Consider the following 72089-nt stretch of genomic DNA (forward strand, 5'->3'; position numbering starts at 1 on the left):
ACAAGCCTTCATCCATCCTGCTGGGCCAGTCCCACAGGTTACACTCACGAGGAAGCTTCTGCTGCTTTTCAGCAAAACCTGCTTTCTCAGAGTGTGGGAGGAGGATGATAATGATTTATTTTGTTTCATGACTCAGGCTTCTTTAGATTGTGTTAACCTTAAAGTTGCAAGTGCACAAAAGTAGCTAATTTCAAGGCAAAGAGATAAGAGCCGAAGAAGAATAATACTTTGTTTTATTTCTATTTTTTTCCTACCTCTTTGAGCCTTGAACAGTATTTTATTTATTGAAACCATGTGAGAAGTTTAGAGGGGTAATGTTGGGTTAAACTAACAGCTCATCTGAAATAAGATCAGTAGATAAGATTCATAAGAGGCTGCAAACAAAAGAGATCGGAGCCTAATGCATTTGGTTAAATCTTTCACAAATGTTGTATTTTATACGCTTACCATGTCTTTTTTTTAAATGTAAAATATGATTTTGAAATATATCATTATATGTTATAATAAATGTTCTTACTTTCTGTAAACCATGGCCTCTGGGACATTTTTCCTTGAGTCTTCAGTAATAGCTCTGTAATCAAGGATCATCAACTCTTAAAACATACAAAAACAAAAGAAAAGAAAACAAACAGTGAAATCAAACCCACATGAACCAGGGGAGATTATTAAAAATGTAGAGTTTAATATATATATTTATTTCTGACATTCTGATAAGGATTGCAGGTAGGCTTCACAGTACACACTGTGTTCCACTTGATATGCTAAGCAGAGGAGGAAGGGGTGGGCATGGTGGGCTTGACAAGCGGCAGGTTTTCTTTGTACACTAGTAGTGAAAGCAGAAGGAGGCAGTACATCCACAGGCAACATCTACTCCTCTACCGTATTGCTCGAAAACCCCACAAAGGACCATTTGTTGTGATCCACATTCTCTAGAGTCCATCTTTACATTTCACCACTCTTACAATCCCTAAAAAGACAGTGATTGACACAAAAACGTGGATTATCAAAAGACTATCTAAGCGCATGCATGACACTCCTTCTTCAGATTTTCCTTTTTTCTCATTTCAAATGTAAACAAATTGAGCTTTACTTTTAGACCAAATACTTGGTGGTGAGGTGAGTCAGGAGATGTGGGTCTACAGTAGCTAAAATGCTTGATAAAACTATGTAACAGTGTACCATTTGGTGTAAAAGGTGGCTCTTGAAAATGGCTGTAAAGTTAGTTTCAGCGCTGAAATTAGATATGTAATGAAATCATGACGTGTTTTAGGGGAGGGTACAGATGTTTTTTTTTTCTTTTTTCTTTTTAGCAGCATAATCACACCTATAATGAATATGAATGCATGCTTTTAGGTGGCTGTAAATTCCAGTTATGACGCACAAAAGCACTGCAGTAATACTGCCCTGTACTGATAATATTACATGCCAACAGGCCCTAATTAACCTTCATCCAAACACAAGCGCTCATTTGCCTGTAAGTTATTACAAAATCAGGTAGCCTACAGTTTGAAATCTGAGTGAGTCACATTCAGTCTGCACAGAGAGAGATACCCCTGCCTCCTCGTATAAATGTATGGATCCAGCACAGAAAATAAAACCTCTAGTACACATTAATTATGCCTATAGTTCCAAAATAACAACCAGTGTGAGGGCACTTGCAATTGTTGTCATACAGTATAATCACCACAACTATCAATATAATTATCAACATCACCAAAATCTTCATAAACATAGTCCATTGAGAACACACACTGAGGCATACCATAGATCACTTTTGGAGAGAGGTTAATCTAGAATTCACTTTGTCAGAAGTAAACTCACACGTAAAACAAACTTTGAAAAAAAGAAAAAAAAAAATGCTTTGCAGTAAAATCAATGGCTTTTTTTTCTGCAGGTTTGGGGAGGGTGACTTTGACCACTTTTTGGACTGAGGTGGATCAGTAAACACTGTAATTGCACTTTAATTGACAGAATTATCGTCCTAAGACATTTTGTATGGAGTTAAAAAAAAGTGACACTGCAGCATCTGTTGTCTGATGAATTCAAAATACCTCTGATTAATTGTCTGTGGCGAGAAATAGCAACAAAGGACAGCAACGTTTTCAACTTTAGAGGTGTGTCAGATTTGCTTTTCTAATTGAATGAGCACATTTTGACTTCGCTATAATCAGTCCATCAATACAGGCTTGGGGATGCATTTATCCTCAGAGTGAATTAATCAAATGGTCCAAGAGTGCTCTAATTATTTACACAGGAATCGATTAAATAACTGATTACAAAGGACAAAAGTAGGGAATTGGTGTGCAACTCATTAGTGCTCTGGCATGTTTGAAGTCAAAGCTCAGGAGACAGAATTAGAAAGACTGATTTCTAGCAGAAATAACATTCTGCATTTCTACTGCAGCATCGTTGTAACCTGGTGTTAAAGTGAAACATCATGGATCTACAGTAAACCTGTTCATTGTGTGCAGGGACAAAAATAACATCAAAATTTTCATCATTACATTTTCTACACATGATAAATATCAGCACATATATTATCATTATATATATTCAAGATATGCATTTTACATATACTTTTCCTCTCATTTATATACATCAATTTATGTACAGTCTTTGTATTTACACTAGGGGTCAAAGGTCACTGAACCTGAAGCACTTGAAACAAGGTTAAGGGAGAGAATCATACGAACCTAAAGGCAGTGTAGTCATCCATCCATTATCAGCAAACGGTAACAGCACACGGGTGGTCTAAATTTACTCTCCAAGGACAACAACAACAGAAACACTCACACGAAATAAAACACTGGCGTTCTGAGGCCCTTGATCCGAAGCAGTTTGTTCGTACTGGCTTGTCATGCAAACACGTCGCGGTGCTTTCGTCGAAACTGAATAAGAGATGCAAGTTCAAAAAATGTAATTTACAGTAACATTCTTCTCATACTGTGCTGGTATAAAGTGAGTCAAAGTGAGTTGACCTGCATGTTGGTAAACGTCAGATAAAGAACTACAGCTGTAATATGTGACAGGAGAGGGGAAGTAAAGACTGGGAGTGACAGTAAGAATTAAACTGCATTAAATGTTCCATCCTGCATGCCAACCCTGTCTCTAGGGCTCAGCAATTTCCTAATGTGCACAAAGCTTGAATACCCTGTGAGCAATATAAGACTACTCTCTCACTCTGCCTCTCTAAGTCACCCTGAGGATGGGCTTTGCTCCTAACCATGTCAGGCTCTGAGTTTCCCTAACCAAAAAGTTGTACGACTATCATATTGCAATTTGATTGCATGTTCTAATAAGGCAAAAAAGAAATTGAGAAAGTCACAGAAATACAGACCACTGCATCAAACAACAAAGATGAACAAAGCAAAGCAAAAAAAAAAAAAAAGAGAAAACAATTAAAAAATAGTTTAATGTAATACTCATCTATATTCCAGTCTTTCCTCCTAAAGGCAACTGTTCCTCCACTATGGCATTTTGGTGTTTTTTTTTTTTTAAGTCACATTTATGTACTAGCGAGCAATTGTAAGAGATGAGTTTCTTTGCAGCCTGTAGCAGATGTGTTCGAGTTCTGGTTTCAGGTGGGCATTGGTGAGGCCAATGTGTGTTTCCATCGGGCCTTGGTGGCGACAGTTAAGAGTATGTACAGCCATAGGGGTGCTGGTAAGCTGTGATGCCTTAGGGTCATAGGTCATAGAGTGGTGCTCTGGGGCTCCTCCTCAGGCACAGCGTCCCCCTCTGGAGAGTCTGCCACTGCCACGGACCTCCTGCAAGGGGCACCGCTGAACTCATCGATGAGGCTGTCCAGATTGACATTGATGGAGGGGATTTCATAATTGAAGATATCTAATGGCGAGCATGGTGGGAAAGGTGAGTGTGATGAGCAGAATGGTGGAAATGGTGATGATGAGCAAGAGGAGGAGGAGAAGAAGGCATATGGTGGTGATAATGAGGTGTAAAAAACGGAAGAGAGCAGAAATAATATTAATCTTTTTGAGTCTGAACTCATGGTAAGTGGCATATGATGTCTTCCCTGATTGAAATAATCAGAAGATTACATGTGCTTCACATTCTACACAGGGATGTTTTCAGTGTGCTGCTGGTCACACCTGAACAACGTTAGCGACTAGCATGGTATGTCACAGCTTTTTGTGTCTTTTGAGACAACAACAACAGATATTTTGTCAGATAAAATACAATAACAGGTCAAAATGACTGCACAATGACACATTACTGTACACGGTTACAACAATGGCCAGATAAACCAACACAGAGGCAACAAGATGTGTGTGGAACTCTGTGGAAAAATGGCACCAAGACACCAAGTGGGCTTGAAGTAACAATGGAGATCTCATGAGGATCGGATACACTATTTGCTTGAAATATTCTAAAGTGCTGCTGCATTTACTGGAAGCAGCAGGTCCAAGAAGAGACTGATGACTACTCCTGTGTAGGAATGAGATGGAGCGTGGCAGTGTAGTAAGAGGGAGCAGAGGTTATAAAAAGCGATGAACCTGCCAAAGGAGGGACGGGGGTTACCTGTGCCCCCCTGATACCGGTGGCAGGCGCGTTAGAGGGGAATGTCCATTGGCATAGGGCTGGAAATGGGCAACAAAAGGAAGGGGAGGGGGGGCTTTAAGATGGACCTTTGTAAGCGACGGCGTCTGCAATGTGAGCGCAGTGTGGTGCACTCTGGGAAGTCCTTAAGCCATGCAGTGCCGGTTGAACCACAACACCATGCAAAGAGTCAATAATGCCAACCTGCTAAAAGGAAATAGGGAAAATGTTCTGATCGAGAGCTACTGGTAGGTATGTTTGAGGCAGGCTGCAGGAGACCCCAGAGGCAGCCACAGCACGAGGCCAGGCAGTGAGATGGAGCGCATGGGGCGGGGACGGTCTGGCTTACCCTAAATGTCCCCCTCACACTTAGCCCACACTGAATCCCTGGCCTCACACAGCTGCAAGGTACACAATAGTAGCAGGGGGAACAAGAGAATGATAAATATAACAAAGTGACAGAGTGATTGGTATATAATGACAGAACACCTCATCATCAGAACATCATACGGTGGATATAATGTGGGCTTTGCCTGCCTAGGTTTCCACGCCTGCTACGCAGTAAGAGAGACTGGACTGGTGTGAACTGTGTAAGCCTCTGACCTACCTCTGCCGAGTGAGGGTCTGGGTAACACAGATAAACAGAGAGCACATGATGAATCTAATGGCAACTTCCATACAAGCAGGACGAGCTATGCTTCTCTGATGTTTCCACACATTACCCAGAAACATCATCACATAACACAAGCAATGAGTACATAGGTCAGGAGATTTGCTCACTACAATAGCACAAAAAAATGCTAAATATTTACATCGCATCATTCTCAGGCATCTGTGTCTAAAAGGCAACTTTTATTCATTCAGACATTCGTTTGGGAACAGTCAGTAAGGGGGAGTGGGATCTTTTACATCTACAGTGTCCTACAGAGTCCTACACTCGTCCACCGTCTCCATTGGACAGAGCCACAGCGAGTCTGAGAGAGGGCCGCTGCAGCCCCACCTGTGGTGGCGGCGGCGGGGGTGTTGTTGCCAAGGGGTGGTGTTTACCTGTAGACATGCTCTCCCCAGGAGACAGTCCATCCAGGAGGCCCTGCTCCAGGGGCTGCGGAACTGGGGCCACGGCCGGGCCAGTGAGCCCCGGGGGGGCTGTGGGCGGCTGAGGAGGGGGCAGGCTGGGTCTCTGCCTGGGCTTAGGGGCGGGCCGCGACTTGGTGAGCGTTCCGGTCAGGGAGGGCGGGGACGAAAGAGAGTGGGGCGCACCCAGTGGGGTCTGCCCAGGAGAGGATGGGGGCACTTGCCCTGGAGGGCAGGCCAGTCCATAAGGGGAGGGTGTGCTAGGAGGTGTGGGGGACAGGCTGACCGGTGACGGCTGACCTGTGGACTGATCGGACATCCCGCCAGACTGGCCGTAAGGGACCTTGGGAGGCACAGGAGCCAGCTTCTTGGAACCTGCAGACACAGAACACAGTCAATTACTGTCTGCTGTTAGAATGAAAATACAGCTTCTTAAAGTGACGCAAGCTAACGTAAGATCCGTGCTGACCTTTGCGCAGGGTGTGTGGACTGTGCTCTGTAGAGTGGGGGGACTGGCTGCTGCTCTGAGGACTACTGCTGGGGGGGACAGTTGGACCTGCCACCTGGATGGCTTTGTGTCCAATGACAGGGGAGAGCTCTTTACTCTTCAATGAACTGAAAAAGAGAGGCAGACATTAGTGTTTGAATGGTATCAGACACAACCTGTGACCTGTCAGCATACCTCATGTACATTACATCAGTGCCACAGCAGCCACAACATCATCATCATCATCATCATCATCATCATCATCATCATCATTTATGAATGTTTCACTGTTACCAACATTGCTATGATTTCTGAAACCCAGAAAATGATGTCGAGTGAGGCTACAGACCAAACAGTGTCGCATCTTTTTTAAAAGCCCCAAATATGTCAGAGTTATAAGAAGAATTGCACAGTTCAGCTTTATTAGGAGAAAAAAGGAGGTCGAAAAAGCTTCCAAGTGTGTTTTTCACAACAACAAGAAGTTGGACATAATTTTCAAAGGTGAGTCATGTTGTAATCTGAGCCATAAAAATACAAAACTTCAAATTCCTCTCGTTTCTGTCGACACAGCAAATTATTGTGATGTAAAAAGAAACGAATGACGACGATTTTTCAATTTCAAAATGCCAGTGAAGAATTCTTTCCAGCATTAGTAAACACATGGTGTACATATTTATTATTATATATATATTCATATTAATTAATATTGTATTTTATATTGTGTTGTAATTAGGGTGTCACTGTAAACGAGCGCAAGCTTCCCCGCATTGATAAATAAAGGTAAAAGGTAATATATATAATGTATATATTTATCCAGGAACAAATAGAAGGAAGTAGCATCAATGCTTCTTTGGGCAGAAACTCATTAATTCGTTCAGTATATTCTGTTTATCTTTTTATTGCAGTGCAGAGAGCAGTGACAATGCACAGAAATGGACTTGACGTACTGAATGTCAAACTCTGAAAACATCTTTAGCAATTATCACAGCTATACATTTGTAGGTAAACTGTATGAGCCAGCAACAAACGTGATTGATTAAGATTTTTATTAATAATACTGCTTTAATTTTCTGATCTTGTGTGATAGTGCCCAAATCCCTACATATATTAATTAAAATTAACATGATGTTAAAATCATGTTATAAGACACCAGTAATGGGAATAAAATTTAACATAGTGTATATTTTTCTCTCACTGCTTTTTAATTTTAAAACACAATCATTATATTTTGAATCACTGCACACTTTTCTCACTCTAGAATTACATGAACAGCTATAATAAATACGGGTACACTCAGTAATATAGACCAGTATAGTTGCTAAACTCATGAACTCACATCCACAAAGAGCACCAATATACAGAAGTGTCGTAGCCACATTTTAGATTAAGTGACATCAAATTAACCGCAATCTCTTGGAGTCCCTTTGAGCTGCCTGTCCCCAGAAATAAGCCATCTGAATGGGAAGTCATGGAGATACCAAATCACAAGAAGGAAGGTTATTAAGCGAGCTTGTTCTGACCGCTGACAAAGATTTGCTGTAATGATTCACGCTGTGCTGTGTGGTTGTAACACAGAAGACTTATGAGTCAGGAAACTGCCACAGTCACTTGGTATGAACTCAGCAATTTGGGTGAAGCTGGGAAATGCTTATACTGTAAGAAGATATTCTATACTGCAGCTTACCAGGATATAATACTCCATATGTACTCCATTATTAAGCCTGGAAACCTCTACTTCATTAAAAACACGTTTTCCTTCTGCTGGTTAGTAAAAAGCTGCAAACTGTAGAATAAATACATTCATATGCTATTTGATAGCCATATGCAGCTTTGTCCATGTATTTATCATCTACTCAATACCAGCATGAAACCGAGCGCTATATAAGCCAGTAACATCCTTAGTTGCTAGGCAACCCCCATGAGAGGCATCCCCGGACAACCTGAATGTTACAGAATCTGAGGTATGTAATTTGAAGAGGGAGGAAAAAGAAAAAAGCAAAAAGAAAACATGAGCCAGCGAGCTAGAGGAGAGATACAGCTGCCACTCTGTGCATCCACAGTGGCCGTGGGTGTGTTGTATTTACCTAGTCAGCCTGGGGGGTCCTCTCTCTCGGACACACGGACAGGCAGCCCACGGCGGGGGCGGGGGCGCGGACGAAGGGAGGCTAGGGGGGTTGCCAAGGGACTGGTCGTGGCGGGTTAGTACCAAAGGGGTTTTGATGTAGAGTGGTGAAGCGTTAGTGTCTGGTGGGGGAGCATGCGACATGTCACCTGGCGGGCTGTGCTTGGGGAAGTGCAGACAGCTGGGTTTGGGGTTTGAATTGATGTCAAGTGACGAGGAGGAGGAGGAAGAAGAGGAGGAGGGGGGCGGGACCGGGGGAGTGAAGCCAGACCAGCGCAGCGGGGGCGGGGGTGAGCCAGGGGGCTGGGACTCTGGACCCGGTGCCACGGGGCGAGCGCAGGGTGGGGGTTTGGGATAGAAGTGGTGGGGGGCAGCGTGGCACGAAGAGGTGGGGTAAGGGGGGGGTGGCCGGTCCTCCCCTTGGGGTGGGTGGGCATGAGAGGTGTCCGGCCGATTGGGCGACACGTTGTCTGAGCTGTAGATATTAAGAGAATAGACAGCACAAAAGAAACAGCTCTAGTGATTGAACAGGGAGACGCATTGGAGCGATATAGGATAAGCTGTTTGGATGATCAGGGTGTTAGTTGGTCCGGAGCCAAAAACAGAAGAAAAAAAAAAAAATAGCATTTTAGGGTGGGTGGTGGTCACCAAGCTAAGCACACACTCAGCTTAGTGCAAATACAAAGACAAGCAGAAAGAAACAGCAAAGGAAAAGCATACAGTGTGTAGGACTCCCTCTGTGATCACCTTGTGTCTGCACACTGCATGGAGCTGTGAGGATCTGTCTCTGGAGTCAAAGTTACCATATTATCAAGCTGAGCTGATGACTGAATATCTCCCCTCTGCTGCACATATGGAAACCCTATCCTGCATTATCCGACAATGTATGAGTTGTTTGCATTGCAGGTCCTGCAGTCAGCCCAGGGCAGCGTGAAACAGACACAAAACCCTTTCATCGGCTGAAAGAGCCACAGGAGAGGAGGGGAAAGCCAGCCAAGCCAGAAGCCATATTATCTCTTGTCTGCCACACAGGCAGAGCCAGCGACCATGAGGTGATTATTCAGGTGTTTAACTATGATAATCATATGAAAAAATGGTGAAATCAGTCTGAGCGTCAACAGAAAAGGAAATAAGTCACGACCAAAGCTGAGAAAGCCAAGCCACAACAATGGGAAATTGGAAATATTAGCATGCTCGCAAAAGACTTGTGGATTGGAGCTTAGTGCACAAAGTGTACATAAACACGACTTCCACACAGTAATTGGACTAAAACCCTTAGAGTCAAAAAAATGCCATTATCCTTTTGTAAATTCTACCCAGTGACATCAACCTGACAAACCACAGGGAGAACTGAAGAAGTGTGGAGAGCGAGAAACCATAATAACAACAGAATGAGACGTGAGGGTGTTGACAGAGGACACTAAAAAAATAAATAAATAATAAAAGATGGTTAACACAGCCAAGGATCTTGATCACACAGAGCTCAGGATGTTAATGATGGTGATGATGATGGCGATGGCAGTAAAAATGAACAGGAGTGAATCGGTGAGGAAGAGGGGGACAGCGCCTCCACTGCGACTTACCAAACCCTTTCTCCAGGCGGCGGTGTCGCGGACGGGGAGGTGGCGAGCTCTCCGGGCTGCTCGGGGATGAGTGTGTCTGCAGGAGAGCTGGGGCCTTGCATGCCCGGAGGGGTGGAGGAGGCCTTACGCGCTAGCGTGGCTGAACCCTTACGAGACACCCAGGAGGTATCCATTACCCGGACGCCCATACTGGAGACAAACACACACACACGGAGTCATATATGATGGCCAGGAAAGAGGCGAGAGGGGGTGGCGAGGAAAGAAGTGGGGAAAAAGGCGTACCTTTGTATCTTCCTAATGCTGCGTTAGTAGGGGAAAGAGAGGCAAAAGGGATATGAGGTCAGAAGTAATGCAGGCATGGTTCACAATCACAGACTTAAACCACTCAGTCACTCAGTATACTGTATATGATGGAGAGGAGCAGAAAAGATGTCGGAGTGGTGAAAGCATGTCTGCTCAAATAACTAACCTGCACTTTTCTCCTGATTATTAAAGGCTTGTTTTTTGAATCAAACCTCTTTGGTTTTAGAAAAGCAGCGGGCGCTTTTTCCTAAGATGCTAATTAGTCTAAATAGATACAGTAAAAGCTATTTTCTATCACCCCATATTGACAGTTACTGATCAAGGGATTTTTGCATGGCAGCTGATAAAATATGAAAACATGCAATTTACGTAAGTATAATAACTCCTGTGTTAAATGGGTTGGATATTTGGCTCATTTTTCATTTGCACACGTCCCTTCAAGCTGTATATGTAGTCGTTATGCAGTCCCACTTTATCTCTCACTAACATCTAGTGAGATAGAGAGTTTATTATACATGTATCAATTTTATTCATATATCCCACATACTTCAAGCAAAATATGTGACTTTTAAGCTTTTATCACCAAATGTGCGCCACATTACAGAGATTTTTCTGCAAATTTGGATGCAAAACACATGGATATCATGTTATATACTAGCCCCTTTAAAAGGTGAATTTAAGAAAGTACTGTATGTAAATATCGAGAAAATGCCCTAAGAGCCCAGACTGGTAATAAGATGATGGTATTTTGGTGAAGGCATCGGTTTTTAATTCTCTGCCAGTGTTTTTCCACCGGCTGGATGAATGACTCAGGCCAGGTGACGTGCTAGCCAGACTGTGAGGGAGGAGCAGGGTGTGGGAGGATGAGAAGCCCTGGAGAAATATTTCCTGACAAAAAGAAAAAAAAAAAAAAAAGACGTAACCATGCAGCTCTCCATCAGAGAGCCGCTGCCACAGAGACAATGCCACTCAAGGCAATTCAGGCCCATGTATTCAAATCAGACCAGTGTTCAGCCTCCTCTTCTCCTGATGTATAGAGATGATAGGGGATGTTGCTGCGTGTGCTGGAGTTATTGACAGGTGAGATATACGGTGCAATCCTCGCCTTTCTGTGGCATGTGGATGCATTTGACTCATTGGAGCGGAAAACTTTAGATTACAGGATGCGTAAACGCTCCACCAAGGTAATGGATTTTTTAATCTGCATGTGTTGCTGGCCTCAAATGTAAGAATTAAATATCAGATGCCTGGGAGGAGGCGTGGGTGGAAAGAGAGAAAGAGAGTGAGAGAGTGAGAGGTGGGCAGCAGAAGGATGCGCTTGGCATCATACCCATCCTTCTTGTAAAACTCCAGCATCATGTTGTCAGTGGCGACGCTCAGTGGGCGTCGGCTCTGGTCGTGCTGCTGCTTGCGCTCAGATTGGTCCATGTCTGGTGAGGGCATGGAGCTGTAGTTGGAGTTGTGGTTGGTGTGGATCGGGCTGCCATAGCTGCCTGTCAAGTTGAACTCAATCTCTGAGGGAGGAGCGGAAACACCATCAGCATACAGTATACTGATGTTACAGCGGTGGTTATAGTGGTGTAACTACCAGCTTTAAGAATGGGAGTTACAGTATCGAGCTAGAATAGACAAAATGCTGATATTCCTACATACCAAACACTATGACAATGGTTTCATTTGACATTTATTTTAGACATTAGCTTTGTTGCATCCTTTTACTTCACTGAGTAACAAAACCTATAAAAAATATGGTTTTTTTAGAGTTGTGCAAACAGGAACTCATTCATTACAGCAAATGATGTGACACATCGTGTAAACAGCAAATGCAGCACAAACTGCCGCCTGAAGTCGTGCGTAACATGATGCTGCAGTTTCGAAGTCAACATGCTTAGATATCATGATGCTGAGCGAAAAGAAGACTTCTTCTGATGTTGATACGTATCAACGTATAGAAGTTTAACCTCACAACAGCTCTGATGTGCTAATTTGCACAAAATTTTGGGTCACAATCCCCAAATTCCATTATAATAATGATGGATGCTCAATAACAATCAATATGGCGCCCAGCCTGGCTACAGAATTACATACACAGTATGTAAGCCCCACCTCCAGGGAAGAACCAGTCAGCATGCTGGATAATGGGCTCAATGATGCCAACAATCTGCAGGGACATGGTGGTCATCATCTCTGTCATGTTCCTGGACAGAAGAGAAATAACTGGACTACAGTATAATGTGATAAGTGTGATAAGTTAAATGTGTGTGTAACAGTCAGATACATACGGTTCGGTGTGCGTCCAAAGCAAGTTAGGTCCGAGAACAATCGCCATGTTACCGGGAGTCATCTTGTTTGCGTCTTGGTACTCACTTAGCTTGGCTAAGAATTTGATTAGATATCTGTGGGATTTAAATAAAAGTGCATTACAGTCTGACAGTCTTTTCTTCCTTTGTTACGTTGTTGGGCCACGTACTGCAAATCATAGGACAGAAAATCAGGGAAAGTGACTGACCTGAAATTGTTCAAGTTGTCTGTGGGGAGTTTTTCACATGCTGCCATTAATGCTTGTAGTCTCTTGTCCATATCTTGAATGCTGGGGAAATAAAAAATAAAAAAAAATCATTACAGTTCACAGTTGCTCCACTTTGCAATAAATGTCACCATTTTTCATTCTGGCAGTTTAGACCCCCTAAATAAATACTTTGGACTATTTTCTGTTTTTCATTGTGGCCAATGGCATAATGCAAGAAAACGCTTATAATAAGAAAACAGCAAACTCACTTGGAGGCTTGAATCCATTCATCATAAAGTTCAGTGGTCATCAGTGGCTCAGGGAGCTCACGGAGGTATGATTTCAGAGCCCCTTTGGGTGAGAAAAACAGGGAGTAAACACTGGTGAGCTCTTCTGGAGGAGGGGAGGGTTGTTTTCTCTCTTCGCAGCACTGCTGAGGCCACGGTCCATATCTCCACTCCCCTCCAGCAGGCCCTTGCAGCTCGTGCAGCTGCCAGATTCAGATTGCTCAACACAGATTTCATGCTAATGTGTGAAATGGACAGCAGTATCAGAACAAAAAGCCTTCAGGAGAAGAGCACTGAGGGCAGAGCCGATGACGGCTGCTCGGTGACTGCTGTGCTCGCCCAGAGAACCACATTTTCTGCCAACTAGGTGCAAAATCCAAAAACTTTTGTTCAGCACATGTGACCTTTCCACATCATAAAAAATGTTTTTTGCCTTTAACGTTGATGTATTTTATTGTTTTTTTTTTCCCCTGACTTACAATGATAGCGTGTAGGGGTTGTTGTTATGGAAATGGGCTTTGAACAAGGCATTTGCGTGGGTGTAGTTCACCTGCGATGGCGTGTGGGTCAGAGGAGTACTCCTGCACATCCAGAACTCCACAGTCCAGGGACGCTTTCAGCTTCTTCAGCTTGGAGGCTGACGGAGCCACTCTGAAGAGCCCCTGCAGCCCACACACAGGAAATACATAATCATGTGTAATTATCAGATCTAACCTGACCTGGGCATAAATGCTGGACAGTAGTCACAGCCTCGATCATTGTGCACTTGACATTGGTTGAATAACACAGAAACATACTGGTGCTCTACACGTTTTAGTACATTAACAAAACATGTAGGCTGTGTTTATATTACTGTTATATTATCACGAGATTTGACAAATAAAATAAACAAATACAAACATTACAAAGATGATCTCACAGCCATCAAACTGTTCATATTACTGGACATTAACATCACACAAACAACGTTGCTTCCTGCTGCAAAGGTGCTGCTACTTGTCTTTGTTCTCTCTTTGCTAAATTTAATTTATTTTTAATCTAAAGGTCAAGAAGATAAGAGCCAATTTAAGCTCCTGAGTCTTTCCAGTCGGACAAGGTAAGATAACATCAGGTTTTGTCAATTAGACTCCAAAAATAGAACAAATGTGGTATTTTTTAACCTAATATTGGGACATATGAATGGCCTTTTTATTTGTGTGTGTATCTGAACACTTACAGTGTGTGTGTTTGCCTGCATGTCTGATGATGAGTGATTTTTTGCAAGGATAAGGAGGATAAGGAGAAGTTTAAGAAGCAGGTGTGCCTTTCATTGCACAAACAAATATATGCATATTAGCCTACAGCTAAAATGCCTTCGTGATGTGTCTATCTGTGCGTGCGTGTGTGTGTGTGTGTATGTGTGCCCTCTACCTCCTCTTGCATGCCACACTCTAACAGCATGGTGACACAAGCTTCGATGGGGAAGGCAATCTCTCTCCCACTAATATTCAGGTGTTCCTCCAGAGACTTGCCAAACGACGGCTTCTCCACCCACGCCTCTGCAACACAAAACAGCCCGAATCACACACAGACACAAACAAACCTGTGCACCTCAGCTGCATCTCCTCCTCCTCCTGGACGACGTCAGACCAATGACTGCGCATAAAGTTTGGAGGCACTATTTGTGAGAAGCTTTACTGACGTTATTATTTATGAGGGGGATGTGATGTTCGAGCCCTCTGTTTGATTTGGCACTTGTGAAGTAGCCATTGCTTAAATATGAAGGTGGATAATAATAGCTTAAGGAGATTGTTATGTGAGACATCAGGGCTATTAACTCTATCACATCTCACCTTGATATTGCTTCACATGCAGAACTGGAGCAGATCACTGCACACACACACACACACACACACACACACACACAAGCACACACAGACTCACCTTGGTGAGCTTTAATCTGGGGCAGGATACTGTGAAGAATCTCTAATGACTTCCTGTGATATTCTGCCTGTGTTTCTATCAGCTATAGACAGCAGGAGAAGAGAGTGTATAAGTGTGTGTCATATAAAGAAGTCATTAATCGTCTATGCTTACTGTGACCTGTGCTAATGGGAAAACAACTTCATTTGCAGAAAATGAAGAGAAATATAATATTTATTATGTATTTTCCCACTGGGATTACATCTTTGAAGATAAAATATACTTACTGTCTGGAAGTAGTTTGCATAGTCTATTTCTTTGGCCACAAAACTGTACATATCTGCTGACAGCTGATCCTGAAACAGAAAGTGGAGAGCCACCATCCCATAAGAAATGATCTCACCTACATGTAACTGTAATATCACCCTGGAGTTGTGGTCCATTTGTGTCTGATACATGCACGAGGGATATAAATCAGATGGAGAATGGAGAGGGAATAATACTGAAGTGGATCTGATTGGTCACTCACTCTACAAATCTCCATTCGGTTGGCTGCCTCCTCCATCTCCTCTCTCAGAGACTCGGACTTGGCACCGGGCTGCAGCGTGCTCGGGTGACTGGACGACTTGGATGACTGCTGATATCTATTGGCATGAGGTAAAACAAAATGGCCATTGCATCGGATACGTCACGCTTCCTGCACAGACACTTAAAACCTGAGCCTCTATTTTAAAAATAAATGAACAAGAGCGGCTCTTAAAAGTGGACGTGGCTTCACCTTGTCCTTGCGGAGTCCATGTCCAAGACAAGTTTAGCTAAGTGCTTCCTCTGTTTCTGGATGTTGGGAATGTCCACCTGCAAACGAATATTAAGTGGAGGATTAAAGTCAGCTGAGAGTAAAAGTGCAGCACTTCTATGCAAATGAGGACCAGATTCTGCTCGTAATTTTATGTTAATGATATCAGACATTCACAGCGTGACTCTGTTATGTCTTAATTGGTGCATTAAGTTACAGCAAATCCGGCTTACCTCAGCAAGCACATAGAGAGGCTCCACCACATCCCTCTCTATCTGGAACTCAAACTGGATCAGCTCCTGGGCCAGCTTCTCCTCTGTCTCCCCGCACAGCTTCAGCATCTTCCTGTTTAGTGACAGCACAAAGTCACAGGCAATCAGATGCAATTAAAATGCAGACAAGGGTAATGGGGACAGAGAAGAATCCAATAGCCAAATCAATAATTAAAGATGACTCTCTGTATGTGTGTGTATGGTTGCTAGGGAAGTGTGTGAGCAAAGGCCTGTTAAGTGCAGTGACTCACCCCAGGAGAGAGTCGTCCCCCAGCACTGCAGCCCCTTCTACCATACACTGTGCCAGGATCGTCAGCGGGAGTTTTTTCTGATGGTAGAGAGAAATAATACAGCTTCTGTGACATTCATACAAGATTATGAATGTTATGTTGCCTCATCAGAGCGTTTTGGCATCTGAGAGAATGACGAATGCAGGTACTCACAGACGGTGACTTGACAGATCTCTTCTCCATATCAGTCCCCTGCTGACCCTGCAAGCAGGCAGTCAGCTTCTTGTGAGTGCTGTGTGTCACCTGTTTGACCAGGTCCAGACGCTTCTCCACCTGGAAGAGCACACACACATCAGAAAGCTCTCAATACACCCACCTACACACATACTACCACAGAGAGAATACTGCTGCTGTCTTCACAGTGCCGATTGCCAGTACGCAAGTTATCACTCAAAAGAAGCTGTTTAAAGGCGTCCTTCTCGGCTGTGCCATGTTGTGATGGACATTTCACACTGTGACAGTTGACAAACGTAATTAATTCATCAAAAGATTTTGGATAATGGAAATCATCATCATCATCAGTCGCAGACTCAGACTGAGCGTATCCATGAGAGGTCGCAGGATGATCAAAGGAAAAAGAAAGAAGAAGAAACTTCACTGCAACAAAACCTGTTAAGTTTTCTGACTTTCTCTTTTTTTTGTTGTTGTTGTTCACATGAAACAACCCAAGAAGGAAGAACCACACTTTCATTGAACTGCACACAAACATAACCTGTGATGAGACCTTGCTTCCATCAGATCTCCATCGAGGCCAAACACAGCGATTATATTCACATTGTTTACACCTGTTAATATAACACAGTGCGAACAATGACAGGACAAACTGCTAAGAAACCATCAGGTAATCAAGGACCCATTTCACAGGTGCAGCGATTGCCCTTCCTGCCTACACACACAGACACACAGACACACAGACACACACACTCTCTTACAGCACAGCTCACCTGTAGAAGGTCCTCGCTTAACACCTCTGTTTTTTCTGCCCTGTGAAGATAAAAGCGTAAAACAGTTAGCATATTCAGGGGAGAAATGACTGCACATGAGCAGCACTGCGCGTGTCTGTTTCTGTTGCATGTAAAATGTCACTGAATGCAGGAAAAACAGAACATTTCCTTTATGTATCTCCTATGAGGTCACTCAGCAAGCTACCCAGCCTGTGATGGTAAATACTACAGCTGGGTTTCACACTGGAGCTCATGTTGACATGCTAGTTCCAATGATTTGAGGCACTCTACAAGTCTCAAGTGTCAAAATGTATTTCACATCGGTGTGTCTTTGCCAAAATGTTTCACAGTTGTGAAATACTGCCAGCTGTCTTGCATTGCATGTAGACTCATTCACTGACTTCTTGCACATTATCAATGTGGCAGTGCTCCAAAATGGGAGGGCCACATCCATGCACCTGTCCCCTTGGAGTGATCATGTGAGAGCATGTGTTTGTGTGGCTGTCTCTCTGAGTCTTAGAAAATACATGAGATCAACGTATTCATGATCAGGCAAACTATTCAAGCTTTAAACTCGCTGGAGCGTTCTAACACTGCAACAAGCAGGATGGCAGCGACCGAAGGCCACTGATTCAAATATGCCAGTTCCCACTGAGGAGCATCACATCCCACTGTGAATCCAGCAGACTGGGGACTTAGCCAAAGACTGAAGGAAAGGGCAGAGCTGCACTGTCGCTGAAGAAGATAAAACTACTCATCCGCAGTACTGAATGAGCCATAAGCTTAGAAAAGAGCAAACCACTGGATATCATAAATATACGGTGTCAGCTCAGTTCAGACAGCTTATAAGTTTAAGACTTAGGTCCTTTTTCATCAAGGAGATTTCCCAACAGAGCCCAATATGCCTTTATAATCTGTAAAGAAAAGTTAAACTAGGAAGATTGTCTCTCAGGAGCACACACATTATATCATAGCAGTATATATTTAGGTTGTTTTTCCTTTAAACAATCGTGGACACAACAATGCACACATCTAAAGCGACAATCCAGAACCTATCAGGACCACTTATCAGACTGGAGGATAACATGTACTTCCTGATCATAAAGGGCTGCAGGCTGACAAGGGAGGGACTGCTTGAGCTGACAGTCTGACCTCCTAAACTGAGTCAAAACCAGACCTGCAGACCCCCCAGAAACCACCCAGTGGTGCACATACTCTCTCGGCACTTCCCCTTCCTGTCTGCACAGCGTTTTCCTGCTATTGTGCCCCAACCACGCCAATGCCAATGGCGAATAATAGCTTTTTTTGTATCATTCATTTAAAAGCAGAATCTGAAATTATCTCACTGTTGACCAAGAGAATGGAAAAGACTTTGGTCTGTGCTCTATTATTCATCAGTCAGACAAAAATACATCATATCTAAAATGCTCTGTTCATGTATGGTGCCTTGTTGCTGGTCTAAAAATGGCTGAAAGAAAAATGGACTAGCATGCATGTGTTAAATGTTGACATGCAGTTGTGTGTACATGTTCCATACATTGTTGCCAATGACAGAAAGCTGAGCCTTAATGGTGCCAGTTATGAGCATCCCCTGGTCTCACTGCCAAGATGTGAGCATGGAGCCATGGGAACTGGGTCAAACCATGTACCAATGGATCTAATCACACTCAGCCTCTTGGAAAACTGCTCTGCTCACTGACCGAGGAAGAAAAATACACGAAATGTGTGTGTGTGCATGATCGCCTAAGAGAGAGAGAGAAAAATGATAGAGGAGCGAGAGATTTCTGGCATGATCTGTGAGGATAAGTGTGATCGCAGATTGCTGATTACGTGACAAAGGGAGACAAAAATAACCCAAGCAGAGCGCTAAAGTTTGGCTCAGTGTTGCTGCGACACTCCGGCAGCCTCCGAAAAATCTCTAAAACCCCATGCTCTATAAAAGACCTTGTAGATCAGACTGTCACAAGTATTCCATGCTAGCCTGGAGGTCTGCAATGCAGCTGTGGGTTCATCACTGTTTATCTGGCCTCAGATTGGCTGGTCGAGGTGTCCCTTGGGATGATCTGGCAGCTTGAGGGACTCTAATAGGGGGCCTAGCAGCACAGATGGGACAGAGCTCCAGCAGTGACAGGGATGTGGAGAAGCTACTCCGCTAGTGGCAGAGACTCGTTGATAACCTGTGAGAATCTCTGGTTCGGCTGCCTGAGTCAGGAACTCCACTGATAAACCATCAAACCCTCTCAACAAAATGACAGCTGCCTATGCTAGAATAGCGGGGGGCCATCCTCTTCTATATCTCTGAGAGTGAGAGTGATTTTCCTGAAGTTTTGACTCGACAGAGGGAACATAGATGCAGTGCAAGCACAAAGGGTGGGTAAAAAACACAATTAGTTAAATTTGCTGTTTGAAACAATTACGGGAATGAAAATTTAAACACAGACATCTGGCGTTCTCACTAACCACAACTGATGTGGCCACTATGACCTAGACTTCAAACAGATTGGAGCCTATCTTCAAAGACAGCAGACGGTCTTGTTCTTTGAGCTTGTTTGTTTTCAGACAGTGGTATTTCCTCTTAGGAAAGCAGCATCATGCATAATGGGCCTGTGAAGACACAGAGGCAGAGTAGCATTGCGTAGGCTGGAGTACAGGGGGTACCGGAGTTGCTTGAACCTGATGAAAAGCCAAATCGCAGGAGATTTTGGAGGTAAGGAGGGAAATTTGTCTCAGTGAGTCTGAGTGCGCAGAATGAGTCCGGGGAGGAAAGTAAACACGTGGGAGAGTTGGCAGCCATGTGGGCGGCGTGCTCATGCAGGGGGAGAGAGATATTGCCAGGTTTATGCCAACCATCTGCCACTTCGCAGGCATTCCTTTACCTGGAGCTGCTGATGACTTAATACAAACATGCTCACACACACACACACACACGTGCACACACGTCTATAAATATGTGGATAAATGAATGAAAGTCAAAATGTTGAAATTTATCATAAGCACTCCAAGACATACAAATAATTTCAAAAGCTGACAGAAACTTGCTTGTTTCCTTGATGCATCAGTGAAAAAAGATCCACAAATGTGTGCAATGCAAACATGGCTGACCACTGAACTAAAGGAAGATGAATTAGTTGAGACAATATTGACACAGAGAGATCAACTGCCTGACTTTGGATAACTCCCTCTCCACCTCTGGTGACAACATTAACAAAGTGCTGATAAGAAGGAGGGTCTGAGGACGTCTGGGCTCTTGTATTTACAGCTGGCCAAGGAGAAATTTAGTTATACTGTGCATATTTTCCCAGGGACTTTAGCCATTCCAAGTCATTGCAACTCCATAAAGTTGGAACTAACATGTGTGAACTAAATACCCAGCTGACCGTTTCAGCTGCACATTCCACACAAAAACATGTCTTATATAATAAATATTTCTATCTGGAGATATGTTAATGTTGGAAACCCTCATGCTCAGCCCTCCAGCGCTGTGCATGGTTTATGAGAGCATGAATAATCCATGTTGACATAATCAAAATCAGAATGAAATAACTTCCGTCATCTTGAACATATTGCCTTGGTAGCTAGCCAACTGTCGACTGTAGCGCATTCAGTCCACAGGTGAGACTCTGGTCAAGCTCTGGTTTCGCTCATGCTGCTGCTAGAATGGCTAACAAAAGTGCTTACTCTGAGGCCTGGAAGAGCTGTGCTAGATGCTAGGTCCTGTGCTGCAAGGAGGGGGTAGTGGAGCAGAATGGTGGCCCTGGGCCTCAGCAGGGCACCACATGGCCTGGAGCGCTGGCATGAGATCCACAGTCAGTCACACACACTCACACACAAACACACAGCAGCGTTCATGATGCTCCGTGAATATTTCTCCATTTAATGCTCTTTTCTTCCTCCAGACCTTTCCCGTGCTTACGCATCTAGAGGCCCACTCGGTTTCCTCCCAAATGACAAGGCGGAGGGCTGATGGGATACAAGGTTACTAAAACAGAAAAACCCACTTACTGTAGTTGTCCAGCAAACTAGGTCACAGTTCTGTTAAGTATGCAAGAATAACTGTGAGAGGAGTGTACACACACATGCACACCGGCGCGCGCGCACGCACACGCACACACACACACACACAAAACATGCACATGTCCAGAAAGGGAGTGAATGAGAGAGAGAGAGAGAGAGAGAGAGAGAAAGAGAGAGAGAGAGAGACCCTGCAGCATTCAGTAATGTTTCAGTGGAAACACAAGCAGTGAGTTATCTCTAATAACTTTATTTATGGTGAATAATCTCCACAAGAAGTACTCTGCTCTGTGACTTAAGTGTGTTTTTGCACTGCCTGAGAACACACACACACATGCTGTACCTTAAATGATGGCAGTAGAGAGCATCAAATAGACAATGAGGCAACAAAGATCAATGCTGTACTTCATTGCCGCGAAGCTATAAATGAAGATATTGTCACGTGGGTTTTTTTTTTTAGCTCTAAAAAATCTTTTCCACTATTTTGGAAAATTTGACATGTGGGTTGGCAAAACCAGACAAATGTGATGAAACAGCTAATACCAAATGAGCGTTTCTAGGCAACCAAGCAAATGAAAGATGTTACATGTACCGTATAGAAAAGGGGGATGGAGAACCCTCTTCTATAATTAGACAGCTAAATTCTACATGAAAAATAAGAAAGAGGTATAACAGGAAATTGTTATTTGCGGATTAGTGCTTCCTGTTTTGAACCTATTGACATTCCTGAATGGAAGGAAGTGGGCATGTTGATAGGGAGCCGCCTGTCTCCTTAGGAGAACTTCGTTATTTCTAACAACAATGCCACTCTACCGTAGCTACTCTCCCTTAATTATTACTCAGGATATTGCAGTTGCCAACTGAACGTGCAGTAGCTAAAGCCTCGGGTTGTGTAAGAAGACACAACACAAACATCATATGACACTGCTTTTAACAAATAGATTGTTTAGATTTATGAAGAACAAAGATATGGCCATAAGCCACAATTAACTGCAATAAAGTTCCATCTAATCACATAAAATTTGACCTAATGATAAAGGGAAGGCATATAGTATGTATGTGACAGACCATTAATTCCTCTTTAGTCTTGTTCCTAAATGCCTCGCAGCTTGAACTGCATCTGATTCATGTGCTGCATTTCAGTCAGGCCCTGAGGTCACTTCCTGTTGGAGATGAGATCATGAGCAACAGACTGGGTCAACCCCCCCAACACCCGTGATACATCTTTACTGTGATCGAACCTCACTTTGATATGCAGCAGGTCCATATGGACAAAAAGCAAATCAAAGTCCAAGTGACCGTCTGATCGAGCAGCCGTCCCCAGTGCTGCCTGTGTGCCATGTTGCTTCTTATGCAGGGGTTTGTAGTGAACCACAGCACAGGGGCTCTTTAAGAGGTTAGTCTTTTGAGGGAGGAATAGAAAGGAAAGAAACAACGCTTCTGTCCGATATTACATCATCTCTCTTTTGATGGCTGAAATGGCCCCTTGACAAAGGCTCTTTATCACTAACTCTACTCTGTAGCATGCTGTCTCTGAGAGGCACTGACGGGGTTATGGGAGGGTTATCAACATGGACCTCTGATACAAGCACCGAATGGCTCTATATGATCACATCTCTTGCTTTCAATAAAGAGACACAATCTAGAACACAATTAATGACTCATCTCATTTCTCATTTCATTTCATTTCTGATGACTACTGCCTCAGAAGTACATGAAACTCTTGTCATCAAAGGGCCTTGACTTGTTAGTTAACACGCTGAGCGTAGTTTTCAGTCAAGATTTAACAATGTGTTGAAAAGCAGTGAATCAACTGCCCTCTGAAGGCCACTTGCTCTGAGATCTCCACCATGTTGTCCTCATCTGCAGAGCCAGCGAGCCAAGGCAACGAGGTGGAGGAGGAGGACAGAGAGGAGAGGAGGAGATGCTGCATTAGCATGCAACAGGGTCGCCTCCTACATCTCATGTTACCTGTCAGCTACCATATGCTCTTCTAGAGTTACATTCTTGCAAAGAGGTGCACATGTGCTAATGGTGTGCAGAAATTTGTTTACAAGATTAACCTGTTCAGGCGTCGTGCACAACATTTTCAGTCCTTTTGTCAGCATCAAAATAAAAGGGTACTATAAGTACTAAAAAGTGCATACACATTAACATGCAAAGCTCTCACCAAAGTGCACACAAACATGCACAGAACATTTCATTAAGTTTGCCTTGTGTTCTTCATCCTTTCTGCATGTCCCACGATTATAAATTCTTTCTATGGACACTTGTCTTTTGTCACCGAAAATGTGAGAGACCAGCAAGCTCATAGCAGTTCGCCTGCTGCATCAGATTTGTCCGATTGAAGAGAAAAAGAAACAGAGTACGAGCGGGACAATGTGGGGAGAGAGTGAGCATCTACAACTCATCTGCCAGCCCACAAATGGCTGCCATTTTCTGATAATTGCATCATGGAGTGGTGAGCAAAAGCCTACCCTAAAGGCATGAGCAGGAAGAATAGTATTACCATACACCAGCGGTATTGGCGAGCATCACCCAGGTGAGTGGTGCAGAGTGTGAAGGCGGGTGGGATTTGAGAAGGCAGCAGAAGGTTAGAGCTAAAGACAGTGGTGTCCTTTTCATCTATGAAAAGGTGAAAAAAAGGCTGCATTTTCATGTCTTTCATGTGTGAAATCTGTGTGGCATCTCACATACGTGTATCACGGATCTTTTACCAGACTGTCCTAGACCTAGATAGGGCAGTGAGTTGGGAATAGAGAAATAGGTCAAGAGAAATAGAGGGTGGGAGCTGGCTGAACCAAAGTAATCTTTTCCTGGCGTGTTTGGTGTGTATGAGGGCATAAAATGTGTTTTCAATGAAGGGACATACTTGTAAATGTATCTTAACATCATGGAGAGGGTTTGCAAAAGACTGAGGCCTCAATTAAGTCTGAGTGACCAAAATTATGGGATATGTTAACAAAATGAGAACAAATCCAGGCATCATTTCTGGCACTTTGCAGAGCCGTGACACCCTTTTGTCTCTCCCACTGCACCACAACACGTTTCTTTTAGCTATAGAGTATGCATGGCTGCACATCCTCCAGTGTGAAGTCTTGCTCCACAGAGGTGATTGGTCAAACTGGCGATCACATGACATGTATCTCACCCAGGCGAATGGCAGCAGCAGCAGCAGCAGCAGCAGCCTCTGAGAGCCAGAGGGATGCTGACACAGCACACCTGATCGCCAACCCCCCACTGAAAAAGACCTTCAATCTCCCTCACATATAAGACACACTTAAAAAAAGACTCATGGAATCAGAAAAACTCGCCACTGCAGACATGATAATACATGCAAGAAAGAGGCGAGCAGATTAAAAATCTGCAGCTCTAACAGCTTAACAGCTATCTCTGAACGAAGACACACTTCTGCTAATACACGCAGAGATTCTTGTCATCAAAGTCGTCCAGTTTCCAGCATGAGCGGTCTTCCTCTTGTGGATTTGTTGAGTTGGTTTGAAGAGACTGAGGACTAGTCAGCGGTATTAACGGCTCCAGTGAGACTGCTGAGGTTCAGGAAGGTCAAACCAACAGAGTAACCCCGTTCCACTCTGAAGATGGGTGACGCTCGAGTCAGCAGAATAGTATATCTGAAGCCTCGGTGAGTACGAGAATAAGCAAAACTATGATCTGTGAAATGTCCCTGATCTGCAAATTTCTTCCTGTCTTTGCAGGGTAACATTTGCACTGCGACAAGCAGCTACAAGGAGCATGAGAATTCATCTCATACAGCAAACCAGTGGAAAGAAAAAGACAAGACAGCAAGAGTTTAAACCCAAAACCTCTCATTTTCAGTCAACATAGCACAGTTACTCTCCGCGGAGTGTGTTCAGCAGCCATTAAAATCCTGATATCACTCTCCTCCTCGCAGAAAAGGAGCTCAGCAGCAGAACTGTGGCATGATGGGAATGTTCGGTGTGTGTGTGAATGTTTACATTAAGATACCTCATTAATCTGCACACACACACATTTGTCTGACCCCGCCCTCTGATCCTGCACTTACACACTGTGGCATGTGTGTGTGTGTGTGTGTGCAGGGAAAGAGACAAGTAAAGCATCCAAACACACTCATTTCTCCTCCGTGGGTGGTTCTGTCAAGGGACATCATCGCCCTTCGTGGTAAAGATGCAAACAAAAGAAAAACTGGCCACACACATGAACTGTGGCTCAACACAGCGCCCGTTCAACTCAATCAATAGTGGAGAAAGTGACTTCAAACACATGCAAAACAAGAACAGCATGCTGACCTTCAGGGAGCACATACTCCTCCAGATTGCTGTTTTTTCAGCAGCATAAAAGCACTTTTGATGGACACTTTCATTCAGTGCAGCTATGCTACCATGACTGTGTGCTTCATTCTTTGACATTGAAGTTTCCCATCTGGTCCAGGATGAGAGAGATGGCACACAGCTTTGACTATCCCTGTCTTTAAACCTCTCCCTGCACGATACAGCCGACATTACTGTTCCTTCTTGATCTGATCCAAAGCTCAAATCAAATGTAACAGAAGCTTCCCTCGGAACGAGTTGATAGACGGTGGACGGCTGTGAATTCATGCTCTTATTTGAGGGTTGTGAACTGTAGGTACCATTAGTGGCTGGCAGGAAGATTCAGGGAGGATGCTGGTGCTCATTATGGCCCTGAGTTACAGGCAGAGCACCTCAGCAGGTTGCTGTTGCTGCTCTGAAGACAGACAGCAGCAGAGTGTGAGAAGAATATACCCACTACACCACCGGCATGCGCTACATGTGTGGAGTGCATTCAACTGAGGCTGTGTAAGTGTGCGCGCACACACACACACGCACACACACACACACACACACACACACACACACACACACACACACAGAAAGAACAACCCTATCTTCTCTGCTCAGATGAAGGCCCACATACATTTCCAGAATCACACCCACGCACACACACACACACACACACACACACACACACACACACTAATGAGTCACACTCACAAATGATTATAAAAAGACTGGAGCTGGAAAAAGCAGCAAGAACGATGACAATGATAGCACAAACAGAGCCCGCAAGGTGTGTCCCCTCCCTTCTGAGTGGCTGCCTCACACAGCCGCGCAATGATAATGACCCACACCTCCTGGCCCCGATCCCCCTCACCCCACCCCACCACCCCGTAGCGAGCAGAGAACACCTCCTGGCCCAGCGCTGCTTGACAAGCTGCTCAGCCTCCCTGTGACAGGGAGGGGAGTAGGCTGATGAACCCACAGGACTTGTAAAAGGTCACAAAGCATCTATTTCTGAAGGTGGGAGGGGATTTCAGAATCATCCAGGTGCAGGGCAAGTACAGGACATAGACGACTGAGAGGAGACGGATGGGAAATCCTTCCATATTAACATCTCGTTTAGTTTTTTAGAACTATAGAAGCAGGATTAAGCATCTTCTCTAGAAGAGGGATGATAGAATCTAATTATCCAAACAAAAAGTACGTCAGATAAAAGCTAGATGCGGAATGCGACCTTCAGGAATTCACCGACTTGATAACCCACGCCTAGGAGGTGCTTCCCACCTCACAGCTGATATTACTGCGTAATGAAAACATTGCGCCTCTTTTTTTTTTTCTTCCCATTTTCCCTCACGTCGCAGCCCACACCGCATCCGTCTGCATCACGTTCACCGACTGACAGGTTCTGTGACAAGAGGTGAATTTAATCAGACCGCAACTTCAACACAACTGCGTGTTTTTCATTACTCCAGAGGCGATACCCGGTCTTAAAGAGGGGTGGTCGCCTCCGTGTGATGGGCTGCGATACTGCGATTGTCTATATTTAATGTGTTTCCGTGGGCAGGTTGGACTGGGGCAATGCGCCTACACGCTGCCTCTGCGGTAGCCTCCTCCAATGGACATTACGCATAGAAGCACCAAAGGCGTTTTAAACATGGAGTGTTCTTTTGTTCTTCTGAATTAGTACGATTGCACTGACCATTGTCTGTCCCACATATTCAGGCTAATAACAGAAGTCATATTTGCATGGATATGATTCACATCCTATTGGGGCCATACAGGGGGATTCTCTTCCCTTTGACTTGGCCCGGCGAGAATAGCGCACGGAGAGCGGTTTGCTTACCTTCCCACCGTTTGGTTGGCGAGCTGTCGCATCCGATTGAATTGCTTCTTCATCTTGTATTTTTTGCGTTAACACCTACAGGGGGAAATATTCCGCATTATTTCTCTCAATGTAACGGTCCGTGCTCCACAGAGGCGAAACTCAAAATCCAGTCTTCCATATTTCCTTTCCCTCATCGCAAGCTGCCAACGCCGAACACGCATCCCACGATTACATATTTTCTAATGATATTTTTTTCCCCCTACATCTACATTTGCCCCACTGCCTGCGCAGGGATGCTGGACCAATTCACCGCGGCCACTCACAGCCAGAGCGCGACAGCAGTGACAAGTAGCGGCTGCGCAGCAATGCAGTGTGGGAAATGTAGGAAATCAAGGCTGGTGCTCAATAAAGAATCCAATCTTGCCGGTTCCCAGAGGGCTGCGAGGCGTGATCAGTAGCCTCGGCATTTATTCCAATACGCCTTTATGTTCGTTTCAGTCAAACTGATCAGTCTAGATTGCAGCAATTGATGCAATTAGCTCTAATGTTGCTCAAATCCTGAAACAGCAGCTACAAAGAAACTCAACCAAGTGTGCAGAGAAAATCTAGAGGGTTGCATTTTCATAGATACATGAAAAATATACACACATATATAGCGTACATGTATTTTTTGTGATGAAAAATATGTGAACCCGAAAGCGAAATTATTAAATCAGAGTATGTTTCATATTCAAATCTGTTACAGAGAAATATTAACCTTTTTACATTCTTTCAGTGATTACACTAATGGGGTATAATCTGCTGTTCCATCATGTTACGCCCCCCTGAAACACACTATTTCCACACAAAGGTGGAAATAAGTGTCCGCCTGGCCAGTCAGCCTGGCTAACAGCTCCATCTAGTGTCTTTTATGTGCCAATACAGCTAGAAGGTAGAAAGTGGTACTAATTCTTGATTAAAAAATAAGTTGAAGAACCAATTAAGTAGTTTATTCTTAATCTAAAATTGTGGGGTTCATAATGCGATTGTTAATTTTAATGAGAATAAAATTTTTTCAATAAAGTTTTATTTCATGTAATAATTTTGTATTGGTGTACGTTTATTGGTGAAAATCTGAAATATGAAAGAGTTTTTCTCTTTTTTTCCCTCTCGTTTGTGAAAATTAAGTGATGGTTCTGACTTTGTTGTGATGTATTTTTGTTCTCTGCGCTGCCTTCAGGTTAACTGTCCAGAAGGGAGCAGTCTTGTCTTATAAACCTCTTCAGCGCAACAGTGTGACGCAGCGGCTGCAGCATCAAGACAACACAGGCTGTTATCATGGAGTGTGTTCAAGCACAAATGACATAAAATAATTATAGTCTCTGTGAATGGTGTCTGCTGAGTTTATTTAAGTATTTCCAGCAAGTGTGAAATTAAAAATAATGCACATTAGTCACATGGCAGAGGCACCTACAACCTCATTTTAAGAAGTGGATGTCATCAGTGAGCGAAAAGCTGCACATTAAATGTCCAGTTAGAATATTCATTGGTGAGGTCATTTTCTGAATAGAGGTAAAACTGTGACTATCTGGTGTCTGTATTGTCAAAAGTAAAAAAAGGACACAAGACTTTGGAGTCTGCTGGAGTCTTAAGGTTAAGCCATGACGGCGCAGGACGCTCCTGTCTGAGAAGAACAGAGCTGTTCCAGCTCCGAGTCAGGACTGATTCCCTCCGGCTCGATGTCATTCGGCCTTAATAGGCCAACAGGTGGGCTGCGCAACATTGCCGTGGTTTTCAGAGGCCTCAGGGAGTAAATGATACAGAGAAATGGCTGTTCTCTGCCCTCATTAATCTCCCAAGTTGGAAATTGAGATGGGCGGAGGATCCTCCAGCCTTGATCTCAACCTTTTGACCCTGTCAGATCATTTGTTTTCATTAGTCGCCACTCAGACGAACTGGCCAGTCCCAGTCCAGACACCCACCCTGCCCCCTCTAAAGCAGGCAACCATTTCTGAAAACATCTCCAGGGGTCTGCTCGACTCTAACCTCAACCACGTGAAAACATAGAGCCCGAGAGTGTCTCTGGACACTTCTAAATCAGCGTGGATGATTCTTCACATCCGCTGGCCTGTTTCAGACACTCTCTCAGCGACACCCCCCCCCCCCCCCCCCCCCCCCCACAATGTCCAGTATGCCCTTGTGTAGAGAAACAGCAACATAAAGTCAAACTTCAGGGGGATTGTGAGGTGAATTTCAACCCACAGATATCATTAAAGATGTTCCCAGGTTTAAAATCAGTTTGCAGCGTATGAGAAAAAGATTTGAACGACAATTCTTCATCTGGTCTCCTGCTGTTCCTGTCAGTGAGTGGGATGACTGAGTGTTCCTCCTCTAACTCTAATGCTCCTCTACGTGGCAGCTGGGGACTAATTGGCTCCCAGTTCACTTAATGAAGCCTCCTCTCAGGTCATAGCCTCTCCAGCTGATGACCCATTGCTGCTACTGATATGTGGCCTGTCTTGATCAGGCAGATGCCCCGTGCTCCCTGCACTGACGAGTGGTATTACAGCCACTCTTGCAGAGCAACACTTACAAGACCTTTGCGTGCAGTCATTAGAAGGGTGGAAACAAAATGTTGGCGTGTCAAGTGTTAGCTTTGCTCAAAACAAACAAGGGCAGGGCTTCAGGAAGGACCTAATGGCATGTTATGTGCTCAGGTTTAAAGCTGCCCGGTCAACAGACGGGAAGATTGGTGGGGTCGCCGTGCACATCATGTATTTGTTTTATCTTCAGATGTGCAGCATCATGTTACCCAGATCAATCAGTCTGGGTTTGAGGGGTGGGTTTCTACAAGCCTTTGGTCTGTCATTAAAGAAAAGTGTGACATGTTCATCGAGGAGGTGTGTGCAAGGCAAAAGGCAAACAACGGGAGCTGCACGCCCTCTGGCTATAACTCACAGTCGGCCTTTTAATCAAGAAAAATTCACTTTTATGTTAATTCCACACTCCATGTAATCTGGGACCTATGTCTGATATTACAATATGATTAAAAAAATGTGCAAAAAGCAGACAGGTATGCTTCTCTTTGTAGTTGATAAAGTTCTTGTCCCTTGAAGACTGGGTGTGGAGGGACAAAGCTCACTGCAGGCATTAAGGCCAGTCTTTCAGGTAACTCTGTGGTGTGTCTTTAAAGGGTTATCTACAACCATAATGAGCCCCAGCAAGCCCAGCGCCAGGCCTAATGAAAACGCTGTGACATCTGAGGGGGAACGATATTACAGGTCTAAACTACAGGGGCTGTTTTAACATGCATCGGATGACAGAAAATGATGGTTATCACAAACACCTTTCAGACACTAAATGCAGGTCTGCCGGCAAGCAGGCCTGGAGTTGAGAGACACAAGCTGAGCACTTAAGACCGATGGCATGTTGGACACCAAGCATTTAGAAATCAACAAGCAGGAGGCGTAATTAAAACATGTAAATGTGTCTCTCACTGGACGGAAGAGAACGTGATGGTGGCTCCAACATATAATAACTCATGGGTTCTGTTTATAAGGCGCGGAAGTAAAACGAAGAGGACGGTGCTCTCATGCAGCTATTAATTTGTCACCTTCCACAGCTCACCTGTCATCATCTCAATCTTCCAGGATGCAAACATACTGTGTCACAAATATTCTCCAAATCCTTAGAAGAAAAGAACCACCTTACAGCCAACTTTATTTTTATTGATGTGAAAATAACCTGGATCAGCAATTCAAAGACACCAACAACAGATCACGTCACAGTAAAATGCTGTCTTATAAAGTATTTCAAATAATTTGACTGATCTGATGGTTTTCAGAAAGCTATTCCCTCACAAATGTATAATTTACATGGTCTAATACGGTATATAATCAGACAGGTGGCAAATTAAAGAGAAAACCTGAAGAAATGAGTGGCGAAACATAATGCATGCAGATGCTTCCACACAGGTGCACTGCATGGTACAATTAAGCAGTTAACATCCAATAACGCTCTGTGGCATGGAGAAGAATGCTGAGCAAGCCCGGTCGATTCTGGTTTTGCTTCAGGTTGGCAAGAGGAAAAGATCTAAGAGACTTGGAAAGATGGTTGACTGTCGGAGCGCAGATGACAGGAGCCTCAGTCACAGCTGCCTCAGTGACTGAAGTGACATCTGCAGTTAGATCTGTGGGAAAGACGTCAGTAAATAGAAATCGTGCTTGATGGTGCACATTTGATGACTGTGATGCTCGTGCATTAGCGCGATATGGACAGAAAAACAGAAGAGCGGCTCTTCCTTTGGCAGCAGAGAATCAATGCAGGATGTGATCGGACAGCGTCAGCAGGAACAGCCTGTCGACAATTACATAGAGAGGGATATTATAGCAGGGTCGCAGTGCATAAACCCCTCATTACAAAGATGAATGCAATTTGAGAGTTCAGTGGTGCAAAAACCGTAGGCACACAGAGATGTGGAAAAAAGTCAGATGAGTCATTTTTTTTCGACATGTTCCTGACAAGTGACCGATTGCATGTCTAGCTTCACCAAGAGAGCGGTGCAAGCCTGACGATTTGACTCTTACAGTGAGGGGATCCTGTGGCTCTGTTATGCTGTGGGGGGCATTTTGCTGACATGCTCGGTCCCCTTCGAGGGAAGGGTCAGTGCAAATCAATACAAAGTTGTTCTGAGTGATCACCTTTATCCTATGATGAGACGTTCAGGTCTCTCCACCACTGTCATCAAAACACCACAGGAGGAAATATCTTCAGGAAGGATGTCGTTTCATCCTCGTGGACTTGTAGAACAAATACCAAAGCACACTGAGGCTGTTCTGGTGGCACACGGTGACCAAACACCTTACTAAGAAACTTTATGAGGGGTTTTTCCTTCAATCTGTCACCCATCTGCAGATCTATATAGAGCCCTTACCTTGACCTTTCAACCTTGAGTTTTCACTAAACTCCAGATCATGTGAGTGTCAGTTATAACGACGCTATCTAACAAAAAAAGGCCTTCATTATTTTTTATCAGCCTTTAGCATATAAACAGAAAGGAGTTCACAAGAGTGACAGGTATTAGCCTGTGGCAAACTCATTGATGCGTTAAGTCTTACGATAATACTAAGTTCCTGGCATGCTGCTCCCTGCCACCTCCTCTTGAATACCAACTCAATAACTGTTTGCCGGGGTGTGGTGAGCTCCAGCTGCACTGTATTGTGAATGTGTTTGTGTTCCGAGGCAGAGCGAGTATATACATGCAAGCACACACGTAATAAATGGTAGGTTTTGCTGAAAGAGAGCGAGAGAGAGAGAACAGAAAATCCGTGAGAAAAGACGGACTTTTCTGTTTAGGGGATCGATATGTGGAACTTTTTATCAGCAGAGCTTCATATGGATCATTTTAAAACTCAAGTTGACACAGTTTTAAAGAGCGATCAGTCATAGTGAATGATCTGGTTCCTCATTGGTCATTTTACTGTGTCACTCTGTGTGCTTTTGCATGCATTTTCTTTCAATGAGTGGAGTTTTGTGTACTTTAGGTCCATTCAGGAAAAGGAAATTAAAACTATAATATACTATTTACTTCTCAAACCACCACCTTTACCAGCTGTAACATTAAAGTTATGTACAAACCAATGCATCAACAATTACAATACAATAATATAACATACATTACTCTGAAATGGCCCATTCTGCATAATGAATGCTAATAATGAGCAGGACTTTAAGTATATTTTGAAGCTCATAATTTTTGTTTAAGTAGCATTTTAACTGCATAGCTGTTAACTCCACATCTTGATATTATTGCAGGTGTAGATGGAACATTTGCACATGCACACCCACACCCGCACACAGCACATTTGAAATGAGACCAGCACTTGTGGAAACCAAGGCCTTGAGGTAGCCTTGGCATTTCATGGATCTGAAAGACAGATTGAGCTCAGATGGTCCAGGATTTATGATGAGAGGCGAGCAACCTGAGGGACAAGCCAACTCCTCCCTGTGCTGGCAGCCACAGAGCGATAGAGAGATTTACAGGCAGGATATTACAGCTGATTGCTCATAGAGCATGGGAAAAGTAAAATGGACATGGAGCACGCAAATACCGTATCCCTGCAGCAGGCTTGAAAGCTGAATTAGAGCACTGGATCCCACAGCACTTGTTCTAACCTAAAGCTTTAGAGACTTGGGTCAAGAATGGCTCGGCCAAACTGAAAGCTGAAGGGTCCATAAATCAAACATTCATAGAGCTCTGAATTCATGAGTTAAGAGCTATGTAGTGTATATTTGGCAAAAGCGTTCAAAATCTTGATTGTGACCTCAGGAAAGTATGTATACCAAAGCTGGTTTAGGCGATGTGGTTTATTTGCCCACCCTCACTGCTGTAGTCTGTACTGTAAATCTGGAAGAGGTAGACTTTCAATGGACTGTCACAACCCTTATGAAATATGCATGCACTCAACAGGTTTCTAGTGCAGCAGTGTGTTTATCCAATGCTAATGAGCATGGTTAGCCGTGCAGAGAGAGTTCATGATCGTCAATACGCTGTTTTTATTGGCTTCGTACAGCTTCTTTATGCTTTGTGAATGTGGGATCAGTGTATTGTCATTAAAACTCGCATTTTTTGTGGACTTAAAGTACGACAAAGTTTGCATGTTTGCTTTGTGTTCAAAAGGTTGGATTTAATGTAATAATCAGCCTCTTTTCCTGTTGACATTTGTGTTAAGGAATGTAGGAAGCATCAACGTCAGCGTAGGAGCTGACTGACCTTATACTTCCCTCAACCCTGAGCTGAACTCCATTAAGGGCTGCCTGCAGTCTGTAATTTTGCCAGCCTCTTATCATGTTTGTCTTGTCTTTTCCTCAGGGGTTTGACTACTTGCCCACAGACCAGCTTTACTTCGTTTCAGCCGGCTTTCCAAAGAGAATACCATCAACGGGGATGACAACTGCGTGACGGATCGAAAAATACAAGAGGAAGATTGAAAAATGACTCTGTTCAGCTCTAATGAGGGCAGCTCAGAGACAAACAGCATGTGTTTGGGCTATTCTTGATTTATTTAAGTGCTTTGCTTGGAAACGTCTTGAATTAGTTACTTTCAGTCACAGCAGCGATTGCATTCTTACAAAGCTTTAAACTTTTGCAACACTGAGGCTCCACGGCTCATTTACTGTTCACAAAGTAACCAGTCCATGACACGAAGTTTAGTCCAGATCTAGTTTGTTTGTTAAGCTGTGTATTGTTCCTGCCCAGCCCACCGTACAAGACAGCAAAAAATACCGCTGTGAGTTTATTTCTCGGACATGGACATAACTTTTAATTAATAATCTTGGAATTTTTACTTAAATGGTCGCCCTTAAATCATCATATACTGAACAATAGAACACAAAATGGAATTCATCTTCAATATTAACATAAATCACAGAGAGTCTTTCATCTTCAGGGAGATCCAGTAAATCTGCCTGTTTCTATAATTTACCTGAATATAACATCTTTGACTTTTAGTTACACTCTACTCACAATTTATTTATATTTACACCAAACATCATGAGACCATTTTTCCTTTTACATATGAAACAAATTACGTTCATACATATTCCCTTTTATGTCAAATTACTCTGTAGATTTTACATAACAGTTTCAAAAGGGTTTATTTCTTTGCAGTTTTAAAATTGGATTAAATGTACACATGTAAAATGTTCTTGAATGCACCTTTGACGTTTTAAAATATTTTAATGCAAACACTTCAGGAGTCCTGTCTCAGCTTGGGGCCCGCTGTAGTCCACCCAGTCTTGCAGCCAGTCATAGGTAGACTGCAGATCATGGGTGTGTTACCTCCCTCTCCTGAGTGACCTTGTCATATTCTGTCTGTGGCGACAGAGGGGGCCTGGGGCGCTGGGACCACACAGCCTTGTTATCTCAGGCCAGATCAAAGGGACCCTGCTCTGGTCTGACAGGAGCCAAGGTCTTCGATGAAGGTGAGGATGGAGCGAGAGAGCAGAGCTTGATCAACACCACGGGTGGCAAGACGGTAGTTTACCCTGGTGAGGAGGCTTTAGAGGCGGCGGTCTGAGTTCCTCTAACTTTTCTTAAGAGATCCTGAGTAGGGAAGTGCGATTCGTGCATGCTTGTAATCTGAAGAGATGAGAGAAATGAAAGGGAAGTGAGAGAAGAAGCACGTCAGGAATGTGGAAACAAAAGCACGGGGAAGGAGAAGTGGTGGAAATGTGGAGTGTAACAGGTCTTCAGAGGACCTCCACCCAGACTGAGCGTCAGAGAGGTTTTTCTTGGCCACAGCCCTGCTTTCCTGTGACCTCAGAGCGCTGCTGACATGCACGGTCTCTCCTCTCGACAATAAATGCCGGCTGAGAATGAAGATCAAAAAATTAAGACACAAGACACAAAGTAAATGGTTTATGAACTTGTCACGCTCACAGCAGGTTCAGCCCTCTTTGAGGATGACAAGATTTAGAAAGAACTCCATTAGTACTAAAAGTGTTATTTATTTATATCACTTGAATTAGGTGTTTAAATATAAAATAATTGCACTCTGTGTTTATGTGTCATCCAGTGATACATGATAATTACAATAATGAATGCAATCCATCATACGTGGCAGATTAAAAATACCTTTTTGACCAGCTCATAATTTTCATGTGCGTGTCCAATTAACCTGCTGTGTGCTGGTTAAGAAAACTCTCCTCTATTCCTGCTCAGTATAAAAGAAGCTTTCCTTGTTTTTCCATCTTTATCCTATAAATGGCTCCACCACTTTGACTCACAACCTGGGCATCTGATCTGTTTTGCTTTCAAAAGGCCACATCGTAAATTCCTGGACTTTGATATTTTCCCTCAATCCCCACAGGGCCATAATGATGCAGCCTTCTTTGTTGAAAGCACCTGTTCTCAGCTCGAATAATGGGCTACATTTTCGTCCAGGATATACTCCCTAAGGGACGCCCAGCCTCCAAGCCTTCGACTTGAGGGTATCTGGTTGCCGCCGTTGCCAGTGAGTGCTCACTGCAACCTTTTGAGCAGTACCAGCCAACATGTGTTCTTTGACCGGTGGGATCTGTTTCTGGAAATGGTCAAATGGCAAGGCCGTGTTGTCTTTTGAAGTTACTGTCTGCATATATAAGATAAGCAATAGTGGTGAGAGAAGTGTGAATAGGAATGTAAAGAAATACATATAAGGGATAAATGTCTCCACCAGATATCAAAGACATTTCATATTCTGAACTCATGGCTTTCCGCTAATAATTAGGCCTTTAAGAGCAGCCACAGCCATGATTTTGATAACCGTCTTTCCAAAGAAGTAACACCTGAAGTCGAAGTCTTCCTCTAACTGGCAGCTCTTAAGATATGGTTTGCTTCTTTCGTCTGACATTTAAAAGCCGCCTGACTGAGTATCACGTCTTTAATTATACTGTCGGTCAAATGATGACTGCAGACAGAATCGCTCAAAAGCATATAATGGCTGAACGCTAATATTTAAAAATAAAAGTGGCTGAGTTACTGTTGCCCTCATGCTCCAAGACAGACCAGTCTTACAGATGATTTGATTATTTGACTTATGTATAAAAATTAGCATTGGAAAGTTTGCTTCAGTTTTATTTTTTCTTCATGTCGATAAATTAGATTAAAATAGACCTGTAAATGAAGTGGCGATGAAATGTCATAGCTGATACCGCAGCCTTGATAACAAACTTGTGAACCATCTGCATGTTGTGACAACAATCCAGACAGCTCATATGATTACAGGAATATCCCGCCTGTTCAGAGGCCATTTTTACCTTCATTGACAGGAAATGTGGTATGACATGCAACAGAGGTCCCCAGCTGGAACTGAACCAGCGTTGTCGCGGTCATGTTGCATGTTTTTTTTCTATGTAAGTGCTTCTTGGTGTCTGTTAGAGTTAACTGTGTGTTGAGGACTGGAGAAGTGTGTGTATACAATGCAATAGAAGAAACTTCCTTATCGGGTAAAAGCACAGCAAAACAAATGTCGGCATGAGGTCATTTTCTTAAACCACTATAATTACATGTGTTTGAAAAGCTTTCATTTGTCTGACTGGATGTGAACTGATGTGCCACATCTGGATCGTCACCAGCAGCTCGAGGAAAGGAAACAGATCCTGCTTCATGTTTTCAAAGCGTTCCAGATGCCACCCCAATTTCACAAAAGCACAATCCCAAAACTATGACAGTCAGTGCATCTTTTCAGCCACTGTTTTACACTCACCATATGATAAAAGCGCTTACAGCATTATGGGATTCCTTAGCTTGTGCAAGACTTGGCAGGACCAGCACATCTAAGCCTGCTTTGAGCCCTCCAACCTGCCACAGGGCTGCTTCCCTGTCCAGGAGGACAGCAGTGAGGGATAAGACCTTTTCTACAGGATCAAGTCAGGAAATCCGCTCAGGCTACGGCTATTCCTTAACAGAAGATAAGATGGTCTCCAGCATGGCTCCAGAGAATTTACAGACAGTTTAAATTGCTTTAGCCAGAGTTGAAGACCTTGAAGGAGGCCTTAAGGAGCACGAGCAGTGTCTTGATCTGTCTCTTGGCTCACCTACTAACCCTTTCATTAGACTGAGGGCTTTGCGTGTGTAATACCTCGGTCGGTCCTCCTGTTGTTTTGCATTTGTTTACTTTTTCTGGGATAGTGGGGCGGATGAGATCATCCATCAGTCCACTTTACCCTCTAATGGGCTCAGATCTCTGACATCTGGACGTTTTTCCAACAGTGATGTTGATGCAACGTGATGATTCTTTGTGTCTCTGACTATATGTGCACATTAGATTGTAGCTACAAAGACAGCGTGTACACAAGAATATATACGCACAGCGCTCACGTATACACCTGATTAACACTTTATTCACATATCTGCAGCTATGCTGAAAAGTTCATTTTGAAAACATGATGACAGGACATGGTGATAAGTTAGCACACATTGTTAGCAGCAGCATTAAAGGATGGCAGGTGTGTGAGATGCCACTTATTAGGTGGAGAGAGACAGCTTCATGCTTTCCTCTCTTGGCAATGAAGCAATAACAGTCTTCTGTGGTGTGAACTCTGTATTAGAAAATGGCTTCAGAACGGCAGACTGACAACCGAAATACACAAAGAGAAGATCTGGTTGCATTTATTTACACTGTAACTATATGGTACGGTAGACAGTACATGCATGAATATCAGTGTCCAGTGTCCTGATGCAGACTTTATTTAACTGTCTGGCTTTCATGTATGAGCTGTTTCAGTCATCTGTTTAGGCTGCGGAAGAGGAGCATGCTAACACGGTGCAGTTAATGTAATCATATGGAGGGTGTGTAGAAGAAGTCAAGCACTCCCTTTAGTGTGTCCGGTTTACTTCTCATAAGTCCTTATGAGTTGACACAGAGCACGTGCGCTCGTGTGTTCGTGTGTGTGTGTGTGTGTGTGTGTGTGTGATGTATTGTTTTCTTGTGTCATGAAGCATCACAGATGGAACAAATCAGAACACACACTTTTACAGAAGTCTGGAAAAAGGGTGTGTGTGTGTGTGTGTGTGTGTGTGTGTGTGTGTGTGTGTGTGTGTGTGTGTGTGTATCTTGCCTCAGGTATCTTTAAGTCTCATCCTTTCAAGACTTTGCTCCTCTTTGAAGTCTGTCACAAAGACGCCCATGTCCCTTTTTGTAGAGCTTGTTAGAGCGTAATTAACTGAAATCATTATATGTAAATGTAAAAAAAAGAAAATCATCTTTCTAACGATCAATTTGTTTGTGCGCTACAATTTATTTTAACAAGTTATTTATAAATAATTTGTAATATGGCTGTGCTGTGTGTTCAAATATCAACATTTTTAAGAATACATAGAGTTAACTATATTACATGATATGGTTTATTAACACTGGACTACATCATTTTCAGCTCTGATTAATTAGCCTCCTGCATCCTACCTGCCCAACATCAACATCTTGCTGTCTGAAAAAAGAAACTTTTCACAAAAGCCAGGATGCTTTTGCACATGTCTTGTGTAAATCAGACTTACATTCAGAGTTCTTATGTCAGGGGCAACATTTCCAGAGATAATATTATTTGATCTATTAAGGAGACATTGCTCGTTCATACCATTACTCTGTTTATCTGGCTGTGCTCCACGAGAGTGCTCCAGGGTGCTTACACTTGGCAAGAGCTGGCTGAATTTGTCAGAAAACTTTGCTTGTGACTAATACCTTGTCATAAAAAGGCCAAGTTAGACAAATATATTGTCGTTCTTTCAAAACAGATGTGTAGTGATTTCCTCAGAGTTATATTTACTGATGGTTTTCTCAAGCTGTGAGCTCTGTGTGTGGAATAAAGCCTATCTGTCAAATAGGGAAACATATAAATCGTCTTATCTTCTTCTTCCTTTTGCACGACGCAGGAAAGAGTTTTTTGGGACTTCAGTGTAAATACAAAGTTAATACTCGAACAACACTTGAACTCAACCATTCAACTTCCACCCAGAGAGTTACAAATACACCGTGTAAAGACAAACATGGTCTGTACGCAGAGCACAGAGGACAAACCATGACCGCGAAGCTCCAACCAAACCCCTTGACGCACACATTTTCGCAAACAGGTTATCTTGTGCTCATGCACTGTGGAAATGCAACTGTTAGGATTAGGAAACACACACACACACACACACACACACACACACACACACACATATCATATATAGCGGTGTCTGAGAGATGAGATAAGGGGCTTAGATGAAGGGGGCAGGGTTGTCTCTGGTGAAACTCTGACTGACATGGCAGCTCTGGGGTAATCCTGCTAATCCTCTGCTAGCTCAGGGGTGCAGTGGGACTGGAGGCCTTTGACCCTCCATCAAGAGGAGGTGCCAACACACACACACGTACACACACAGGCCAAAGTTTTGGTGGCATTTGAGAATTTATGGTCACACATCTTCATCAGGACTGAAAGTTCCATGTACCAGCACACCCCAAAAGAGTCAATTATTAAGTTTTATGGATGCCTAAGACACACTGATAACACTTTGTTTATGTAGAACAGTGTGTTCACATTGTTTGGAATGATTACAAAGGCAATTAGGAAGGATTATGAGGCCAATTAACTCAGACTCACTGGACCGTTCCTCCGGCAATAACAGGAAAAGCGTGAAGCCGTTAAAGAAACAGCTGATCCGTGACACATGTTTTCAGTCATGTCACTGGAGAGAGGCGGACTGAAGGATTCATTTCAAGCTCTTACATTTCAAACACCTGTATAGTTGCACTGTAATTAGAAAATGTGTTTTCTCCTCACTTGTGCCCCTGATCTTATGTTTATTCCATCATAATTGAAAATGAAAACGAGCCACGTGTACCTGTGGCACCTGGTTTGTAATGACATCAAGTGTTTGGCATTAAAAAGGCTCCAATCTGTTCAGGATGAGAGGGTTCAGCTCCACTGGTAGACATCCGCCCTCCAGCATGAGCGCTGAGTAAAAACAGACGCGGAAAGACAGAATAAGACCGGAACCTTCAAAACTTTCAAAATAAGAGTATGTGCAAGTGAGTATTTTGAACGGAACTATTTTTAATGCAAATCATCAAAAGAAAAAGACAAAAATTTCACACCAGGTGAATGCTGTTGTTACTCTGATTTTACCACTGATGCACATGTTTGAACGTTATTATACACTAGTGTGACACTGAGCAGCTACGCTTAATTAACACACTTTGTTGAAATTATTTGCATATGAATACATTATAATTAAATATAAATAGCTTAAGAAAAAATTTTTATTGAACATCTTTCATGGACATTAATGCAATTCTTCTTCTTCTTCTTCTTCTTCTTCTTCTTCTTCTTCTTCTTCTTCTAGTTTGCCATCTTTAAATGCAGTGACATCATGTTGGTAAATAAATGGAACGAATCCATGAAAACATTTTAAAATAAACATGTTTATCAATCAAAAAGGTAGGTGATACGTGTCATGATGCTTCATTTTATTCTTTCAGTTTACGCTGCTACATCCTCAACAGGTTTACTTTGAAAGGACTTAGCGGAAGTAAGTTTTTCACATTGTGGCACACTTGATGCTGGTTTCTGGTGTAGATAACGTGGTGCTCCTGTGTGAGTGCTCACACACTGAGCGCAAGTGATGGAAGACAAAATCGGTCCCTGACGCGCGTATCGCTCACCTGGCGAAATTTTCACAGCCTGTTTTTTTTTATTCTTTTTTTCAGACCTTTGTTTATACTAAAAATAAAAATCCTTATCTCTAAGCAGAACTGAAGTTGAAACAGGAGGTGGACGCCCCGCGTACTATTCAATATCAGTTTCAATTGTGGCTATAATTTGTTTTTTGCGCACCGTTTGTTCAGGATTTGAGTCATGGCAGAGGAGTGAGGCGCCTTCGCCAAAATGCCTGTCAACTGGAATATAACTTTTCCACGGCGGTCCTATGGAATATAGTCCGATTTTACACAATCTACATGTTGTGCCATCATCCCACGTGAAAAACAAACTCTTTGTGTTCTGCATTATGCTGTCCCTTTGGGTATATATGATTTATTGTTGTGTTGGCTACTGCTCAACGGTGCCAAACCTGGCGTACGGCGCGGGGAACAGACACGAAAGCGCTGCAGAAGTTGACAATCAGGAGTCCTCTCTCGGGGCGTCCAGGGACTTGCTGAATAACGAAAACGATTTGGACAGCAGAGGAGAGGAGTGGGATGAAATTAGAGGCGAGGCGAAGACGTTGGATGATAATGCCATGTCAGGTTTCCTCAATGAATCGGAAAGTAAAAAGTTGCCCCAGGCGATCATCATCGGGGTGAAGAAAGGAGGGACCCGGGCGCTGCTGGAGTTTCTGCGCCTGCATCCAGACATCAGAGCGGTGGGAGCGGAGCCGCACTTCTTCGACCGCAACTACGACAAAGGACTGGAGTGGTACAGGTATCACGCCGATCTGTTATTTTCAAGCGTAAATCCAGAGGGAGACGGTCAGCCGAGCTCTGCTGGGCTTCATTTGTACATTTCCCACAAAGTGGCTTTCTGCTGTGGGCATAAAAGCACCTCGTGCCTTGCTCAAGGGCATAACATTCAGTTATGGAGACTCTTTGGAAGCACTGAGTCCAGAATAAAACACATTACTGTACCAAACATTACTGTTCCTCTACAAAAATAAAATAAAATAAAAATAAAATAAATAAATAATTTTTTAAAAAAAATAGCAAATGCCGTCAAACAATGTAAGTTATCTAAGCTTTCATCCTTTAAAAAACCACCAAAGCAAGCACTTTTATCTGCATTTTATATAAAGACTTTGCTCCTTTAAAACTCTATTATGTAACCATTAACTTACACTACGCCCTAATTAGCTGCTATATTACATTATCTTGACAAGACGTTTGGTAACACTACAAGAAAATAAGAAAAACAAGATAAGATGTGATTATCAGCTGTGAAATCAGCTGTTATTTTGGTACGTTTCCAGAAAAGATATTATGAGTGCAAGGTGATAACATAATAAGAAAAGAGAAAGTGAGAAAATAACATGAGGAGACTGTGAAATGCAATTAAAGAAAGTTATTTTTACTGACTCAAATGATCCTGCTGGCAGATTTAACTTTTTTAACGAACTTGAAAGACTTTGAGGGGAGGTTTGACTGCTGTCACTTTATATTAATTTAATTTTTCACTATATTACCGTCTTTAATAAAGATGCTCTCAGTGACTGAAGCATATGTTAAAACAGAGAATTCACAGCAAACAGCTGCAGGTGTGTTGTTGTTGATAAACATAAAACTGAACCTCATGCAATAAAACCCTGTTGATGAGGAGATAAGTGTGACCTCGGGTGATGATAGCACATGTAGAACACAAACTGTTGATATACCTATTATGGAGAGCAGGGCCAGGCCATTTTAACGTCTAGAGTCTTAGGCGCTGCAGGTGTAATCAGACCTCTAATGTCAGCGTACTGCAGGTCACGGCACTTTCCCCGAAGACTAAAACTTTGTTTGCATTTTAGCTCAGACCTGTTCATTTTAAAAGCACAATCGATTTCCTGCTTGTTTGCCTGACCTTCACTCTGAGTTCCTGGAATTTTTCCACATCTGGATCTACATCTCGGATCTAGACTCGCTGCGGCCCTCTGACAAGAAGGGGGCACGAGGCGGAAGAAGATAAAGCGGAGCTTCCATTTAAAATTGACCCGAATTCTGGATGCAGTTCAAAGAAACAGCCCTTGGTTTATAGTCAGGAGTCAGCAAGTTACATCATGCCGTCATCCTGGAGCAGCCAGGAGCGCGATACAAGACTATGAGTTCCAGGGTATTGATTCAGTGGCAGCAGTTTGTTTTGATCTTCAAGCCAAAGAGACGTCAATGTCAAAGGCAGAGACGAGGGATCTGAGGCCGCTCACATCTTCAACATTGTCTATCGTAACATGTTTTACTCTCTTCTCTGCCATGGCAACTGTTGTCCTTGTACCTTGCTTCTCAATATGCAAGCTCTATAGTGTTGACGCAGCTGCAGTGTTTCACAACTTCCTTAGTGGAAATAAATGACAAACAAGATTTATTTGTGGAAATTATTGATCCTTCATGTTCCTGGAAACCGTTTGGCAGTGAGTGCTTTACATCAGAGAAGCCACATTGTTAATAGTAAGAGATACTGGTGTTTCAAGTGTCCATTTGACTGATCTGAGGGATTAGCAGGCAATGTCAAAGGATCTAGACACTGTTTCAAAGCTGGCTCCATAGTGCTACAATAGGGGAAGCGAAGCATTGTTCAAAGGACTTCTCGCTTAAGCTCCTTTAAGAATTTCCGGACAGGTTTAGGACATTTTTTGGATGATCAGTCTGTGAAGAGTGATCTTTTGTCCGTCCCTACAGACTGAGCAACAACAACAAATCGAAATCGTCCTCTATGCTTGGAGATTTTTGCCTTCAAGTCCTCGTGCTTGTTTTACAATCCACAAGTGACGCGCGAGGAGACGATGCATGTCGCGAGCGAGTAACGTCTAAAAAGAAGGAAAAGCCATCATTAACGATGGACAAAATGAAATGTTTTGTCAAAGAAGCGGTTGAATATAATTGAGTCATGCCAGCGGCTCGTGCACAGTGGCAACTGCATACCAAACAGGTAGGCAGTGGATGTGGAAAACTTTCATCTTGAGACATGAAGGCTTCCTTTCCCACAGAGGTGATCGCGCTAATTAAAACATCTCAGCTTGAGTTGTCACAGTGAGAGCACTGTGCCACAGATTGACCCCATATAGCAGAGCGCCATGCCATTGAGTCCACCCGTAATGATCATTTAGTGGAGCTCAGAACACCTCGCATGGCTTTGTGGAGGAGCCTACCGTTATTGGATGAAGCCACGCAACACTGTACCGGCTTGCCGACCTAATAAATTGTCATCAGCACACCTTTTTGAAGCCTTTTTGATCAGAAGTAAGTCTTAAAGACGAGCTGAGAGCATAAAGCCTGATGAAGATGAGTCTTGATGTGTTTGTATGTTTCACTTCATTGCCTCCAGACTAATGGCGTGCAGTGGTGTGAGGGAAGAGGAACAATCCTCTGGGTGGGCTTATCAGCTCCTGTGGTGGCATTGAGTTGTGCCCACAGCATTTATCTGCTGTGATTGGTGCGTTCATCCTGCTGGAGGTCTGCTGTGTCCTTCCTGCTGGAGCCCCACATTGAGAAGAGGCCCCAGCACAGCAGGACACCAGCCACAATACAGCACATTTTCACCCATAGGCAGAATAAGAAAAGCAGGCGGATGATTGTGCACACTTACTCACACAGAACACCTCCTTGGCCCCTCCTTTCTCTTATAGCAGCATCCCAACTTCCTCCCGTATGTCTTGTCTAGGCAGCTTAACTACTCATCTACCGAATGCATGCTCAAATCAAGGTCTTCTGTGTTCTATACAGTGGATGTGAATTAATTGCAGTAATTGTGTTTTTCCTCTTGAGGATCCACATATAGAACAATGAGCGGCCTTCTTACTAACTCACTGAGGGTGTCAGAGAAGACAGCGTAATCCTCCTCAGAGCCCCAGGGAAGCTTACTGCAGGCCAGTGGCAGATAGAGGGCAGTAAATTTAAAGTGAGTCTTTAGAAAGCGCAACAGTATTATGGAGCTCAATGAAAGGGGATGCTGGAGAACCCCTGGGGTCTGCATTAACCCTGACAATAAAAGAGCAGACAATTAGTGTGAAACATGTTTTCTCTGGCTTCACTTTGTATGCAAATGTGCTCAGAAGGGTGAAAGTGCCCTTTGACGAAGCCCAGCAGGAGTTCATCAGAGAGAGCATTCACTGGAACCTGCCCAAGAAAAGACTCCAACGCTACACTTCAGCTTTTGAGGCTGAAAGTCAACTTTCAGAGATCTCTGTGTGGAAAGTTGTGTTTCCCAAGAGTAGGTTCATTTGAGTCCACTGGTGGCTTTTTGCTTACTCGACACTTTCAGCTCTTTGTAAGGACGCGGGGGGATTGGTGTAAGGGAGAGAGCTCTCAATATAGGTATCCCCCAGCATAAACTAATGTGTCAGCACACTGGCAGGAAAAGAACGGAGAGCTGCCTTGATAAAGAGATGCTTCAAAGAAATAATTCACACATGCTAGCTGTTGTTTCAAACATTCCTGAGATATTTCCACAAACCATAAAACCCTGCACTTTCAAACTTCTCGTCCTGCAATAAGTAAACCAGACTCTCTCAGACGGTCCCTACCGCTGGACTCAAATGATGCAAGCGTTCCTAGAATAAGTCTAGTGGATTGTCAGTACTGGTAATGTGCACCTACTCTCTGTATTCGGGAGATTGAAGATTTAATTTGCTGCAACAACCCCCTGGGCTTTTGCTTGAGGCAATTTGTCAAACCACAGCACTTATTACAGCACTTTGGAAACACTGAAACAAAACAAGTTCACTCCATTATATCCCCTTGAGTTGTTGACTTCCTCATCTCTCTCTTTTGTTGTATCTTCAGAGAAAATGTGCCGTTTCCTGCTTCTATCTTTCTCTCCACGGCAGAGACTCTCTGACAGCAAGTCAGAGCAACTTAAGAAAGCACCAATCTGCCTCAGCCATCTTTGTTTTGCTTCTTTGAAGTCTTGTTTGCTTTTGCTGATCCTTTCAGACCAGAATGCGTCTGTGGGGGATTATCTAATTGTACCAACCTCTACATAAGTTGGAAACATACATTACGGGCAAAGAATGGGGTTTCCTTCTCATGTTTATATAACTGTGGATGCTTCAACAAAGTAAAAAAAAAAATGCCCATATTTATGAAATGAACAGGTTTTAAATAAAAGCGTCGTTCCTCATATTAGTTTCAGAATAACAGTGCAACAATGAAATGTCATTATAGTATTATTTCTGACATATTCTTTCTTTTAGCTCAATAAAACCATGTTTGGTTCCATTAACACGTGAGTTATAGTCACCTGCTCTCTTGTTTCTGTTGGCTTTAGCTGTGTCTTTCACTTTTCTTTCTCTGGAGACAGTTTCTGTTCCTTTGTTTATTCAGAGTTTCCCACGACTTTATTCCAAGAAACTGTATTGAAGCTCCCTTGATTATACAAGTGAGTGTAGACTGACTGTATTATCACTGCTGCAGTAGTTGCTTTAGCTGCTGGCTGCTGTCTTTTGCTTTTCTCTGAAGTTGCTTTGTCACACCCGTTCAGAGTTTCCTTTGCACTTTGTGGCGTTCTTGCTGGCTGGGTCATTTTTGGGGATTCTGGTTAAAAGCGCTGGTAATACTGATTTGACATCGTGCTCCTACGGTCTTTTTGGATTTTCTTGTCAAAACCTGCTGCCTGCATTACCCACAGTTTGACTCGCCCTCCGTCAGTTTGGTTGGAGATCTGGGTGTGTTATGCTATTAGTGGCTGATGTTTTCTGGCGCTGCTGCTAGCCTCAAGCAGAGCTGAGGGTCAGGCTAAAGAGGTCGGGCAAGCTCACGTCTGTCTAACCTCCATTTTTTTCATTTTCAAACTTGAGACCTTCAGCCCCGTCTGAGGCAGCTTATTAGATTTTGCCCATCTCCCTCTGGAGTGATAAAAGGTTTTACACTTTTTTTTTTTTTTTTGATGTGTAAAATCAATGCAGATCCCTTCTATGGTCCGCTGGTGGCTTGTGTTTCTATTGCTGGCACTGGATCTCCCTATAAGTTCATTCTGGCTCATGTAAACAACCTTCATTTACGTTGGTTGTTTCTTGTCTTTATCTTAGAGTCAGAGTCACACTTGTTGATTACACCCTCTGAGCTGCCGTCCAGAACAGACAAAAACAATCTGTTTACACTGAAAGACATTGCACGGTTAGCTCTGTAGAGACAAACCAGACATCCATACATACTGATATTGAATTTATCATGCATCACCAACTCAGATGACTCACAAAGAGTATAAAAACAGCCCGTGTGATTGGTTTAGCATTGTGTAGTTAGCGTTTTTCCAGCAGCACCACCCTGATAAAAAGTGCTTGCTGATTCTATAAACAAGTGACTGTCAGAATTGTTATGTGTTAAAGCAAGGCTGACAGTTGTGTGAGGGAAGCCAGAATGGCTCACGCACTGTTCCTCCTCCTCCTCCTCCTCCTCCTCCTCCTCCTCCTCCTCCTCTCTTCAAACCCGGCCTGTCTCTATCAGACAGCCAGGTGGCCTTGAGTTCTGCATACTGACAGTAATAATGGAGGATGGGAAAAAGGCATTCTCTGCACTATCATTGTTGTTCAGGAATGCTGTTGAGATAATGAAGGTCCTGACTGTAAAGCACAGTGACGACGACTTTCACACGCATGATAAGATGGGCTGCAGTGACCGAAGACCACCTCCCCGAAAGGTGCTTTCCTCTTTGATTTCTGTCTGGAACTCATCTCACAGTATATTGGTCTGATTATCATAAGTGCCCGCATGCCACCACCTCTCATCCTGTCTTTGAGAAGGGGAAGGGTTCCCACAGTAGCCCTCTCAGAGCCGCAGTGTAAGATTAGAGCCCATCATGACATTAGATAATCCTGAGCTTTTTTTTCTGGAGCAGTCCCTTGTCACTGTGGTCTGAAAAGCTGAAATATAGATGCCAATTAGAGTCAGTCAGCATAATACTGCAAGATACAAAAAAAAAGTAGGCCTTGTCGGAGTTTTCTGCACCAATCTTGTTCTGTACTTTGGTGATCTCATTACTGAGGGCCTCATCCACGCTGCAGCGTTGTAAATTCCTACCTTTGAACCGGCTTCCTGATAGCAGTGAATGTAAACAAGGGACCAGCTTTCAAACACGGCAGCCAGTTTAATGGACACACCTGACTGCCCAGCAGACAAAACACAGGCAACTTATGCAACACAGCACTCCTGGATTAATATCCGTCTGTAGGTCACAGCAGGAGCGATGCATCTTGTGCCACTGCTACAGGAAATTCAGACACAGCGTCTAAAGTGGCCCATGATTTAAAATTTAGGCTTAGGCTTCTGGGTCGGGGGGGTCAACCTACGTGGTCTGCATCCCCCAACAGTGCACCTGATTCCATCTAATCCTCTCTATACTCCTTCCACTCCTTCCTCTCTTGCTTTATCTCCTTCCTGTAACAATCTTCCTCACTGCCTCCCTCCGTTATCTTCTCAGCCCTGCTGTTCTCCTGCGAGTTTAACAGGACAGGTTAGAGGGCAAGAGGATGTTTATGTGCATGCACAGGCATCAATATAGATTTATTTTTAGTGCACCAATTATAGGTAGAAATTCTTCAAAGCTTAGACTCCTCGGTTTATGACTTTTCAAAATACATTAAAAGCCCACTTAGATGTTAGAGTTTTAAAGTAAAGCAGTCTAGACACATGCAAAATTCATGAAGGGGCAAAAGTCAGCAAGCTGTGGCTCAATTCTAGGGAGAGGACTATTTTTTTTAAATTCTCTTGAAGCTGAATGATGATGCCTATGCATGGCTGATTGATAGATGAGGATGCACTGAAACCTATTGGTTCCAGGCGACATTGTTTATTAAGCAGAACAAATTGTGAAAGCTTGCTACATCTGCCCCCCTAAGGCAACTCTCTCACTCGTCGCTCAGTCGGAGACGTTCTCCCCCCTGCCCTATCTCTGCTAAGATGAATAATGCATGTGTTTCTCACACAGATTGTTTTGCTCGGGGACTAAGTGGAAAGTTTGATTGGTAGTAAGTTTTTGTGTCCCTTGAGGCCCCAGAGAAAGGCCTACAGTGCTCCTCTTGTGTGTATCCAAGAGATCCAAGGATAACTGCAGGGGGTTCTGATAGAGTTGTTTGTGTCTCTCATACCTATTACCTTGATTAGATTTGTGGTTTTTCCGTCACATACAATGGCGGTGAGGGCTGTCAGGGAGGGGAAAGTGCAACAAATGTGCAAGACCTAAGGCCTCTGTACAAAGGAAGGAAAGAGCAGGTGACATTAGGTGATGAAATTGCATAAGGAAGAGAACGCTGTGTGTGTTTGTATGGCCGTAATGAGGTATGGGTGATGCCTACTTTTCCCATAATCACTGCAGCTTTTTTTCCCAGTGTGCTGCACAGTCAAAACCTGGCAGACCATTTTCTGTTCATTTCCACCACATACATTTGTAAGATGAAAGCTGCTGGGTTTAGAGAGGAATATTGAGCGTGTACCAACAGATGGTTGGAAATTATTGTAATCACTTTAATGACATGGCTCCTCTGCTTCCCCGATGTTCGATTTAGATCAACCGCTCACAATCAAAATATGAGAATATTACCAAACGCTGTAATAATTGAAGAGTTACATTTTGACTAACTAGAACAACATGAGCCGTGTCGGAGGCTGATGCTTGTGAACACATGTAGCATCATGGCTTATATTGATTTCTATCCTCACATGTAGCAGAAAAAGAGATATCTGCACACTGCTCCTGCTGCTCCAGTATGAGATGTATTCTGATGAGGGACTGCAGGGACTAAAAAATCAGTTTGATGTACTCAATAAATAAATCTCTTGAATGCAAGAGCTTTTGTGAGTCTAGAAGGCACATAAGACATAGACTGAGCTCATCCCCAGTGAATTAATACTGGATGTGCCGGATGTATTTTTACACGTCACAAAAAGCTGCACACATTAGTCAAAGTGTTCACAGCTAGAGGAGAGTTCATCATTTTATATAACTGCTTTCATACTTTAAATAGGTTAACATACATTGAATCAATCAAATGCAAATGGAAATAAATGCTACCAAATGTGAAGTTTAAAATGGTTAATTTGGTGACACTGCAGGAGAAAAGTTGATTCAACTCTAATTAATTCATTCCGCTCTGACACAGTCTCACAAAAAGCAACTACACTGAGTTGTGCTCAACTATACAGGAGTTTGTGTTATTGTGCTCATCACTTGTATTTCTTCTTGGATTAACTACTTGCCATTGACTCTCATCGTCGTGGCCACATATCTCTCGCCCTCTCCCCCTTTCTCTGCAGAGACAAGCCAGCCACCCAGTCAGCCAACAAGGCAGTCGACCGGCCTCTAATGCTCTAGCGTGTTTGGCTTAGTCCTAATCCCCCTTGGCTCACTTTAGCCATTATCCAGTCAGGGCTGCAGTTAACAGGCTATATTATGATCAACCAGAGCCATCCAGGGTCAAGAAGAATATGCAGTTATGGAACAGGCAGCTCCCAGGCTTTGCATTTTCTCCTAAGGAATGCAAAGGCTTCTCCAAATCTTCACATTTCACTCAAAATCGCTGACAGATATGAGGAGAAAGGAGCAGTCATAGTCATCTGTCTTGGCATGACATTAAGGAGCATAATACTGCCTATTCACAGCTAAACCACCCTTTGTATGATGTAATGAAGGTGTGGAACATTTCAATGTGAAGACCGTGCGGTTTGAAAGAGGATTGAGGTCTTAAGGTAGATTAAATGCAGCAGCGGGAGATGAATGTCTTCCATTACAGTTTGTATTTAGAACATGTCATGAACTGTGTATTGTGTTCACATGCAATCACAGATGATTGATAGGACTCCTGCTCTACCTACCAGTTTCTGTCACTTTAGGCACACTCACAGACTCCGTTAGCGTTTCTTGTGATGTCTACAATTGTCTTCTTGATGATGATTGACTTGCTCCTGCCTGACAGTGCTTTAAACATGCCATGGAGCTTCTGTGCCAGTGTTAATCTCGTCTTCTTGTATGGGACCTTTTGAAAGCAGTCGTGGCATTGCAAAGATGAATCAATGCCAAAGCTTGCAATAGACCTGCTGGTCCACCGTGTCAGTCTTACATTTTTCCTCACCTGGGTGTGAAAAGAGCACGTTCTCATTCTGCAGTCGAGTTAATAATAAATAGGCACAAAGAGTATAAGTATATTTGTGTATTCATGACTGTTACCTTCGTGATGCATGTAACTTAACGTATGGAAATTCTAAAAAGTCAACATTGATTTTCAGATTCACGTGGGACATGAACCCCAGTTTCCTGGGTGAAGGTTTTTGTTTGACCCATCCATCCACCTCGACCTCCTCCATATTTGTACTTTGTCACTCTTTATACTATGCCTGTCCATCGTTATCACCCCCTGCTGGTACTGCACCTTCATACTTTTGTACTTTTCACGTCCGGTCAAGGCAAAATGTAACACTTCTACGCTATCCTCGAGTAGCTCGGAGGGTATATTACAGCTTTGGTGCATACTATCATGGAGTAGAATATAACATGACACCGACTTGTTTTTCATAACAGAGAGTGCCTGCAGCACAAATGTAAATCGCTGTGTTTATGTCCTTTGCAGGGAATTGATGCCCAAGTCATCAGACGGCCAGCTGACCATGGAGAAGACCCCCAGCTACTATGTTACCAAGGAGGTCCCTGCTCGTATCTACACCATGTCCAAAGACACAAAGCTCATTGTAGTCGTGCGGGATCCTGTCACCCGGGCCATCTCCGACTACACCCAGACTCGCTCCAAGAAGCCGGACATCCCCTCTTTCGAGAGCCTGACCTTCAAGAACATGTCAGCAGGTCTGATTGACACCACATGGAGTGCTGTTCAAATTGGCATGTATGCTAAGCACCTTGAGCGCTGGCTCCAGTACTTCCCCATGGAACAGCTGCTGTTTGTTAGCGGAGAGCGCTTGATTAGCGACCCTGCAGGTGAGATGGCTCGCGTCCAGGACTTTCTTGGGCTAAGGAGGGTGGTCACGGAGAAGCATTTCCACTTTAACCCGGCAAAAGGCTTCCCATGCCTTAAGAGACCTGAGGGGAACAGCAAGCCGCACTGCCTGGGCAAAACCAAAGGCAGGACCCATCCTAATATTGACCTAGAGGTGGTGCAGAGGCTAAGAGACTTTTATAAACCCTTTAATAGCAAGTTTTACCAGATGACTGGTCATGACTTTGGCTGGGACTGAGAGGAAAACTATGATGACAGACTCGTATGGTCCCTCGTCTATGTTTTTCTAAGTTTATCATGGAGATATTGTTATACATTGTATGTACACTATTTGGTGGATGTGTAAAAAGTTCAGAAGTCTATTTTATGATAATTTATTGTTACAATATTAACTCACTAAGCTGCCTAACCAGGTTTATTCATGATCCACCACACACAGTTTTAATTACATGAACATTTTTCTATAAGCACAATGTTTTTACGGGTATTACGAGCAGGGTCAGTATACTTTTTTCTTTCTTTTTTTTTTTTGGCTTCTTGAGGATAACCACTTCTCCTCCTTTGACTTTTTGAAATTGCTGCTTTTGCTTCACCTTAAACTGAATGAGATCCAACTTTACAAACAACTGGTAATATCCCCTTAACATTTGCTTGACCCTCTGAAGTCTGTGGACCCACTTAACCCGGTCGATACAGGCCTCAGCTGATCCAGTGCCACTTGCCAGGTGGATCAATACAGTAATAGCTCCTCATCATGTCAATTAGACCTGAGTGATGGCACTGCCTTGATCTCTCGAGCGCCGTAATAAAACATGGATCCATTAATGGTAGTAAGTTTATGGTTGACCCTTGAGCCAACTTCAAGTTAATATAATAAGATAAATTTCCACTGCAATATTTTGACGTAACCACTATTTATATGATTTCTACGAAGGAATGTGGATCCGGATCCAAAATAGGGTCCTCTCACGATATTTTCGGATGTTTTTATCTGTTTTCCAACAACCTGCTGCACAGGCTTGAGAACGCCTAATCATTTAATGGGCTCTCCCAAAAGAAAATGATTCATAAGGCTTAATCACATTCATTGATCTGTACTGAAATGGCTCTCATCGATCATCCTGTACAGCTTTTTTGACCAGAGGTGATACTAGATGTGTTCATGATGCGCTTACCCATGATGCACAGAAATAAACATTAGTCTAAATCTTTGTAGATTCAGTGCAAATTCAAATGAACCTACCCTGGGACAAAAATTCCACGTTTAAATTTCATGTATGGTTGAGTTTTAGTCAGCCTTCATAAACCTGCATTTGTTGGCATTTTAACAGACGTCATTCCATAACGATGCACTGCAACCCCACTGTTCTAGAGGCACTATGTCGCTGTACGCATCGCTTTAAAAACATGGGAACGAAGCAGGTGAGACTGAGAAGTGGACTTAAAGGTGCAGTCATGTCATTTTTATGAAGTAAGAAATAAATCTGTTTTACCAAAATCATGAACAGTTTTTGGCTTCATATTCTATTAAAATTCTTTTACCGTATGTTTTTTATGTCATTGCTCAACTTTAATGCTGACCTTGTGTGACTCGTTAATGCACTGCTCCCGCCTTACCTGCACAGATTTCTGGATCCCTGCAGGCAAAGGTGCACTGCTGTGTCTAATTCACCATCTTGCACATTATTACGCTAACGGGCTAATTAGCACAGCGCTGTTAACTATTTTTTGCTGTCTCGGCCGCCCCGCTGCCACCAGTGAGAGTGTTTTGTTGCCATGACCCCCACAAACACAAAACAAAGTGTCAGGTTTCTCATCTGGAGACAAGTGACATGTGAAAAACGCTGGCATTCTTTCATGTCCCTGGGTGACACTTAACACGCCACAATATGAAGCAAGGTCAGGTTTCAAGCCACTGTTTGAATGTGTTCATGTGGATGTAAACACGAACCACCACCGAAAGCAGAAGTAGTCTTTGTCGAGCTGCTAATGCTGCTGATGATACAATATTCAGTCGCAGAATTACACAACACACACATTTGTCTTTATTCCAGAAACAGGTCTGTCAATACATTCCGTCATATTTCAGCGATGCACCTCAGCTTGTCTGCACTTGTCCCAATCAACCTGTCCCATCCATCATGCAGCACGGCTAACCGCAGAGCAAAAGGTTATGGTCAGATATGAATCGGCCCGCTCTATTAACAAGCAACCTTTATTTAACTCTGCAGCAAAACACACTCATTTACCTGAGGTGATGAAGCCAGTCTCCCTGGTGGCAGGCTAGCAGTCTGATCGCTCAGGAAGCGGCTCCCTTTGCAATTACAGGGATAGAGGAGGGGTGCTGTAATTGCTTGACTCCCAACTGGGGAATTGCTGTTAGCACACATCCCCCCAGGCTGTTGTAAGGGAAGCTGCTGTTGTTTGAAGGTTGGGAAGACAAGGAAAATAGACACCTGGCAGCCCTGAGCATCAAGCAACTTCACACATTCACTTGGCAGCCACCACTAGGGAATAGAATCAGAGCTGCTCAATAAAAGTGAAACAAAATAAAACATCACAGAACAGCAGGCTGTTTGGTATAGAGAACAAATGCACAGAAATTTGGAGTTTGGGTGCTGGCAGCAGGATGAACTGTAGCCTCATTACGATGTCAATGAAAACCCTGCGTTTTCTGCCAAAATGTCAGTCATGCAGGAAGTGAGTCAAACATGTTTGGTCTGTGGAAGTGATTGCAAGTCATTCATCCACTCTACATGTGACTCGATTGTGAGTCACTCCTGTCAAATCAGTGATTAAGGAGTTTAGTCAGGTTGTCCCAAATCACGCTGTGAGGTTAATAATTCAGCCTTTATGTGACATTACAGGCAGCGAATGACAAAGAGAGAGAGACAGGAGGTGCTGACATGAGCGGAGGTGCCAGACTGACTCTCTACCAAAAATATATCAGGTGTATCACACAGCGTATGCATTTGAAGGTAGAATACCTCCCAATTTAGCTGAAATAAATGAGAAATCAAGGCGTTTAATGTCACACTATCTTTTATATGATTTGCTATCAACAGGGATTTTTTTTCCTCTCCTCTGAAGACTTTTTAGATTTATTTTTACTCTTAACGTTTTAGTGACACTACTTCATACACTACATGCTTTACATTATATACTTTATACATTTTCTTTATGTTAAATTGCCTTTCTTCTTCCATTTTGGACTATAAAGGACACCATACAGATAGAGAGCTGAAATGTATTGAGAGCTGCAGAGAACATGACATCAGTCAGGTTAGCTTCTTCCTTCACCTTGCTGGGATCAAATTAACTTTTGTTACTCTTTTCATATTTGGATTGCTGACCTTTTCACTCTCTCCTGAATTGACTGAGCTCTTAAACAAGGTTAGGCAGCGCATGTCAGCCAAACAGGATGTCAAGTTTATTTTGAAGCATGCGTTTGTATTTTTGGCTTGCTCTGAAACTTGCGAGAGAGTCTTTTTTTCTTTGAGAGTCTAAAGAGGATCGTGAAAGTTGAAAAAGGCTAAAGAACGGCAAATGTTCAACACTGTTGGTTCGGCTGAGTCATCGACAGGAAGCACAGCTTCCGATGCAGCTGAAGCCTCTTTAAACACTGGAGGTTTTCATCTTCAAGCAGCGTGAAAGCCTGATCTCCGGGACAGAACCGACACCTCTGATATCTATAGAGCACCAAAATCAGACAGAAAAGACCAGCAAGAAAAGCATTGTTAGCTAAACTTTGTTTCAGAGGTTAATAAGACAATTGCCTTCCTCTCTGTTCCTTAATCTTTTCTTCTGCATTGTCCAAACCCTAATCCTAATCCGATAGGAAGGGCAAGCATTAATCTGAGACAGTAGACTTGGAGTTGACATATATGTGCTGACATAGCTAATCCGAATCTAATCCCTCTTGCAAAAGGGCTTCTGAGCAGTTAGTGGGACCAACTTGATTTATGTAACTTCAACTACAACACGGGTGAGAATTTATACTGGAAGATGAGGCAGATGTTACTCTAAATGACTGATCTGTGCACAGCACACCCACAGCTTGGGCTTGTCAGGTCAAATCTAAGCACTGAATTCACTGCTGTCAGATTCTGATGTGCTGCTACTGTACCTCAGATCCTCATTGGCAGGATTTAGAGCAGTGAATGCTCTGTTGCATCTGAAAACAACTTGTCATAACAGATAGCGTAACTCAACATTTCTGAACACGTCGTCCCTCAGATATTTAGGCAGATTTCTCAGGCATCTGTTCAAATGCAACAGAGCTATTCACGTCCAAACGTCGTTCAGTGCAGTTTAACAAAACGTTTGATTTTCTCTTGTGGGTATCTTTGCTTCTGGGCTCAGTGTGTAAAAAGGACAATTCAGTGTGAAACAGGATTTTCATAATGTGTGTGCAAATGCTTATTCAACATCTGTGAATTTGAATGATGAGGAAGAGGAGTAATCCCCCCTCCCCGTGATAGCGTTTTCAAAGTTCTTACAGCTTGTTACGTTTCCCCTCAAAACAAACTTAATGGTGGTCGCTGGTAGGGGAAACTAACAAAAAAAAAAAAAAAAAAAAAAAAACTGCACTCAACACAAAATGGGCCTCTTGGGGTCTAAAAGGTGATGGGGAATAACTTACCCACACACCCACTAATTCTATCAAAATGATAGAACAAAAGAAGATGAGCCCAGAAACAAAAATTGAGAGTCACTAAAAAGGAGGGAGTGAAGTTCTGGAAAAGAAAGAATCACTACAGTTTAAGACCATTCACACACTCATTCATCAATGCCACACACAAAACCAGGAGAGCCAACTGAAGGTGTTAACTCTCCGGTATCACACACCCAACTAAAGCACAGCCACAAGCCTCCTTTTATAGAGCAGCCCGGCTGATTAGTTCCAGCTGCGCTAATGAGTGCAGGTGCCATCAATAGGTGCACATCATTGAAGGGGTGGAGCTTACTGCCTACCTTCCACCGTAACACCGCTACATAATGTAACAGTGTCGCTAACAATGCGACTGCTTCATTAACACTGCATTCTAAACACATTAGCAATCATGTCAGCTGAACATTAAAGCTCAAATAAAACACATTAAATCACATAACATCTGCTTGATTCACTCTCACATTAATGTTGTTGTAGTTCAGCATTTGTCAAAACCTTGCTGCAGCTGTGAATGTAAACAAGTCTCGCAAACATCTTTCATCCTGCTCATGCTCACAACGATCTGTGGCTTCTATTCAGCTCATCATCGGGCTGAAAAAGATAATGTAGTAATTGCTTCAACTCTAATTAGCCTTCAGGTATTTAGCATAGCTTGAATGCTGTCGGCATCATCGTTGAAAACTTAAGTGTCCAGAAGACAAAACCTTGTGTTCTCTGTCTTTAAGCCATTAACCTTATGCAAAGCAGCTGATTTCCCCAGTGCTCTCAAAGGGTCGGCGATTCAGGATTTGTCCAATGAGATTATTAGACTTGACATATGGCACTTAAGCATGGCTGTTAATTTGAGCTTTGAAGTTGATCTGAATGTTTCTTTCGACATCTTGCCATCGCATCGATATAGGAAGCTTATCAGTCCATATTGTTCAGAGGATAAACACACTGTCATGTTGTGAAGAGTGGAAGTTGCCTCACCAGCAGTGAAATCCACGTGTTGTAACCAGAGATTCCCTGGAGGGCAGGGATGAAGGCAGAAGTGCCCTCTAACCAATACAGGCAGTTCTGTTGTTAATGTTCACTCTGCGGTCTCACAGCGCTATTTGATGCAGTCGCCCGCCTGCCTGGTACCACTTTGGACTCTCCATTAGGCCAGACCAGTCCTCTCCAAATCCCAGTGGCATGTCATTGTAATGACTTTATCACGTAGTCACTCACTGAGTCCCTGATCCCAAAACCATTTCGGCTTCAGAATCGTGGCTTGCTTGTCTTATCAGATTCAAGAAATTTTTTAAAAGCATTTTATGTCTGCTCTTATTTCCTTTAAATAACATCATAATCAGCATTAGTTGCTGGAGCTCTACCACCTGTGACCCCACCCAACTCAGACATCTGAGTGCTTTTTCAGTCTTATCCTGCTTTCTCTGTAATGAGGTGCGTATAGCCCCCTACTCTCCATGGACCAATGTCACCTTCATAATCCAAGATTCGGACCTTGAGGGGCGAGGGATCTGCAGGACCCTCAGTGGGATTACTGACTAGACTGTCTGTTGTATGGTCTGTCGTCTGTCTGCAACCTCCAGAGAGGCCGAGCAGGAGGATCATTGCCCCTTTAGCTGCTACTAATCTGGAGTGGAAGGCATAGTACTGTCTGAGCTGGCTTCTGGGCCAGACAGTTACATTTATCTGTACATATGTGTGTCATAGATAAGGATATTTTAAAAATAGTGCTTCTGACTGCAGGACAGCTCCTTCTGAACATGGCAGATACAAGCCCTACATGTTGTGGAACATATTTCATTATGACAAGCATAAAAAGGGTGGATAGCAGAAGTTCATGACTCAATGACTTGTTGGCTTCTAATAGAGATCTTACCATAAAAAATTAACTAGGGACAATATGTGTGCCTTGAGCATCGGAGAAACACTTCACACAGAGATCATTTCGAGGCTTTCAGGGATTTAATCTGATTTTGCAATTAATTGGTTCGTTAAACTTCTGCTCCTGGGATTAAATGAAAATTAAAGCAATGCCAGAGTGGAGCTGGAAATTTCCCAAGACGGTCCCTGTACCAGACTCTGCCGTTTATCTGCCATCCATGCAAACGCATCGCTTCTCACTGTTGTGTATTTCTGGTGCTTCTTTGCAATAGGCCAGGTGCAAGTAAGAAGTAATATTCCACATATTTTGATATATTTCTGGTGGTGATGGGCGCGACAGTACTATCCATCAAAAATTGGCTGTGTTGTCTGCAGCTGTCATTTGCTGAAGTCAAATATGTGCACGTTCAAGGCAGAATCCCTAGTAGAGTGTTCCATGTATCATTGCGGTGATTCTACAGTTTATCTCACAGTTGTTGAGAGAAAGGAAAAATGTTTTTTAAGTTGGAGTTGTAAAATTTTGCTTGGAGGGACCATAAACAATTCAACAGTATCTTGCATCTGACAAGGCTTCACACTGGAGTTCTTTGTATCATGCATTCATTCAGCTCTGTCATTCAGTCTGAGAACAGACTGTAGTTTTTTCATTTTTCTTGTGGGAATTACGGTTGTGAATGTTTTAATCTTAAACTAGATGAAATAATAAACAACAAAAGCGAAGCATAAGTCATATGTCTTTTGACTGACGCGGAGATTTCTTCCTTTTTCCAAAGGAAAGTCATGAATGCTGAGAAGAGCACAGAAAAAGGGAAAACTATCAGACCGTTCAATGATTTCTGGGGTAAATTACTGTAAATAACAGATACTAATCCTCCCTCGAGGTTCACCAATGATGACAGATAGCCTGCATCTTATATTATGATCATTATTGGTCTCACCAGAAGCGTCCTGAAATTTCAGCTGCGGTAGGCCGAGCGATGCAAACCTGAAATCTTGATCTGTTTTTTCCATTTTCCTGATTGAATTGAATAATTGAATGAATACTTGGGTCAACTCCCTGGATCGTCCTTGATTTTTCCCTTTCGATACCTGTGGCAACACCAGCGCAGTGCTACAGTATTTATGGTCGGAAAACGTCTCAATACATTGCAACGCCAACACACTCCTCACAGAGCATTAAGTGCTAAAACAGGTTAAAGGTGGAGTCAGAGGAATCCAGACCGACCGTAAGTTAGCCGCAATAAGTAATGTTACACGGGTGAAAATTCCAAGGTAAAGAATGTGAGGTCTGCTGTAACAAGTAAAATATTTTAATAGCAAGTTGGCAAGGTAATGTCTCAGATGTTATTTACGTTCATCTATCTATCTTACTCACTGGTGTAGCTCTGTTGCTCCTGGATGAAGACATGGAAGAGGCTGCAACAGGTTGCTGATTGGCTGGTATAGGGTTGTGTGACTCTGTCTGAGCGGCTCTCTTTCCCATTTAGGAGAGCCAGGGCTGTGCATGAACACCTGATTTATTTTCAACACGCACACAGAACAGCCAGCTGGCCCACTGTGAAGAGATATTTGCTGAATTTGACTAACGGTGTGGCGGATTAGAATCAGTGACTGCATCTTTAAAGGAAATTTGCCGCTCTTCACACTTCCAACCCCTAAATTGTTGTGATGATTCATAATAGCGAGCCTCAAATTGATTCCCAATGAGAATCCACTCTTGCTATCAAATTTCTTTTCTTTTATAAACCTTGTGAAACGTTCCTGAGCTGAATGAGTTCTGTCCTTGATCTCCCTTCCCCTGCTGTCCTCAGTTAGAGAGCAGTGAGCATCAAGGTCCTCATTCGTCATGGGCTCTATTGAGTAAAATTCCTTGTGTTGCCATGGTATCAGGGAAGTGCCGTCACTCATTGTCACTGAGATGACAAGCTCTCATTTCTTTTTCCGCCGCTATATTCGCTCTTTTGAGACAAGGAGTTGTTGCTCCAACTCGACGCAGGCTGCAAAGTAAAACATGTGAGATGATAGGAGGGAAACACAGATGCTGATGGTTCATCTGCACGCCACCAAACAAACTCTAATCATTAATTTAGCCAAACAGTGGCTCTGCCAAAGAATTTATCCCAAGTCAAGCTCCACCAAACTACCAGGAATCTACCCCGGCATCCTCCCACTCCTCTTCCTCTTCCCCTCCATATCCAAGCCTGTCCTGCATCGTACCACATCTAAAAGCCTCAGCAATTATCCTGTAATTCATTCAAAACCTTACTCTCCGCTGCTCTTCCCTTTGATGACTTCCATTAAGTCAAATTGTGAGACAACAGGCTGAACCCCAGAGCCCAGTTTTTCCATTCTGTGGGTGTACACCAGCTGGTCACAGTTATGTGGAGGAACTATTATGGTAGCTCCTCTGATCCTCTCTCTTTCCGTCCTTGCGGCACAATGAAGCTGCTCTGTTGTAGCTTCACACACAGTCACTGGAACATGACATAGAAACTCTGCATAATATCAACCATGGGTGCTGCTGGATTGTTTTCCCAGTGTTATTAACATCTTCAGGATCTTCGGAGCCCTGCAGATTTGTCAGTCACTGGTTCATCCTTGATGACGTACTCAAAGTGATGCCTCCATTCTCCGGATCTTGTCACTGTATGGAATTAATTTCAGCCTTTAATGCAAAATGGATCTTTGTCTGGGTCATCCCGCCTATCTATCTATCAGAAACTGCCTTTGTTCCATTGTTTTCTGTCACCATCTATTTATCTTTTCACTGAGTGAGTGTTACATGTGTGTCAGCACGGGTGCTGAGTGCCGCTGTGCTAGTTTGAGAAGGTGAGGCTCCAGACCCATCAAGGTCTGTTTCAATCAAATCCCTCCAGTTTCTGCACTGTCAGAGCCTGTACGAGCGGTCAGAGAGACTATGCTACCAATCATGCAAGCAGCAACACCAACAGGAGCAAAAGAAAAGAAAACCATTACAATAAATGAATAAATAAATACATAAATAAACACGGTTCCCCCAAACACTCAACCATCTGCTCTCTCATTCAGGTTATTCTCCATCCATTAGATTAGCAAAATCAGCATATTTGACAAAATAAAGGGATTTCATTGCATATTACGTAGACATAGTTCTTCAAAAGTATTGTGTTTACCTTGAACAATAAATGTTATCTTTTCCATCAGCATTATTGATGCCCTCTCTCAAAAGCAGGGGTGCCCAAACCTTTTCCTTTGCAGGGCCTAAGGAGAATTTTTAAAGAGCATTTTACCTCATAAAAATAAAAGTGCTTAAAAAGTGATTTCTAATCTTTTTTTTTTTTTTTTTTTTTTTTTTTTTTGTCAATAGAAACATCTGGCAGGCCAAAGCAAAACTTGTGGTGGGTCAACTTTGGCTTGTGGGCTCCACATAAACCAGCCCTGCTATAATTTGCATTGGCACTCAGTTTGTCATTGTTTTGTCCGTTTAACCCTCTGGAACGTGCAAAAGTGAAATACACTCATCACAAGCAAAGTGATGGTGTTTCAGACATGTTCTAGGACATAAAGAACTGAAAACTTCTGTTCAAAAGGTTGCTTCGAAACCTTACATTATCTTCAATGCCAACCTTTTTCAACATGCACTGCCAGTAGTTTTTGTCATTCTCACTCTCTGCAGTATCTGTGCGTGGAAGGTTCAACTATCTCACTCCAAATTCACCTTTAAATGCAAGTCTTTGAGACTTCATTTGCTACGTGCCCAGCCTATTGGATGTCTTTCTGTGCGTAAATGTGACTTCATTACCATTCCTTGTCTGAACTCTTTCTCCACTTACTGTAATTTAGATCTTGAGGGAGCATAAATCCATCACACATATGAATAAATCACTAAAACTAAGGCAGTCATTAGTGATTGACAAGAAGCCATAACTTGTGTTGCATTGTTACAGTGACGAGATTTAAAGGATTACAGCATGGCACCTCAAGGATGGAGAAGAAAAGCAAATAGTTGGGTAACTTATTAGATTCAACAGAAACCTTTTTAGCACAAGGCCAAGGATATTTCCTCACCTCATGCACAGAGATGTTTTATAGAGCGAGCTTGCAGACGACCACCCGCTCGATCCTGCTCCCTGCCCAGCGCCGACTCTCCTGACTTGGACACGGCTGCAACCTTTGTCAGCGCACACAGAGGAAAGGGTGGGAGGGATTATAATGTGGGTGGTGTGGTTCAGCTTTGTAACTCATGTCCTCATTGTTTAAACACACACACATATACACACACACCCTTGCAAATGGATGTCATCCCACATTTGCAGCACGGGGTCACTATCCCCGCTCTATCCAGTTACTAACACAGTTAAACAGTTTGCGTTGCTCTCTGGTCACTTGGTAAAGCATTTCCACCAACCAGTGACCCATAACTCAGAGGACTGGGAGTTTCTCTATATTAGGAGAGACAAGGCAGACTAATTCAATTATTTCTGCAGTGTTACGGTTACTTTTATCATTATAATGACTGTATTATATTCAGAGAATAGGCTGCATGTGGCTGTTTTATCTGACTCATTATTCAAAATAATTGAGTTTCATGATTGTAAGCTAACTTTGACATCAATTTTCTCTAATTTACTCATTAAACCGGTTTTGGAAGGACTCTTGAGAGAAGATATCCTTTACAATTGACAATCCTCCAGTGACGCTGTACCTTATCACAAGCAGGGTTGTGAGCAGTGTTTGGTGTTCTAGCGTGACGTCTTTGCCACTTGCACATGAGCTGGCTTTGGTTTAATTGGACCATGACCTTCACATTGAGGACCACAGCCTCCAAGGCTGATGAGGGAGAGTAGCTGTTTCAACCGGACATGTTTAGATGAGGTTTATCTGCAGGAAAAAAGGAAAACACCCTCTCCTTCTTTTCCTCCACACTGAGCGGAGCCAGCTGAGGTGGTATGGACCTCAAGTGTTTTTTTTTTTGGAGATGTTGTAAGCATAACCACCTGCCTGGAGACTGCTGAAGGCATTAGAAGTGGACTTGTTTTTCAGTTTAGGGGTACAGCATGGAGTGCAATACATCATACATGACCTCTCGCTTTCTTTTTCACATACATGCCAACTACAAATCCAGCTTTAATCTCCCAGCTGGCCTGAAAGGGCCTGAGGAGTAACTGGAAGAAGCTGTGTGCTCTTTTTTCCTCCACCATAACACTGACCAGGACAAGCAGTAGGAACACTGATGGATGCCACTTTAAGGTTAGAAGCAGGAATGCTGTGTTAAAGCGAGTTTCCACTTCCATACAGAGAGGGCATGCAGTTCAAACAGTCTGCTGTGGTTAAGGGGATATAAGGAGTTTAAGTGGTGACAATTTTTATTTTCTCTCGGCCCTGTAAGCGTGTGTTTTATGTCTAAAAGGAAATAAAATGAAAGGTAATGTTCTATTCATGTTTGCACCTGGAGCATCCTCTGTTTGCCGCGGTCCTGGCTGTCACTGCAGTGCATTAAACAGTGTGCAGTAAATTCTCAGTGGAGCCACTTTCCAGTAGTATGATAGTTAGTAATCCGTTATTTAGCAAATTCTTTCCCTGTGTTTTTTTTAATTCTCTAACATTTGGCCTTCGGGGTGACATTTTTCTTTCCTTGTTCTCAAACCAGAGGAAAACAGGCTGTGTTCCCTGCAGTGCTGGGATGCAGTTTTTTTGGAGTCAGCTGTATGCTGGCGTCTCTCGCGTTTGGTCTGTCAGCGCTGTGCGACTGTGCTGAAGCACAGTTAGGGCTGAAGATGAGTGCATGCGTGTGCGCGTGCGTTGTGTGTGTGTGTGTTGACAGGAGGGGACGTATCCACATGAATGAAAGGACCAAATTCCACATTAATCAGAAACAAATCATGGCAAACCGCAGGATCAAAGACCTGTCAGCTTTAAAGATGGCTTCATGCCCTACAGACTTTGAAAAATCGCTTTTAGCTCATCAAGAACTCAACTTCCACCCAGAGACATCATGACTATAGCTCAGAAGGTTCAGAGGCACTTGGCTTCTTTGAAAGGGCTTTCTCTCTTCTCTTCTCTTCTCTTCTCTTCTCTTCTCTTCTCTTCTCTTCTCTTCTCTTCTCTTCTCTTCTGCTCTCTCTCTCCTGCAAATAATGAACAGACTGAAATAAAGCTCAATATCTGACCTACATTGTGAGAGCTTGGTCTGAAGCAATTAATCTTTCGAAAAGCTTCTTAAGACAGGAAGCAAGTGTGCACCACCGATTGCCTAATTTAAAGTGAAGGCAGTATAATAGCTGACATGGCTGTGCTGCCGTCGTCCTCATCACTGGTTATCCCAGTACCCAACACAAATCCATGTCAAAGTTCAGCCACAGCCCGGAGTTCACACGGTACATCATGAGAGATATTGTATAGGGCGTGAATCAGAAACTGATGCAATATGTTATCATAGAAAGTTGTAGGATTTTGTACAACAAACATAAATTTTTCCATCATTTCCAATGAGAGTTACAAATTCAAGAATGTAATTTAATTTGGTTAAAGATCCATGCATGTTTTACACCATATAAAATAGCATAATTGTTTGGATTTTCTGCAGAAAAAAGTTCAATAATCTTGTTAAAAATATTTTTGCTCCATTCACATTGCACTTACATAACTATTGGACGAGGATTAGCTTCCACGCTAGTTATAATGTCACATAATCCTGCTCATACTTGCATGTGCTGAACTCAGATTTAAAGGTCCGGTGTGTAAGATTTACACGGATCTATTAGCAGAATGTGGCAGAAAAGGAATAAAGTATTCTTGAATATGTTTTCTTTTATGTGTAATCATGTGAAAAGAAGAATCGCTGTGTTTTTGTTACCTGAGAGTGAGCTCTTTATTTCTACAGAGGGAGTGGGTCCTCTTCCTCGGAGTCTGCCGTGTTTCTACAGTAGCCCAGAATGGACAAACCAAACACTGTCTCTAGAGAGAGCCTTTCACATTTCTCACGTTTTAGTTGCAATCTGCAACTTCAGTGTTAGAAGCTACCGAATCTGACACACTGGACCTTTGAGGTGTCACTGAAAGTTTCCCCCCTCAGCAGATAAATGTGAAAACAATCTTCCAGTGTCAAGCTCAGCACATACATCATTCTGCACAGCGAAGGTCAAACATCCGAGTGAAGCAGTAACAAGCAAAACATATTTTTAAGTGGAGTGGGGGGGGGGTCAGGAAGTTTTTCCTCAAGTTTTTGTTGAATAATTGAAAATCAAACAGCCCTCTAGCGGAATTTACACATTGCTTCGACTGATAAAACATCTCCAAAATCAATGGTATAAACTTGGAGAGGATTTGCAACAACTTACCTTCCTGGTGCGCTAACAAAAGAACCTTGGTGAGAACATTTCTGGTGCTCTATATCGCCATGTCACTGAATTAACTTAAGGTTGCACCACAACAGACATCCTGCAACATCCTGCCCCACAGTGACTTTAGCAGGCTGCACCGAGATCTGACAGACTTTGGTGAGCCACAGCCGTCAGGGTTGGTCAGCTCCACTCACCACTCGTCTTCAGCAGCGGTTGAATAGGGCCCGTGAACCCTCACGGGCTTAGCATGAGGCCGCTGTGGTCTGGACATCTGGCTGGGCAGTAGCCACACAAACACACACTGGACATTAAATGGGGCAACTGGTGGTGTATTTGTGTTTGCATGCAAGATTCCGGTACAGCTAACAAGGGCACGCTTCTTGTTTTTGATTGTAAGTTTATAAAAAACATTTATGAGAGGTTTGAGAGTCTATGTTAAGCTCATATTCGTAATTGTCAGGATAAGAATAAGGTGCAAATCAATGTGTTAGTGACTCAGTACATGTTGACTTTTATGGTCAGAGCAGATTTATGATGCTTGTTGTGCAAGCGGGAAATAGGGGGCAGAGGTAGGAACGTGTGACTTACAGTCCTGCCCTTGCATAGTTCACCTATCACACATTGAGAATCGATGCGCCTCTCTGATTGAGGTGGCACTCAGGAAAGAAATGCCTGCTCTCATCGATATGTTTTGCAGCGCTGAGTTGTTCTTCATGTATATTTATGTGCATGTACTTTTGCTGTGGCCACTTTTCACGTCATATTGTATATCAAAGTCCCACGTGATGCTTTCCCCTGTTAACAAATCTTTAAAGAAAATGCAGTGTGTAACATGACACATGGTGACTTATTAAATGCTTACCAGTCATTGTGCTTCACTGGGATGATTAACAGCTTTAAGGCCATATCAACCCTTGACTGCTGGCCTCCACCGCCGGCTTTGCAGCAAACAAATCCACATCTCACCCCAGGCTAATCTAGAGCTACCTCCCATGAATTCTGCTTTTTATGACCCAGAAGTTTAGTGTTGATGTTTGCTCCACCAACGGTCATATGTCAGAGGGGGGTGAACTTGGCAAAAACGAACATGGTGTGAACTTTGGAGCTGTCAAAAGCCTCCTTGACGCCTTGACAGCCGTAGATGGAAAAGTCTCGTTACAGTGCATATGCACAATCGAGGTGCCAATGGAGCTGTGAAAGTGCTCGTTACTGCTGTCAAAGACAGCAGGATATCCACTAGAGCTATTTCAGACCGTGTGTTTAACATATTTATTTTTTCGCTGAGTGCCCTCATTCTTACTCAGCAAAGAGGTGAATTCATGGAGATTTTGATGCGTATCTGAACTGTACAGACAGCGCAGAGAGGCAGGCTTATTTTTCTTGGATGAATCAATGGGAAGTAGCAAAAGGGTCAAGGCTCTGACAGTCATCAATTCCTGCTACTTGCTAAAGAGGAAGCACTTACAGAGATTATCTCCAGCCAAGTTCGCAGATATCAGAAAACCATGAAAAGAATGTGGATCTGTCCATGTTTAGCCATCAGACAATACAAAAGTATCTCTTCGGTCCATCAGCCTACTCACTTTTGGAGAGATGTAATTTACATTTGGGATTAAGCATGATTGTGCCATGCATGCAGCATAGAGCTCTGTGAAAGAATGCAAACGCTTGCCCTAAATGCAGACTTTTTAACAAAAAAAGAGAACAGAACAGAGGAAGACGGATGATTGTCCTCAGAGCTCTGCTATCCCGGTTTGATGGAGGTGACCCAGGGCTTCATGCTTGACTTCATCGGCCAATCAGGAGCCCTGTTTGTGCAGGTTGAAAGGTTAACTGGTTCATTAGTCGGTGCTCTTTTTGATACGGCTAATGATCGCCATTGTTTGCCATTGCCACTTGAGGCTTTGCGAAATATCCAAAGAATGCAAATTCTGTTTGAAGTCCGACACTCTTGAAGAATTGAAGCAATCAAGCTTTGCATGCAGGATAGTGTTTCTGATTAGATATAATCAACTTATACTGCCCATTTCTATCTCTGCACTTTTAGTTTTATTTTTTTCTTAATAATAGATGTTTATACATGGAGAATAAACCACATATCAGGGAGTTATGAGGCACATGATGCCAGCTGTGCAGAGGGTGCGCCTGTTTTTGGGAGAGGCATATTTTAAGTGTTTAAGTGTTTTCTTGCTTAACCACAATTCACTCATCAGATCAGACTTTTCCAAAACACATTTATAGGGTTCACCGCCTCATGTGGGCCTGGGGCACTCTCTCTGCTCGACACCATCAATGAGCAATTGAACAAGAGGCTCTTAGAGACGTTTGAATTAAGCTGACTTGTCTCAGTTAACTGTTGTTTTGACACAAGCTGCATAATAGAAAGTGTGTTGTTTTCCAAAGAAGCAGAAAGACACATCTCCGGGGCAAAGCGGTGGTTTTCAACAAATCTTTTCTCCAAGGAGCTCCAGACGAATGGTGGATCATAAACTTACTTAACTTTTAATCACTTCAGTAACAGATTCGAATTGTTACGTGAAATGTGAAACTGATTGAGTTACACAACGGCCTCACACATCATCGTCTTGATCTTATATTTCATGTTAATTTGCTCAAATGTTTAAAATTACACTTGTTGCCCACTAACACAGTGGTTGAACTGAAATTGCATTATTCAGATAATTAAATAATGTCCCTCCCCAGACATAATAATATCATTATCTATTGAAAAGATATAATGGGAGAAGATATTGTTTCTTGCTTCTCATTAAATTCAGATTGCTCTCATGTGATGCCTGATGAACTAATATGATGTGCATCCTCTGTAGCTTTCCTTTTGTAATACATACCCTTAAATCTCCCATCTCTGCTGAGGGCAGTCTGGGTAATCATTAGCGATATGGTTCTTAGTACATCTGGACTGGTCTGGATTTGCTCAGGACAAGAAATGAAGCGATCACAGAGCAGCTGTTTGGGCTCCTCAGCCTGTGAGATCAGACATGGACCAGGTCGTTAGATGAGACTACACTGTCAATATTTGCACTACGCAGATGTTTAGGGGAGCCTTTTAACCCCATTTGAACCCAGGGGCCTGTACTCAGAGCGGATATTTCTCTGGCCTCTCGTTGTCTTTCTCTCCATGTGTCTCAATGTTTAGGTGTCTGAACATTTTCACTGACAGGGTTAACTTTGGGATCACAAGAGTTAGACTGGCTGCTTACAACTGGGGTTCCTTAGTGTTTACAGGTTTATGCCAGCAGCTTTAAAAAAATGTTTTCTGGCCTCGGTGCTGCTTACATTGTCCGGTCTCTATCACATCAACACTCTTCAAAGCCCTAATTGGGATTTCTTGCTCATACATTCTTAAACTGGAATTTGCAGTTGGGAAGTAATCGCTGCTACTTTAAATCTCATCAAAATAAAAGTACAGTTTGGTCCATGTGAGGATAACACGGTGTTTATAACTTCCAAATATTATCAAAATGCCCTTTTAGTGCTTACACTCAGTTGGTCATTGTATTTGAGTCCATGTGTGTCACTTTAAGAGCAGATAAGAACACAGAGAAGCAGCTGAAACAGACAGTAACAAAGCTTGTAGCTCGTGGTGTGGTCCTAATGCCATAAGTGGACCACACCATTAACAAAGCTGCAGCTGGTGCTGCATAGCAAGACCTATTTTTTTTTTATTTTGTTTATTTATTTTTTTTAACAAAAATACCTTGAGGCTCTCTTGCAGCAACATATTTAGGCCTCAGCAAGTATTAATTGATGACAAACGAGAATGAATTTATGTAAACTTAACCTGGCTTGAAGAGATGAAGAGGAAGGGGAGTGGGGGGTGGTGGGTGGGGGGGCGGGGGGCAGGCTGTTACATCCAATCAGAGGATGTAAGCGATCCAGGGGATTTTACTGCTGATGAGTCGACCCACCAGAGTGGCCACAGAGTCAGAGAGATAAGAAAAGAATCCTGGCATGGACTCTGACTGTTCGAGCAGACAGAGTCTGGGAACGAGCAGCTTCTGGAGTATGTGAAGCTTTCAGCTGATGTAAGCAACATCCACCTTCTTTGCTGAACAAAACTTGAGTGTTTGCTAAAGGTGTAATTCTAGCTTTCCTTCTTCCAGACTTCAGCAGCCACCAGGTCTCTGACTCATCAGTCACCCTGAGAAGGCTTTCGAGACTGGGAAGACAAACAAAGACACCCACTCTAAACACCTACAGCTTGGCTGATCTTGATTCCCCGTCCACTCTGAAATCCACCGGGCAGACTGGGGCCACTGGCCGGGGTCAGTGAGGTTGAAATAACACAGCTACTTCAGTTTGACCCCTCAATTAGGCCTCGACCGCCATCCTTCATTTGATCTGCCAGCAGATATCACATCCGCCACTCAGGCTTATTTAGCCCACTGACAGATGAGCGGCTGATTGGATCTACTTATGTATGTATGCATGTATATATGTATGGATATTGGATGGTCTGTACTACTGAGAAATCCAAAAATGGTGCAAAGCACACAATAGATTCTAAAAACAGGTACAGGAAATTAAATATAAATAAGATGTCAATATTTGGATTCTATTACATTGTGAATGAAATGCCAAAATAGTGCTCTGAGTTATCTTAAATTTATTCATTTGAAATTTCTAGGAATGATTAATGTGCAGCAGTCAAATACATGAAGACAGTGAGTCTGATACAGATGCTAATACTGTACAGAGGGATTTCTTTCTGCTCTGTCACCCTCTGACACCACAAGCAGTCACCTCATGTCACAGCAAAGACGCATCTCCATGGACAAAATGATCAAACATATCTAATATCTTCATTTTGGGGTAATGGCCGCTCCATTTACGTGCAGACAGCAGAGAATCTCTTGCCCTCTCATGTTTTTAAATCATTTTTGTGCCATCTTTGTGTGTAATTATCTTCATGTGCATGTATGTGCAAGCTCTCCCAAGCTCTCTCAAATTATCTGCATATTTTCATCTCCATCTCAAATGTGGGAAGCGCATTTGAAGCCCATAAATGGATCAGCAGTCGTGCAACCGCCGCTCCGTGTTTCCCCACAGTGATGCATCTCGGCACTGTCACAGTGCTCTCTAATTTGGAGGAGCTCTGCTCAGGCCTGAAACACCAGAGAGCAGCAAGACACTCTCCGGCTCACTGTTGTATAATTAAAGGAGAAACGTATGCCTCAGTAGCCTCGTCACACCAGTATAGAAACCCCTGTTAGCCACCAGTGCTGGATTAGAAGGTCTTTGTTGCTGGCTAGTGGCCACACAGCTTTTGAGCGAGTCTTAAGTGTGCAGGTGTGTGTGTGTGTGTGTGTGTGTGTGTGTGTGTGTGTGTGTGTGTGTGTGTGTGGGACAGAAGAACAGACAGAAATATGAAGGGAAACACCATACTGAAGCACCAAATGTTAAAACTGCTTCCCAAATCCCTCCCTGATATTTATGGAACCAGACTTAACGTGTGTAAAAAATAGCAGTGAATAATTGATTTTTCTCAGTTTCTTCCCCCCATGCAACCACCTCACTTCTTACTCAATGATTATGACTGGCTGAATCTTGCTGCTGGCACTAAATTATTAACAACACACTGTTTTAATTAAGTCTCAAGTTACGGGTGCGATGTTTTGAATCAAACATTATTCAGGGTCACTTGGGACGAGCGGATACACATTGTGGCGGTGTTTTTTAAACTTTAATCTGAAACTTCAGCAAAAATCTAGTCCTTTTTTTGTCCATATGCAGTATTGAAGTTTTGCGCTCAATACTCCTGGCTCAGCTCGATTCTTTAGGAAAATGTTTCACATCTGTGCCGTGCTATAAAGAGT

General features: G+C 43.1%; 2 protein-coding genes across 6 annotated transcripts; one reads left to right on the forward strand and one right to left on the reverse strand.

The window, feature by feature from the left end:
• Positions 1–660: 660 nt before the first annotated feature.
• On the reverse strand, positions 661–27682 carry arhgap44a (Rho GTPase activating protein 44a). 5 transcript variants are annotated; one of them, XM_076751962.1, is made up of 23 exons: positions 27279–27627; positions 17127–17166; positions 16336–16455; positions 16144–16220; positions 15854–15965; positions 15603–15679; positions 15354–15468; positions 15112–15180; positions 14846–14927; positions 14333–14460; positions 13473–13584; positions 12905–12986; positions 12636–12716; positions 12409–12522; positions 12233–12324; positions 11457–11640; positions 10106–10123; positions 9824–10012; positions 8203–8715; positions 6101–6246; positions 5605–6006; positions 4907–4958; positions 1309–3846 (listed from the first exon to the last, which is right to left on the reverse strand). In XM_076751962.1, the coding sequence occupies exons 1-22, from the start codon at positions 27329–27331 to the stop codon at positions 4951–4953; spliced, it is 2814 nt and encodes a 937-aa protein (XP_076608077.1). In that variant the 5' UTR covers positions 27332–27627; the 3' UTR covers positions 1309–3846; positions 4907–4950. The 5 variants fall into 5 exon arrangements, with proteins under 5 accessions (XP_076608078.1, XP_076608076.1, XP_076608079.1 ...); XM_076751963.1 differs by lacking the exon at positions 4907–4958 and having other exon boundaries at positions 661–3846; positions 5932–6006; XM_076751961.1 differs by lacking the exon at positions 4907–4958 and having other exon boundaries at positions 661–3846.
• Positions 27683–41374: 13692 nt separating this feature from the next.
• hs3st3b1a (heparan sulfate (glucosamine) 3-O-sulfotransferase 3B1a) lies at positions 41375–53877 on the forward strand. Its single transcript, XM_076753457.1, has 2 exons — positions 41375–42179; positions 52003–53877. The coding sequence occupies exons 1-2, from the start codon at positions 41686–41688 to the stop codon at positions 52619–52621; spliced, it is 1113 nt and encodes a 370-aa protein (XP_076609572.1). The 5' UTR covers positions 41375–41685; the 3' UTR covers positions 52622–53877.
• Positions 53878–72089: the final 18212 nt, after the last annotated feature.

The sequence above is a fragment of the Chaetodon auriga genome, chromosome 16 (assembly GCF_051107435.1).
Source record: "Chaetodon auriga isolate fChaAug3 chromosome 16, fChaAug3.hap1, whole genome shotgun sequence".
Classification (NCBI taxonomy): Eukaryota; Metazoa; Chordata; class Actinopteri; order Chaetodontiformes; family Chaetodontidae; genus Chaetodon; species Chaetodon auriga.

Bases quoted from the DNA above. Each gene is read 5' to 3' on its own strand.
- arhgap44a (XM_076751961.1), bottom strand. From the start codon at position 27,331: ATGAAGAAGCAATTCAATCGGATGCGACAGCTCGCCAACCAAACGGTG. The intron at 16,221-16,335 runs GTGAGTACCTGC...CTCTACCATCAG, and splicing joins GATCTGTCAAGTCACCGTCT to AAAAAACTCCCGCTGACGAT. The intron at 15,966-16,143 runs GTGAGTCACTGC...GTCACTAAACAG, and splicing joins GGGGACGACTCTCTCCTGGG to GAAGATGCTGAAGCTGTGCG.
- hs3st3b1a (XM_076753457.1), top strand. From the start codon at position 41,686: ATGGAATATAGTCCGATTTTACACAATCTACATGTTGTGCCATCATCC. The intron at 42,180-52,002 runs GTATCACGCCGA...TGTCCTTTGCAG, and splicing joins AAAGGACTGGAGTGGTACAG to GGAATTGATGCCCAAGTCAT.